The sequence below is a fragment of the Silene latifolia genome, chromosome 6, assembly GCF_048544455.1.
Source record: "Silene latifolia isolate original U9 population chromosome 6, ASM4854445v1, whole genome shotgun sequence".
NCBI lineage: Eukaryota > Viridiplantae > Streptophyta > Magnoliopsida > Caryophyllales > Caryophyllaceae > Silene > Silene latifolia.
Window position 1 is genome coordinate 8,924,423 of NC_133531.1, and position 72,089 is coordinate 8,996,511.

General features: G+C 38.4%; 8 protein-coding genes across 10 annotated transcripts; 2 read left to right on the forward strand and 6 right to left on the reverse strand.

Moving 5' to 3' along the window:
- Positions 1 to 4,134: 4,134 nt before the first annotated feature.
- LOC141587479 (F-box protein At3g07870-like) lies at positions 4,135 to 5,442 on the reverse strand. The gene has a single exon (XM_074408962.1). The coding sequence runs from the start codon at positions 5,440 to 5,442 to the stop codon at positions 4,135 to 4,137; it is 1,308 nt and encodes a 435-aa protein (XP_074265063.1).
- A 10,234-nt stretch (positions 5,443 to 15,676) lies between these two features.
- Positions 15,677 to 17,495, reverse strand: LOC141658544 (putative F-box protein At1g32420). The gene is made up of 2 exons (XM_074465472.1): positions 17,456 to 17,495; positions 15,677 to 16,983 (listed from the first exon to the last, which is right to left on the reverse strand). Exon 2 carries the CDS (start codon positions 16,958 to 16,960, stop codon positions 15,836 to 15,838), a length of 1,125 nt encoding a protein of 374 aa, XP_074321573.1. The 5' UTR covers positions 16,961 to 16,983; positions 17,456 to 17,495; the 3' UTR covers positions 15,677 to 15,835.
- A 1,361-nt stretch (positions 17,496 to 18,856) lies between these two features.
- Positions 18,857 to 20,784, reverse strand: LOC141658546 (putative F-box/kelch-repeat protein At3g17570). Its single transcript, XM_074465473.1, has 2 exons — positions 20,690 to 20,784; positions 18,857 to 20,298 (listed from the first exon to the last, which is right to left on the reverse strand). Exon 2 carries the CDS (start codon positions 20,274 to 20,276, stop codon positions 19,074 to 19,076), a length of 1,203 nt encoding a protein of 400 aa, XP_074321574.1. The 5' UTR covers positions 20,277 to 20,298; positions 20,690 to 20,784; the 3' UTR covers positions 18,857 to 19,073.
- Positions 20,785 to 22,254: 1,470 nt separating this feature from the next.
- LOC141658547 (F-box/LRR-repeat/kelch-repeat protein At2g27520-like) lies at positions 22,255 to 24,589 on the reverse strand. 3 transcript variants are annotated; one of them, XR_012549296.1, is made up of 4 exons: positions 24,525 to 24,589; positions 23,690 to 23,818; positions 22,933 to 22,996; positions 22,255 to 22,821 (listed from the first exon to the last, which is right to left on the reverse strand). XR_012549296.1 is itself a non-coding variant. In XM_074465475.1 (3 exons), exons 2-3 carry the CDS (start codon positions 23,784 to 23,786, stop codon positions 22,545 to 22,547), a joined length of 1,131 nt encoding a protein of 376 aa, XP_074321576.1. In that variant the 5' UTR covers positions 23,787 to 23,818; positions 24,525 to 24,589; the 3' UTR covers positions 22,255 to 22,544. The 3 variants fall into 3 exon arrangements, 2 of the variants coding, with proteins under 2 accessions (XP_074321576.1, XP_074321575.1); XM_074465475.1 differs by having other exon boundaries at positions 22,933 to 23,818; XM_074465474.1 differs by having other exon boundaries at positions 22,255 to 23,818.
- A 12,686-nt stretch (positions 24,590 to 37,275) lies between these two features.
- LOC141658548 (putative F-box protein At1g53370) lies at positions 37,276 to 39,230 on the reverse strand. Its single transcript, XM_074465477.1, has 2 exons — positions 39,142 to 39,230; positions 37,276 to 38,667 (listed from the first exon to the last, which is right to left on the reverse strand). Exons 1-2 carry the CDS (start codon positions 39,176 to 39,178, stop codon positions 37,304 to 37,306), a joined length of 1,401 nt encoding a protein of 466 aa, XP_074321578.1. The 5' UTR covers positions 39,179 to 39,230; the 3' UTR covers positions 37,276 to 37,303.
- A 2,862-nt stretch (positions 39,231 to 42,092) lies between these two features.
- LOC141587480 (uncharacterized) lies at positions 42,093 to 42,911 on the forward strand. The gene has a single exon (XM_074408963.1). The coding sequence runs from the start codon at positions 42,093 to 42,095 to the stop codon at positions 42,909 to 42,911; it is 819 nt and encodes a 272-aa protein (XP_074265064.1).
- Positions 42,912 to 45,907: 2,996 nt separating this feature from the next.
- On the forward strand, positions 45,908 to 46,582 carry LOC141587481 (secreted RxLR effector protein 161-like). The gene is made up of 2 exons (XM_074408964.1): positions 45,908 to 45,994; positions 46,058 to 46,582. The coding sequence occupies exons 1-2, from the start codon at positions 45,908 to 45,910 to the stop codon at positions 46,580 to 46,582; spliced, it is 612 nt and encodes a 203-aa protein (XP_074265065.1).
- Positions 46,583 to 47,783: 1,201 nt separating this feature from the next.
- Positions 47,784 to 50,219, reverse strand: LOC141587482 (F-box protein At3g07870-like). Its single transcript, XM_074408965.1, has 3 exons — positions 50,172 to 50,219; positions 49,591 to 49,645; positions 47,784 to 49,063 (listed from the first exon to the last, which is right to left on the reverse strand). The coding sequence occupies exons 1-3, from the start codon at positions 50,217 to 50,219 to the stop codon at positions 47,784 to 47,786; spliced, it is 1,383 nt and encodes a 460-aa protein (XP_074265066.1).
- Between the last annotated feature and the right edge of the window lie 21,870 nt (positions 50,220 to 72,089).

Genomic DNA, 72,089 nt, shown 5'->3' on the forward strand with positions numbered 1-72,089 from the left:
CAACCACCATCACCACCGTAACAACTACTCCAACCAGAAATTCAACAACTCCTACAACCCACAAAACACCTACCAACAGACCGTCACCAACCCCAATCCCAACCCTCGTCCCTTTAAGGGACGGTGCCAATGGTGCCGCCAAGTAGGACATGTCATTGCCGACTGTCCTCTCTTTCGCAAGCTATTCCCGAATATCATCTTTCCCGAACCACCAACCCGTCAACACACCTCCACTTCCCAAGCCCACACGGCAACCCATGGAGCATTGAACCCACCAAACCCGAATTATCTCTTGGACAGTGGCGCTTCAAACCATGTGACTCACGACCTTGACACCCTTCCGTGTCACTCTCCTTATTTTGGTCCCGACAACCTCATAATAGGCGATGGTTCAGCACTCACCATTGACAACATAGGTTCATTCCGTCTCTCATCTCTTAAGTTTAATAACGTTTTACATGTACCTCGTATATCTCGCAATATCTTATCAATTTCTCAATTATGTCGAGACAACAATGCCTATGTAATATTCACCTCTTCTTCTTTTATTGTTAAGGAACTATCGACGGGAACGCCACTGCTCCAGGGACGGGCTAACCATGGAATCTACGAGTTGAGCCGACCACAACCAACCGCGCACGCAATGACCAAAGACTCCAACTCGATATCTTGGCATCATAAATTAGGGCATCCTAGTCTTGATGTTATGAAATTAATCAATAAAAGTTTATCATTTTCTATATCTGATTTTACCTAGTGTGAACCGTGTCACATTAGCAAGAGCAAAAAGCTCCCATTCGCAGTCTCATCGTTTCATACAACCGCACCGCTTGAACTCATTTATTCCGACCTATGGACTAGCCCAGTTTATTCGCGCGACAAATACAAATACTACGTTGTATTTGTTGATCATTTCAGCAAGTATGTATGGCTTTTTCCAATTAAAAATAAATCCGACACAACCCAAGTTTTTGTTCGGTTCAAAGCATTAGTCGAAAAATTCTTTCAAAAACCCATCCGTAAATTTTTTTTCCGATAATGGAGGTGAATTTATAAAATTAAATCCGACCTTACTAGACAACGGTATTAGTCATTTTACCTCTCCACCTCATACCCCGGAACATAACGGATATGCCGAAAGACGACACCGTCACATTGTTGAAACGGGCTTGGCCCTACTTTCCCACGCCAACCTACCCACCACCCTTTGGCCGTTTGCTTTTAGTACCGCAACATATCTCATTAATCGTATGCCTACTAAAATACTTCAAGGCCGAACACCTTATTCAATAATGCACAATTTACAACCCGACTATACAAAGCTCCACAACTTCGGGTGCCTTTGCTATCCATGGCTCCGACCATACATAAAGCATAAACTTGAATATCGCTCTACCCCGTGTATCTTTGTTGGATATTCATCCACTCAAAGTGCCTTCCATTGCCTTGACCCTACAACCAATCGCTTATATACATCCCGTCATGTTAAATTTATTGAAGATGAATTTCCCTATACCCGTCTCATACAAACAGCGCCTATCACGCCCACCCACACAAACCCGGATGACTGGTGTTCCCTAATTCTTCCCATAATTCCCACCCCACCTAATGTCGAGAAACCACCATCTCCAAACACCACTCGTCATCCCATCACACAAGTCTACACACGTAGACAACCACCCATTAACACCACCACTACCACGCCTACAACCCCTGCCCATCACACCACAAACTCTCCCTCCTCTTCTCCTCACTCACCCACACCTACCACGCCTACTACTCCTGTTATTCCTACCCCACCGCCACCACCTCCTATTCCAAATCGCACCATAGTCACACGACTAGCCAACAACATTGTCAAACCAAATCCGCGTTATGCCAACACCGCACTTACTTCCGCTACCAACCACACCCTACCCACCACAGTAAAACAAGCCTTAGTTTCACCTCAATGGCGAACAGCCATGCTTGATGAATTTAAGGCCTCGAAAAGAATAAGACGTGGACACTAGTTCCCAAACACCCATCTCACAATATAATTGGTTGTAAGTGGGTCTATCGGATCAAATATAATACGGATGGTTCCCTAAAACAACACAAAGCCCGCCTTGTCGCAAAAGGTTTTCATCAACGACCCGGCATCGACTACAATGAAACCTTTAGTCCGGTTGTAAAGCCAACTACAGTTCGCTTACTATTATCGCTAGCTGTCACCAACAATTGGACATTGCGACAACTAGATATTAACAATGCCTTCTTACAAGGGACTTTAAATGATAATGTATATATGGCCCAACCACAAGGCTTTGTTGACGCATCCAAACCCGATCATGTATGTAAACTCCACAAAGCTCTATACGGCCTCAAACAAGCTCCCCGAGCATGGTACACCGAACTCAAAGCATACCTTGTAACCTATGGCTTTCGTCAGTCCATCTCCGACTCCTCTCTATTTATCCTCAAAACCAAAACCACATGCGTTTATATGCTAGTATATGTAGACGATATCATTATCACAGGACCAAATCAGAATAATATACAACAATTCATTACTACATTATCAAATCGATTCTCATTAAAAGACCTCGGACCGCTCTCTTATTTTCTCGGAATCGAAGTCACTTACAATGCACTAGGAATACATTTAACTCAAACAAAGTATATACATGACCTCCTCGACAAATACAAAATGTCGAACGCTAAACCAAATAATACACCCATGGCAACCGATACTCACCTCATGCGCGAAGACGACAAACCAATACATGAACATTCGAACTATAGAGCTATCGTAGGTAGCCTACAATACTTATCCCTAACTCGACCTGACATCGCATTTACTGTCAACCGACTAGCACAATTTCTCCACCATCCCACTCACAACCACTGGACGGCACTCAAACGTCTTCTTCGTTACCTTCAAGGTACTCAAACTCATGGCATTCAATTGCATAAGACAACACCTCTCTGCCTTCATGCATTTTGTGATGCGGATTTCGCTGGCGACAAAGACAATTTTTTGTCCACAACCGGATACATTATCTACCTTGGACGAAACCCTATTTCATGGTCCTCGAAAAAGCAACGAGGCTTGGCACTCTCTACCACCGAAGCTGAATTTCGTGCTGTTGCTTCTGTCACCACCGAAACTCTTTGGCTACGAAACCTCCTCACCGAACTCAACATTCAAATCACTCGACCTCCAGCTCTTTACTGCGACAATATGTCAGCTACTCTATACGCAAAGAACCCAGTCTTTCACTCTCGCATGAAGCACATGGCACTCTCCTTCCATGTTGTTCGAGAACAGCTGCAGCTAGGCCACATTCGAATCCAACATGTCGCAAGCGATGATCAACTCGCAGACGCTCTCACAAAACCACTTCCAAAGCAACGATTCCTTGAGCTACGAAACAAGATTGGCCTTCATCCATCGACGTCCATCTTGCGGGGGCGTATTAACAATATACCTTCCTCTATTAACATATCACAAGATATTCATTAGTCTCTTCCTCAAGAAATGTATTATTGCATTTCTACTGTAGTCTTAGCAAGTAAATATTTTGTGTATACTCTTAGCATTAGTATAAATACATTGTAATTGGCATTCAATAAAATCATCCTTTACAATATCAAAACCCTTGTCTTATAATCATAATCATTCTCATATTCACAAGACCACCTAATCGTCCTAATGCATTGGCGCCTTGGCGGAACCACAAACGCTAGTAAGGTCGCTCACCCCAGCTAATAAAAATTTTTAACGCAACAACAATAACAAAGCCTTAGTTCCAAAAAAGAATTGGAGCCGCGACAAAAACGAATAATTATTCAAAAACACTAAGGCACAAATCCGATAAGTTAAATAAGAAAAAAAAAAGTACGTGTAAAATAAAATTCAATTCTGTCATATTATGGTTTTTGATCATAATTTTGAAATACTTCCCCAATGTCCTCTACGGAATGAGGGAAAATTTCCGAAACTTTTAGTTGAAGTTCATCGGTTCGTACTAAAATAATTTCCAAAATACCAAGTTATTATTCTCTGTGTCCCGCTGAATAGTTTACACTTGCTTTATTTTGTGAGGGAAATAAAGAAAGTGTAAACTATTGACTGAACGGATGGAGTATAAGTTATCGCCTATTCAGTTTTGGTTGCTTGTCATATTCTCGCATTAATTTATACACTTTGTCGAAAAGATCGTCTTCAGAAGCGTCATAATCCAACTTCAAGGTCTCTAGTACCCATTTTTTCTTGAGATTAATATCCATGTGATCAGAATGATCATAAATTTGCTTACTTCCTATTTTCAGCACTCTAACCGGAGAAACTAAACTTCTGACATGAGGAGCGATAAACATTAGATGTTTCGTAGCCTCTTCACTTATATACAGATCCAATTTAGTTTCGATGGCCGTGAAAGATGTACGTCTCATGTCTTGACTAAAGACACTGGTTGAATCATGGATGAAGCCAAACAAACCGCCATTCCCTGAGATACATCCAAGCCCGCGAGCATATTTGTGCAACGGGGGAATTGAAAAATCGTACTTGTTTATCCATATGCCCTTTGTTTTATCTTCCAACACCCATAATCTGCAATCCTTTACATATCCTACAGTATGACCCATGCTTATAAGCTTATCATTCACAATTACACGTCCATAACTATTACGTATCACATGAACATGTACAGGATTGTTTGGAGGGCCAGGAATTTCTTGAAATTTTTCGGAAACAAAATCAAATGAAAATAAACTGGGCATTTTCATCCAATACAATTCCCCTTGACATTCTACGAATGATGAAAAAGGTAGAAAAGTGGGAACATTCTTTATTTCCCACCAAATGTTGGAACCAAGTGTGGTAATCGCAGCTACATTTCCTTGGAAACTCGTGTTTCTTCTCTCGTCCTCGCTTCTTATTATCCCGATCTTAAGAATCTTATACTCTTTGGTGGACGGTAAATAACTAAAGAACCACCATTGTAAGAAATGGCATTCTTTAAATTTAGGAACATCAAGAACTTTTATTTCCTGTCCTATATGGGGATTGAAAATACGAAAGCTCATTGATTCCCTCGAGAAGACACATATCAAACCTCCACTTGATTGAAAATCCGAATACCTAGATCTTCCGATTTTATAATTAAAGATCTTTGAGGTAGTCAGATCATTCAGATGAGCTCCTGATTGTTCGACAGTATACATTCCCTCATTCCTTCCATTTTTGCCGTATGCAACAAAAAGACAGCCACGAGAATTCTGAAGTGCATGAGTTAATTGCAAATCTACAAAATTAGTGTCTGTAAGACAGTTGTACCAAAACTTACACGAGCGCCTCAGCTGTATAATTGAGTCGAATGGTAGCATCATCACAATGTTGTGCAGGATTTCACATGGAAGCCTATAGAAATACCCTCCAACCATCCTCATTCGCATCCTTATTCGCTTGTTCTTCTGTGATGCAAAATAATTGAACACAAGATTTCAATTTATACTAAATTATACAATATGTAATTAGGAAAGCTAGTTTATATAGAAATCGTAATTAGGAAAGCTACTTTAAAAATACAATTCTAATGTAATTAGGAAAGCTAGTTTAATTAGGAAAAGACATTGTTTTTGCCTTGATGTTATATTCCAAAATCCCAATAGGTTTCAGGTCTTGTACGATGTAAACACGTCCTAATAATTACGGATCGGGCTGGATCACAAATACTTATGTAAAGATACCCTACACAAGAATTCTGTAAAACGGGTTCTTTGTAGCCATTTTCCGTACTTTAGTTTTTGTAATCATATTTTTTAGGGGTGTAGTTTGGTTCAAACACAAAAGGTATAAGGTATGGGTTTGGAATGAGCGAAACCCATACCAAGTGTTTGTTTAGCAAACATAAGGGTTTCATACCCATACCTCAAACTGATAAGGTATGGGTTTCTCATACCCAAGGAGGGGGAGGGTATGAGATTGATACCTATGGGTATCAAATTAAAAACAAACAAAAAAATGTGAAAATAAAAATTATGGCAATATTGTAAATGAACTTTTATATAGTTATTGATTAAATATTTATTTTCATGATTTTATAATATTAAAATATATTATATTTTATATATTTTAGCTTTAATTGAGTTTCAAACCCATACCAGCCTGAATTGAAACAAACAACTGAATTGAGGAATGAAGTTAAAAGTCCAGACTTTATGAAGAGATTGATTTAGCCATTTTCCATACTGATGGGGCATATTCTGCACCGTTGACCAAGTCAACACACTGAGCAAGGTCAGAGACATCCACAGCAAAGTCAACATATCGACTGACCCTAGCCGACGCAATCCATCGGCTGTCACTGGGTCCCGACACGGCACCTAGCGGTAGGAGACATACCCGCGTACTCATATCCAAGACCCGTCGGTAGGCTGCCATAGGTCCATCGGCCGAGGGTAGAACAGTCTTTCCACCTGCTAGCCACTTGGCCACTTGGCCACTACGTGACAAAAGGTGAAAGTCTATAAATACTCCTCAACCTTCATTAAGGAAAGGATCCCACAACTTAACCTAAATACACTATTCATCTGGTAATATCCTCTTTATCTCTCTACAATACATACCTAGCCAAGTAATACAACTTAATCCTTTAAGTTTACTGACTTGAGCGTCGGAGTGAGTACGCTTGGCACAAAGCCAAGCCCTCAGTTCGTTCGTTGTTGCAGGAGAGCCGAGAGGAACGATAGAGGCAAGAAGGGTTCAACTCAAGACATTATTCTACAAGCCACGGGTGGTAACGATACTTGCTCTGGAATTACACCCGGAACAATTGGCGCCGTCTGTGGGGAATAGACACTAGAAGCTAGTCATATTCATTCCCAAAAAAAAAAAAAAAAAACAACAAAAACCCACCCAAAAAAAGCTAAGAAAATGTCGAAACAACAAGACGCAGTCGTGACCGACGAAACCGCGTTCTACCAAGATGATGCTTTCAACAACTCTGGAGTCGTACAGCCCTGCACCGGCGGAGTAATCCAACCAGAGTTCGGGATGCCAATAATACCCGACACGCCGCCGCCCGACCAACAGTCACCATCATGGGACAGGTGGTTGACGTAGCGAAACCGAAAATGCTCCTGGACCTAATCGATGTCGCCTTTGCTCTCACCGTCACGCCGACAAGAGCGGCGGAAACCGACCAGAGACCGGGGCCCAAAACGTGACTCGAGAAATTTGAACGGAGCACTAGGAGGAGCTGACCCAGTCAGGACGCCAGGGGAGCCCAAAGTGGGCGCGGCAGACCTAAGTCCTTCCCGCACTCGTGGGAGGACAACGTCCCCGCCGCACGAACGAGGCTTATCCCAAAGGAGCGGAGGAGTCCGACTCGGCGAGTTGGAGAAGAAGTCCGAGTCGAAGAAGGAGTCCCTCCCGCTATGAGGGGAGGAGCCAGATTAGGAATGCGAGGAGCCGATCGCCACGTATCGTTCGACACGTGGTCAGACAGCCCCTCAACGCCTACGTCCTAGAAGTTCAGGTGCCAACTAAGCTCAAGTTGCCACCTATTTCATACAAAGGAGATAGTGATCCATCCGACCACGCTGAGGCTTTCGAGTCTTACATGTCGGTATGGGAACAGCCTGATGAGGTCAGTGCGAGTTTTCCCAACAACTTTGCATGGGATGGCTCGGAGCCGGTACAAAGGGCTTCCCGACGGCTCGGTGTATTATTACGCCGACCTGAAGGACGCTTTCCTAGCCTTGATATTCCTGCAACAAAGAGAAGAGCCGTAGAGACATCGACCTCCCGACTATCGACAGAGGGAGGGGCGAGTCTCTCCGGAGCTATGTGAAGAGGTTTGATGGAAAGGTCCAGCAGATTCGAGAAATTAATCATTTGGCGGCCTTCGCGGCTGATGAAGGGCCTCCCAAGGGGAGCCCTAAAAAATGAGCTCATCAAGAGCGGAGGCCTGGGCTTGGACGCCGCCAGGAAGTTGGCCGACCAAGCCATCAAGGTGGATGACTATCACAAGACCTGGGTAGATCCCAGCGAGGCCGAGCTCTCGAGAAAGAAGAGTCGCGGGAGGACGACCGGGACGAAATACGTTGTGACAACAACGGTCGCGGTCCGATGAAAGACGCCGTGAGAATAATAGGTCACGGTCGGACAGATCCGACCGGAAAGCGAGGACTCGGCGGGCGCGGGTGGAATTCGAGAACGTACCACCGAGGCGGTATAGTGAAAAAACCCCTCTCGTCGTATCAGCCGCCGAGGTCTTCGCCCTGAGCAAAAACGAGGGCCAGAAGTGGGAGAGACCCCCCAAGCCAAAAAGTGACGGTGACACGAGCCAGTACTGTGAGTACCACGGCCACACCGGCCATTTAACCAACGACTGCCGCCATCTGAAGAATGCCATAGAGGAACTGATCCGGAAGGGAAGCCTCGGCAAGTACGTTGCAAAAGGCCAAAAGACTGACGCCGGCAGTTCAGATAAGAAGTCCGTCTTCGAGCGGATAGGAGTGATTCATGTTGTCATCGGGGGCAACGAAAACGGAGGGTCCGCTCATGGGCACAAACGACACCTGAACGAGCTATATCAGGCCATCAACTTTGTGCCCAACTCAGGGATCCCCTCTGCAAATATCCCCGATATGACTATTGGAAGAAAGGACTACGAAGGGTCATCGCTCCTCACGGCGACCCGCTTGTAGTCAATTTGGACATATCCAACCACCTGGTCAAGAGGTGCACGATTGACACGGCGCGCATACACGAACATCATGTTCGGAGAGTGCTTTCTCGGCCTCGGCACTGAAGATCAAGGACTTGAGCCCCCGCACCAACCCCTATACGGACTTCTCGGGGCTGGCCGGTACCGTTGGGATCAATCAGACTCCCGGTGACGTTCGGCGAAAAGAATGCGGCTAAAAACGTCCTAGCCGAGTTCGTGGTCATCGACGGCTCGTCCGCCTACAACGTTCTCATAGGCCGGGTCACCCTGAGCGAGGCCGACGCAGTGATGTCCATCCGGGCCCTAACACTGATGTATGTCTCGGACCGGGGGGAAGCGCATAAGCTCGTCTCCAAAGACGAGAAGGATGAGGTGGTCAACGTCCAGATAGCTGCCCGAGGATGCAACATGCAATCCCTCAAAGAGGCGAAGAAGTCCGAAAAAGGAAAAAGCCCGTCCTTACAGCAGGAGGGCGACCTCATGGATACAACTAGTGGCTGACTGGGAAGGTGTGCCTGTGATGAGCCATTAGGGCATTGGTAATCTCGTGAAAATTTATGTAGCGGCGGAGGTGTCCAAAACAGCTGTGGACACCCCAACGCATGTTTTTACCTAATGAAAAAACCATCCAAGCCTTCCATCAAAGTAAATTTTTCCCATCAGTTATTTAAAAGAAACCGACGCCGCTCACACCTTTCATACCGACAAGAGCGGCGATCGATATCAAGAAACGGGCCTTGAGCTCACCTGTCACACCGACAAGAGCGGCGGTCGCTATGAAGAAATACAGCGCGTCGTCGCAGATCACCCCAAGTAGTAGACGCCACGGCGATCCACCCCAAGAGGTAGACGCCGTCGCAAATCACTCCAAGTGGTAGACGCCACGTAACACGCTATCAAGAAACGGACGCCGGCTCACACTGTCACACCGACAAGAGCGGCAGTCGCTATGAAGAAATACAGCGCCGTCGCAGTCACCCCAAGTAGTAGACGCCACGGCAGTCACCCCAAGAGGTAGACGCCGTCGCAGTCACTCCAAGTGGTAGACGCCACCTAACACGCTATCAAGAAACGGACACCGGCTCACACTGTCACACCGACAAGAGCGGCAGTCGCTATGAAGAAATACAGCGCCGTCGCAGTCACCCCAAGTAGTAGACGCCACGACAGTCACCCCAAGAGGTAGACGCGTCGCAGATCACTCCAAGTGGTAGACGCCACGTAACACGCTATCAAGAAACAGTACGCTCGGCTCACACTGTCACACCGACAAGAGCGGCGATCGCTATGAAGAAATACAGCGTCGTCGCAGTCACCCCAAGTAGTAGACGCCACGGCAGTCACCCCAAGAGGTAGACGGCGTCGCAGTCACTCCAAGTGGTAGACGCCACGTAACACGCTATCAAGAAACGGACGCCGGCTCACACTGTCGCACCGACAAGAGCGGCAGTCGCTATGAAGAAATACAGCGCCGTCGCAGTCACCCCAAGTAGTAGACGCCACGGCAGTCACCCCAAGAGGTAGACGCCGTCGCAGTCACTCCAAGTGGTAGACGCCACGTAACACGCTATCAAGAAACAGACGCCGGCTCACACTGTCACACCGACAAGAGCGGATCAAGATCAAGAAATAGACGCCGGCTCACCTTTGTCACACCGACAAGAGCGGCGATCGAACATGGAGCACTCGCCGCCGACACCGTCACACCGGCAAGAATGGCAATCACACTCAGGAAATAAACACCTAAGACTGCCTCGACCAGGCCAAGGCGGAAGCAGAGGAGGCGCCCAATTAATAACATAAAAAAAAATCAGACAAGGATGAGAAAAGACCTCGGCCAAGCCGGAGGCAGAGGAAACGAGCTCTTATTAAATATGTTTCAGCAAATTACAAAGAATACAGACAATGGCCGTCCCCATTGGGATGAGCCAAAGCACAACCTGCCAAAGTTGTACAAACTACCAGGGAAGAAAAGCAAAAGTTACAAGTATATCATTTGAAGCGCCAAAAGATGGCAGAGAGGAAGGGTTTAGTATTTGGCCCCTGAACGGCTGAAACAGATCTGCTGTAAACTTGTTCTCATCAAGCAGCACATAGTAGTGTGTGAAGAGATAAGGCAATCCGAGACGCCAGGTGAGCCTGGTGACCGCCGCCCGTCGCCCTATGACTGTTGCTGCTTGCCATCAGCAGCGGTAGCCGCATCTTCTTCAAGGGGCAACCCAGCAGCTTTCCTAGCAGCCTCGGCCTTGGCCTCGGCATCATCAGCTGCCCTCATCCTCTCGGCTTCCTCCTTGGCCGCCTTAGCCTTCTCAGCAAGAGCTGCTTTCTCCGCGGCCGCCTCCTTCTCCATCTTCGCCCTCACCGCCTCCTTGGCCTTCTCCGCCACGGCTTTCTCCTTAGCCTCGAGCTTATCATCAAGCAGCTCGTCAAATTGGCCCCACGGAAAGGAACCATCAATAGGGAAAAGCTCCCCGATCACTTCCCTAGCGACTTCTTGGCCAAATCCCGAATTCAGCGCACAGTTTGGGGAGCATGACGGTTTGGAGCATCTCAATGTCCTCCTCCTTTTGCTTGATGATGGCCTCTTTGCCCCGAATCACCTCCGCCTGAGCCTTAAACAGGCCCCTGGATTCGTCCCTCTGCTGGAGATAGAGGTCGGCACGCCTCTGAACAAGGTTACATTTCTCCAGCAGCTTCGCAGCTTCGGCTGCCGCAGCCTCGGCCTTGGCTCTCTCAGCAAGGACCTCCTTTTCAGCGTCCTCCCTGAGTTTCCTCTCAGCCAAGAGCGCCTTCTCAGCATCTCCCTAAGCTTCGCTCATTAAGGAGATCCGGCCGCCGACGCCGCCACCTGCTTAGTGGCATTACGCTCAAAAACAGCTTGAGCAACGGCTTTCTCCTGCTCCATGAGACGAGCACCGGTAACCACGTTCCACCTCGCCAGCTCCTTAATCAGCTTCGTACCTTCCTCTATAAGCTGGGAGACGGAAGCCTTCTGGGATGAGGGGACGGTGGTGACACTGTGACCACCAGCCTGCAGCTGGGAGAGGGAAGCCTTCTGGGATGAAGAGTTGACGGTGACGCCTTGATCACCAACCTGCGCAGAGATCCCCTCCACTTGCTGCCCAATGAGAGCAAAAGCCGGCGGCGGCTGGTCTACAAAAATTTAATAAAGGCATCAGTATCAACATATTTCGACATATCAGAGAGCCTGTCATCAGGGGCACCTAATGACCCGGCTAAATTTGAGCCACAGGATAGATAGGTACCATGTTTGGCCTTCTTGGCCGGAAGAGGCACCTCCTTGCCAACGGTAGAGGCCGTCCTTTTCCTCTTACAAATAAGGGGAGATCCCTCCGCATCAGAGTCCCCCTCATCGGGAATATCAACAATCTCCACCTTCTTAAGGGAGGAGATGGGAGTTGGAACCGGTGTCGACGCCGTTGCCGCTGAAGGCTTTGTTTTCCGCGTCCGACGCACTACGCCGCTAACAACCCTCGCCTGCGCCTCCTCCTTGCTCAAGACCTTCAGCCGCTGTTCCATAAGATCATTCGGCGACGTCCGGCGGTCATGGGCTAGAGCCTTGGGATGCAAGTTAGCAACGGTTTTATCTTTGTGCAGCCCCATTCTCCGAAGGATATCCTCAGATAAGTCCGGTCCAAAGTGGTCTGCAAAAGAAACAAAGCAAGAGTCAAGTAGAGGAAATAAATCGAGGTTCGAAAAGCAGAAACATTGAGAGCGGTGATGGGCCTCACACCGACCCCACTCACCCCGTGCTAGGGCCGGTATGAGGCCGACATAGCAAAGCGGCTCATCCAGAAGAATGATCTGCGTCGGGGGAATCCATCTTTTCGGCATCCCACTCTTGTCCACCTCAAAGAGCCTCATTGCCAGCCTCTCATCCCCCTTGAGAACGACCCTGCTGGCATCCATTTTAAGATGCTTCCGAGTGACCCATCTGTCATGCTCCGCCCTAGTCTCACATCGCAAATTAACCTGGTGCTGGAAGGAGCGGGGCAGCGGATAGTCATCCGGCACTTTAACGTACACCCACCGACCTTGCCAGTCCTTGCAAGAAGAAAGTTTGTCAACAGAGACATAACCCTGCTCCGTTTGCACACTGTACCATCCGACGCGGCCAGGGATCGATGGTTTAAGATGATGAAGTCGGCGGAATAAATTCACCGTCGGAGCCTCTCCCTTAAAGAGACAAAGCCAGACAAAACCGATTATGGTTCTCATAGCCAGCGGGTGCAGTTGGGCAACGGCAACGTTCATGGCTCTAATTATGGCCATAACGTACCCATTCAGCGGAAACCGGAGCCCGTACTCCAAATGCCGCATATATACGCCAGTATAGCCCGGCGGAGGACAACATACGGCCTGACCCTCCTCAGGGATAACAATTTTGTATCCCCTACCAAAGAAAAAATGGTCCTCGAAAAGTTTCCCGCCGGAACAACTGGCAAGCTTATGGGACCAAGCACGGTCAAGACGAACCTTACAGACATCGCCGTGATCCATGACATACTGTCTCCCCTCATTAGGACGAGAACTTTCCGCATCATCGCCAAAGTCATCACCAAAATCACCTAAAGAATCATCATCTTCCCACTCCTCCAGAATTTGAGGATCAACTTCGGGAGAAGGAGACCTAGGGCCCCCCGACGCAGGTGTACTAGTCCCGGCATAAGCAGAAGACATGTTCACAACGATTATTAACGAAATAAGAGATGAAAAAGTTCGTTTGTTTACCTTAAAAGAAAAAACACTCGCCGGATCAAAGACTCTGAAGATTGGAAGAAAAGGAAGCCCTTGAAAGTTTAGAAAGATGAAGATTTTGGAGAAAATTTGAGAAAATGAAATTAGTGGCCAAAATCACGGAAAAAGCGCCTATTTATAGGGAAAAAGCCCATGAAGAAGGACCAATCGAGCACGGACCCATGAAGCGACAGCCAATCAGCGAGCAGACACGTGTCGAGCATGCAACCACGGAATGTCAATCGTCGCAACAGTTAAACGTCAATCAATGCAACAGTGACCAAGCGTCTTCAACACGCCCATTCACATCTCTTCGACTATTCATCTTCCTCAACAAATTCCTAGGTATCTAGTCTCCCCGCCACCGATCAACCAAGCTAGGAAGCACGGGGCTGGGGCAATCAAAATCAACCAAGCACTCTCAGCCCTGGTCTCAGCCAGCGTCATGTTTCTTTTCCACATCGGATGCCCTTTACGCATCCATGCGGAGGGGGGATATGGTATATGGTACGGCCTAACAAGAGCCACGCCGATGCACAAGAAGAAGCCGATACACAAAAATTTGTGAAAATTATTTGTGCAGAATATATGCTCAACATACATCGGAGCCCATACCACGGCATAGACTACGCTAGGGGCAAATTGATGGGGCATATTCTGCACCGTTGACCAAGTCAACACACTGAGCAAGGTCAGAGACATCCACAAAGAAAGTCAACATATCGAACTGACCTAGCCGACGCAATCCATCTACTGTCACACGGGTCCCGACACGGCACCTAGCTGTAGGAGACATACCCGCGTACTCATATCCAAGACCCGTCGGCCGGCCTGCCATAGGTCCATCGGCCGAGGGTAGAACAGTCTTTCCACCTGCTAGCCACTTGGCCACTTGGCCACTACGTGACAAAAGGTGAAAGTCTATAAATACTCCTCAACCTTCATTAAGGAAAGGATCCCACAACTTAACCTAAATACACTATTCATCTGGTAATATCCTCTTTATCTCTCTACAATACCTACCTAGCCAAGTAATACAACTTAATCCTTTAAGTTTACTGACTTGAGCGTCGGAGTGAGTACGCTTGGCACAAAGCCAAACCCTCAGTTCGTTCGTTGTTGCAGGAGAGCCGAGAGGAACGATAGAGGCAAGAAGGGTTCAACTCAAGACATTATTCTACAAGCCACGGGTGGTAACGATACTTGCTCTGGAATTACACCCGGAACACATACTTTAGTTTTTGTAATCATATTTTTTATTTGTAGACTAGTTTCACTTTTTAGTGTAAAATCGTTTCATAATACTGTAACACTAATCGATGACGGAAGTTAATAAGAGGGTTTATCAATCTTAGACTTATTCCTTCATATCAATTTCGAGTTTCGACCAATATTTTCTCGCAATATACAATCTATATAAGAAAACATGCAACAGAATTACAATCTATATAAGAAAAGTAGAAAACATGCAGCAGTACAGCAATTAACAGGTACTTGCAGGGGCGCACGTTGGTTTCTCTCAAAGATCACCAATTCGTCATGCAACGAATAATCTTTGTAGACGGTCTTACACAATTATATTATATACTCCGCAATCCGTATGTAATAATGTAAACGTGCCCTATTGCTTAAGGGTTAGGGTACACCAACTTAAATAGATTTTTGCGATTTTTTTTTAACTTAAAAGTCCAGACTTTATGAAGAGAGCGATACAGTCACATTGAATGTAAAACTTTCGTCATAGATTTGATGAATTTAAACTCGGACCAAATTATGCCAACGGAGGACGGCCTTGTTGAGCATTTCTGTGGCCCAAGGTTTCGTCTTCGGTTTGATAAATTTAAGCTGGGCCTTAGTCATTATTCTCTATGTGCTATTTCTAATATTTTATGAGCTATAGTAGTACGAGTAAGTCTTGCTTAAGACGAAATATCCGTCTTAAATCTCAAACGATTCGCATATACATCGAATTGTGAATTTTTAGCAATGGCTGGTATGTTTTTGACATTCGCTCAAGTCACAACGAGTCAACGAGTAATTACTCGATCGATCCTGTATATTCAACCTCATAGATCATAAAAAAATGAATCTCTCAGCCTTTTACACAAAGATGAATAATTTATTAACTCAAACCCGCTAATTATCAAACATTTCTATTAAGCTGCTGGTTTTCCTAATATTCTTTCTCTCACACAAATACACAACGCTTATCATATAAGTTATCCAGATTTAAAATCCTGGATTCGTAACTGCTAATACATAAAAAAGCACCTCCATCTCCATCAACAACGTCATTTAATACTTAAAAAAGCACCCTCATTTTGAGTCTTCGCCTTTATCATCTTTTTCATATGCTTTCATGCTATGATTCTAACCGGAGACACGAAACTTCTAACATGAGGTGTCATATACTCTATCGATTTTCTATCCTCTTCTCTCCCATGCTCGTCCAAGTTCATTTCTTTGACTCTGCAACCTGTACATCCCATGTCGTGGCTGAAGACATTGGTTGAATGGCGCATATACCCAAACAGATGGCCACACTCTAAGGTACCGATAAGCGTAGCAAAAACGTCCATCACCGACGGGATTGAAAATTTGTACTTGTTTATCCATATACCCTTCGTTTTGTCTTCCAACACCCAAAGTGTGTTATTATGTACATATCCTATTGTGTCACCCATGCTTATTAGACTTGTACTCAGGTAATATATACGTGTACCGTTGCTATGCGTCATAGGAACACGATCAAGTACTGGAGGGCCAAGAATAACATGAAATTTTTCGGAAACAATATCAAAAAAATGTAAATTGGACTTTTCCATCCAAAACGGATTCCCTTGACATTGAATATGGTCAGCAAAACCCCAAAAGTTGGTGGGAACATTTTGTACATCCCTCCAAATGTTAGAACCAAGTGTGCAAATCTCAGCCACGGTAGATCCACAATATAATTTTCCCAGCTTAAGAATCTTATATTCTTTGATGGACGGTGAGTAACTGAAGACGAAACGTAGAAAGCGCCATCTTTTAAATTTGGGGTCACGAGGAACTTGAACTTCCTCTGCTATATGGGGATTGAAAATACGAAAGTAACTTGATTCACTCGAATAGGCACACATCAAACCTCCACTTGATTGAAAAGTAGCATATCTTTCAGGTTCATAGCGGTCGAATGAGTACTCAAACATCTTGGAGGTACTAAGCTGACCTCCTGATTCTTCCGCAAAATAACATGCTTGATTGACAAGTAGCACACCGGCTGGCCAAGATTTGGGAAACGCAGCAAAAAGATAGCCAGGTGGTTTCTGAAGTGCATGAGTCAAATGTAAATCGACAAACTTGGGGTCTGTCAGAAGGTTATACCAAAACTTACTCGAGTACTTCAGCTGTATGATTGAGCTGAACGGTAGCATTAGTGCAATGTTTTGCATGATTTCACATGGAAGGCGTTCAAAATACCCTTCAACCATCTTGTTCATCGAGCATATCCAAATAGATCCACCTGATAATAATATTATGAAAAAAAAAAACTTAATTAGACGACAAACTGCTAAATTGTGTAAGGGAGTGTTGGATATACACAACAATGTCTATCTCCATCCCAATCATTTTTTTTCTTTTTAACTAAAATTACACTCATATAGAACTAAAAACAAACAAATGATTGAGACGAAGAGAGTATCAAATTGTGCGCATTGTTAACATCCAGATAACTATTTCAAACCAGAAATTATTAAAAAAAATCAGTCAAGGTCGATTATGCATATGCTTCAAAGAATCAATCTTTCTTGAAAGTAGTACATTTAATTAACAACTGGGTTATCAATACTAGATTCTCAATTTCGAGTTTCGACCAATATTTTCACGCAATATACAATATACAATATACCAATCAATAACCCTAAGAAAACATGGAGCAGAATGACCTTATTCTAAAGTTAATACAAATATCATATACGAAAGTTTGAATGTACCTTGGGCTTCTCTGTTGAACGGCAGCAATGAACAATTAGGGTGCCTGGTTTCGGACAATTTCGAGTTTCAATCAATTTAAATGTATAAACGTGACCTAATAACCTAGAATTGTCAAAAGATGACTAACCCGAAAAACAGATGGAAACCTATCCGGAAATAACTCTAAATAACCCGCCGGATAATAAACCCTACTCTCGAAATTACTCACTAGATAATTACCCACATATTTAGGGTGAAGGCCCGCCCGACCTGTAATTGGGTAAATTTATTGAAAACCTATGGCTGTAGGACTGTAGGTAAAGCAAAATGAAACTAATATAAAACGATAAAAATAAGTAAGCTTCAAAATTTTAGAATAAAGTATGCTTATATTTGATTTAAAACGGAGTTTTACTATATGATTAATTACTCAAATAATCACCAAAAAATATAGTCATTTATTATCAAATATTTATTCTTATTTTGCCCTAAAAAAAAAATTATTCTTATTACTAATATCCTATATACCCCTTTTCACCGTTTATTCTCACTCTCTCTATCCCGAGAGAAAACATATATAATATCATATATACAGAGTATACGAATACTAATACTAAACTAGATAATAATTACAAAACTTAAAATAATTACTCCCTCCATTATTTTATATATGTCATTCTCAAACAATCACTTCTCTCTTCAATATCTCTCAAAATATATGAGCTAATAATATGAAATGTATACTCTTATGAAAGCAAATTTCATGACGAATCTAACGATATGATTTTTATAATTTTTTCTAGAGTATTTTTCATAAAAATCAAAGTCAAAGACACCTCGTAAAATGAAAACGTCATATATAAAATAATTGAGGGGGTATATGTTTATAATTATAGAAAAACCGTTATTAAAATCAAATAAAGTAAACATCTAGAAAAAGATGTTACTTTGACTTGTTTCTGACCCTAACTCGACACAGAATCCGTATAAAAACTCCTTTGGGGGGCTTGTTTCCAAGAAAAAAGAAATTAAAATTGTCACAGAAAAATAAAAATGGAGATAAATTGTTGAATTATAACATGAAATTAAAAAACTACTCCGTATTACCTAGTAATGGACTAATGGTTATCACAAAATCTCATTTGTGACCAACAATATCCGTCACTTTGGAGTGACGGATACCATTTTATCTCACAAAGTACCCACTTTTTCTCTCTCTGCAGCACTATTCATGTGGTCCCCTTTCTCCACTAACCCATTTTGTTACCATTTTATCTCACAAAATATCCGCCACAAATGGTAACCCGTCACAAGGGAGACCAATTGAATGGTTATACAGTTTTCTTGTATTATAAAGCTATAATCAAAAGTAATGCCAGAAATTAAAATAGAGATTAGATGTTGAGCTACTAAATGAAAATTGTAAACTATTACACAAGGTTCATTAATTGCACATTTGAGTTTGTAATTTAATTTTCTATACGTAGTAAAAACATGTTTTCGCGATATTCATAACTTTTTCGGATAATTTTCCTGGATCCGTCCCTACTCTCTCGTAAATACACATCCATCTCCACCAACAACGCCATTTAATTAATACACTCTTCTAAGTATCTTCATTAGGAGATTTCGCCTTTATCATTTTTTTTCATGTGCTTGCAAGAGTTCGTAAATTTTGTTGAAAAGATCATCTTTAGTAGCATCATAATCCAACTTCAATGTGTCTAATACCCATTTTTCCTTCTGATTTAGCTTATTTCCCATTTTTATGATTCTAACCGGAGACACGAAACTTCTAACATGAGGTGCGATGTACTCGTTCCATTTCGTATCCTCCTTGCCCCCGTGGTTGTCCAAGTTCATCTCCATAACCCTGAACCCCGTACACCCCATGTCGTGACTGAAGACGTTGGTTGAAAGTCTCATGTAGCCAAACAGATGCCCATTCTCTGTGGTACCAGTAAGCGTAGCCCAATTGTATAACGGCGGGATTGAAAAATCGTACCTATTTATCCAGATGCCCTTGGTTTTATCTTCCAACACCCACAATTTGTTATTATGCAAATATCCTATTGTGTCACCCATGCTTATAAGAGTCTTCGTCATGAGTTTTACACGAACAACCTCGAGTACTGGAGGACCAGGAATAACATGAAATTTTTCAGAAACAAGATCAAAAAAATGTATATTGGACGTATCCATCCAAAATGGATTCCCTTGACAATAGGTACACCGATCAGTATGCCAATTAGTGTTGGGAACATTTTCTAATATTTCCCTCCAAATGTTGGAACCAAGTGTGCAAATCTCAGCCACGGGTCGTCCACAAATTAATTCTCCCATCTTAAGAATCTTATATTCTTTGATAGACGGTGAATAACTGAAGATGAAACTAATAAACCACCATTTTTTAAATTTGGGATCACGAGGAACTTGAACTTCCTCTCCTTTATGGGGATTGAAAATACGAAAGCAACACGATTGACTCGAATAGGCGCACATTAAACCTCCACTTGATTGAAAATAATTATCCCAATTTTTAGGTTCAAAGTAATCGCATGGGTACTCAAAGATCTTGGAGGTACTAAGCTGATCCCCGGATTGTTCCACAAAATAACATGATTTTTTCTCCGACCAAGATTTGGTAATTGGAGTAAAAAGATAGCCAGGTGGTTTCTCAAGTGCATGAGCTAAATGCAAATCTACAAACTTGGGGTCTATCAGAAGGTTATACAAATACTTACTCGACCACTTCAGTTGTATGATTGAGCTGAACGGTAGCATCAGTGCAATGTTATACAGTATTTCACGTGGAAGGCGATCAAGGTACACTTCAGCCATCTTGATCGTTGAGCAAATTTGGCTGACGATCATATGTACAAGAGATTCAGTTATTAGTCGACAATGGCGAAGCCAGAATATTTGAGGACATCATATTTTGGGCTCTAATATATTAAACTTGGTAATGTTTCAACATATGATTGTGATACTTTTAAAGAGTACCCCCCAATAAAAATGATGGACCAGCTTTCGCACTAGTTTGTACCAGGTACAATCTCCATCCGAATAATTTTTTAGTTTTGATTAAAATATCACTCACAAAAAACTAAAATTAAAACAAATGATAATGAGACGAATGGAGGGAGTATCATCAAATTGTGCGAATTGTTTACATCGACAATTTGACATAACTATCTCAAACAAGAAATTATATTTCTTAAAAGTACAATTAAGTAGCTATGGTTTGAATGTACCTTGGGTTTCTCTATTAAACGGCAGCAATGAAACTTAGGGCGCACGCCGTTTCTCTCGCAGATCACCAATTTGCACCTTGCAACGCCACGGCTAATCTTGCCCTAATACTTATGGGTAATCTCGCAGCTTGTCTTCCATAAATATTTATGTAATCGTGCCCTAATACTTATGGGTCGGGCTACACTAAGCCTGTCAAACTCTGGACCGACCCGAAAACCTGGTCTGACCCGTTTTTCTAGGTCCAAACTCGAAATTTTCGACCTGAATTCGAAATGACCCATTATTCTAGGGTCAAGAACTCAAAACCCGATCTGAATGGGTCGACTTGTTGGGTCAAAGGTAAATCAAGAATTTTATTATTTTTTAGAACTTAAAATTACAAACATGATTAAAAAAACGAATTTAATAATAAAATAATTGCTAACTGCAAAATATATTTATTTTTTTAAAAAATGTTTTTTTGATTAAAAAAATCGTAAAAGAAAAGCGTTAGAAACTATTTTTATGTATTCCGATCTTAATCCGACCTTAGAGGCGCTTTTAACGGGGATGTAGCGGGTGCATCCGCACCCCTTTCCCAAAAATAAATACAATTTTGTTGAGTAGAATCCCCTATTTACTAAATGAATAGGCGAAATTCCAATTTTTTCCGCCTAAAAATATTTCCTAGAATAGTGTTTGATATTTTTAGCATATACTATATGTGTAGACATGATAAGTTATAATTAATGGATATAATCTTTTGTATTTAAATATTTATAATATTAATTTCACATTCTACACAAATTTATTCCGATCTTTTTAGGATAAGGAATTTTTCTTTTAAAGAACTTATTGATAAGATTTATTGACTTTTTATGATAAGAAATTGTGGCTAAAAATATGACAAGTCTCACCACGACTGGAGCTTGTGTTTGAGAAGAGATCGGCCAACAAGGTTGCGGATGCACTAGCGAAATTCCCCGCCGCGGATGCAAGCCTTTGTAATGGATGTTTTATTTGGGAACATGCCCCCTCTTTTGTTACAAACTTATGTACACTTGATTTCTTGGCGGTTTGCGCGCCTCTTAAGGTTGTATGTTTCAATCATTCAATGTACGTTGTCTCGGGCTCAATCGTCATGTATGAGCTTGTTCTAATCTTCCATGGGCTACAGTCGCTACACAACATGTGTTCCTACACTTTTACCCAATCCAATATATATAGACATTTACCCAAGTGGCCAAGTCACAACAAGTACATACGGAGGATTACTTTTGTATCGGCCAATACTAAATTTCGCTACATACGGAGTATTACTTTTGTATCGGCCAATTCTAAATTTCGAGAGGTGCTTGTCGCCTTAGTACCAGAATGATCAGTGGTCGATAACATGAATCGTTATTTGAAAGTGTTAGGCTTGTTTTTTATAACTTTAAAAAAAATGGTTGACAAAATGACGGTATACAGGTGAAAGGATAATAATTTTTAATAAAATAAAAATAAAGGTAAAGCAAAAATCTAAAAATCAAAATTTTTACTAATATTCTTTTTTCTCAAGCAAGTACAAATACGCCATCCCCGTCTCCGTCTCGGTGTCCAACTCCAACGACATATTGCATTTTGGATACTCTCATCTGAGTATCCACAATACTGTACACACACAAAAAAAACTTGAAATATCAAGCTAAACTTTTTGAAGAGAAGTCTTGGCGCACCGGTTAAGGTGTTGCTTTGTGACTGTGAGATCACGGGTTCAAGTCCTTGGAGCGGCATCTTGTCAAAATGGCAAGGAAGGGCTTGCCCCAATTACACCCTTATGGTGGAACCCTTTCCTGGACCCTCGCCTAACGGGGACGCCATCGTGCACCCTCGTTATAATTCGTCGCTTTTATCATTTTTTTGATATGCCTGCAAGAATTCATACATTCTGTTGATAAGATCATCTTTAGTAGCATCATAATCCAACTTCAATGTGTCTAATACCGATTTTTCCTTGTCATTTAACATCTTTCCCATTTTCATTATTCTAACCGGAGACACAAAACTTCTAACATGAGGTGCAATAAACTCTGCTCTTCTCTGCTGCTCTTCGTCCACATCGCCCAAGTTCAACTCCATGACCCTTAAGCCTGTACATCCCATGTCGTGGCTGAAGACGACGTTGGAGCATTCCCCGTGGCCAAACAAATGGTCATTGTCTGTTGTACCAATAAGCATAGGATTAAAATATTCGTTTAAAGACGGGATTGAAAAATGGTACCTTTTCATCCATATGCCCTTGGTTTTGTCTTCCAATACCCACAATCCGTTATTATGTACATATCCTACAGTATGACCCATGCTTATAAGACTATTTCTCATGAGTTTTTCATACGTATTACTATAATGCGTCACATGCACACGATTGAATACTGGAGGGCCAGGAATAACATGTAATTTTTCGGAAACAATATCAAAAAAATGTAAATCATGCTCTTCCATCCAAAACAGGTTCCCTTGACATTGAGTATGTGGATCACAATACCATAAATTGCTGGGAACATCTTGTAAATCCCTCCAAATGTTGGAACCAAGTGTGCAAATCTCACCCACGATTGGTCCACTATATAATCGTCCAATCTTAAGAATCTTATATTCTTTGATGGACGGTGAATAACTGAAAATGAAACTAAAAAAGCGCCATCTTTTAAAGTTGGAATCACGAGGAACTTGAACTTGCTCCCCTATATATGGATTGAAAATACGAAAGTAACACGATTCCCTCAAATAGGCACACATCAAACCTCCACTTGACTGAAACCTACCAAATTGTTCAGGTTCATTGTGGTCGTATGTGTACTCAAATATCTTCGAGGTACTAAGATGGCCCCCTGATTGTTCCACAAAATAACATACTTTTTTCTTTGGCCAAGATTTGGTAATGGGAGTAAAAAGATAGCCAGGTGGTTTTTGAAGTGCTTGAGTTAATTGTAAATCTACAAACTTGGGGTCAGTTAGAAGGTTGTACCAAAACTTACTCGAGTACCTCAGTTGCTTGATTGAGCTGAATGGTAGCATCAGTGCAATGTTGTGAAGGATATCACATGGAAGGCGATCAAAATACCCTTCAACCATCTTGTTCGTCGAGAAAATTTGAGCAAATTTGGCTGATCATAATATCATATACAAATTAGTTACACAGAAATATTGGGAGATTGAGTCTTAACTCTTGTAATCTAGAAGGCAAGTTCTTATTTAAGACGAATATATTTGTGTTAAACTTAAAACAGGTCAAATATACTCATATGATATGAACAAGACAAAAGCAAACTACTTAGGGAGAAGGAAAACATTTATCCTATATACCTATACACCCGGTGTTCCGTATGATATTTGCAACAGTGGCTATTTTTTTTCTTTTTGATTAAACTTCTGTTTTCATAGAACTAAAAGTCAAATAAATGATTGGGACGAAGACAGTATCAAATTGGGTAAATTATTTTCATCAACATAACTATTTCAAACAAGAAATTATTAAAAAGCGGCTTTCTAAACTGATTCAGTAGAATCTTAAACAATTAAACAAACTCTCTAATGCATATGCTTCCAGGAATCAATCTTTCTTGAAAAGAAATAATTAAGTAACTAATTAAAAGTTACTGTATTAAATTTAAGTTTGCTGGTAATTCCTACCGCTGCACAAAAACATAACACTAATCAATTACCAATCTTAGATTCCCTTCATATCAATTTCGAGTTTCGACCAATATTTTCTCGCAATATACAATATACCAATCACTCTAAGAAAACACGCAGCCGAATTACCTTATTCTAAAGTTATTAAAAATATCATATATGAAAGTTTGAATATACCTTGGCCGGGCTTCTATGTTGAAAGGCAGCAATGACACTTAAGCGTCTGGTTTCTCCTAAGATCACCAATTCACTATGCAATTACTAATCTTTATCGCCGTCTTACCCAAGTATTTATATATGTATGCTGCGAACGTGCCCTAAGTATCTAGATTACTAGGTTTTGTGCCCGTGCACGGGTTATAATATTGGTTCACCTCTAATTATTATGGTAAGTATGGTTTCTTCGATGCATACGGGTAACCTAATATAGTCTTGAATATTTGAGCTTCCAAAACATTGTTGGGGTTGTTTATTAATTAAAAAGGACTTGGTTACAAACTTATTTGAAACACTTACTTGCACGGGTTGAAATCATCCATCATTATGAACATATTTAGGTTATGAAAATAAAAACAAAAGAGAAAAAAACAAAAAACCATAGAAAAAATAAGAATGAAAGCAACTCGTAACCAAAAAATCATACTAAAAAGAGAGTTTAAGGAAGGAAGTTGCATTGTTTACATACATCGTAATGATGGAAGTCACGATCAGAAAGTTGAACCAGAAAATGATTAGCCCTAACAACACACTTCATCCCTATCCGACCGAACTCGGGTCTCGGTGGCGGTTTAGTTACTGAAGACAATCTTCTTTTTTTAATCATAAACTTATTCCGAGTATGTAAAATTCGTTCTATTTTAATTCTTAGTATTTTTACACATTAACAATTGTAGATAATTACAAATAAAATTCAAAGTTTATTTATATATTATTATTATTATTATTATTAGCTCTAATTGTTAAGTTCTCTACACATGACATTCTAAAATACCGTGCTTTCTAAATATTAGTATTTCTACTGAAACTTTTCTAGGGTTTCGTCTCCTAGGGTTTCGGTCTAGGGTGGGTCTTAGGTTTTCCTCCATTTTTTTGAGGCTTTCTCCTGTATTTTCACGGGAGATTGGCTTCGGTTTGCTTTCGTTCTTGCTTTTCTTTGTGCAGGGTCAGAGACAGTTTGATTTTATGGCTTCGACGTCGAGTAAGGGCAAGGGTATAATGATTGAGGATGCAAGGGAGAACACGAATGCAGTTATGTGGGATGAGGGTACAGACGAGGAGGCCGAGAAAGGGAGACTGATGTTAGTAGGGCGTATTTGGGCACAAAAATCCATCAATGTTAAGGCAGCGATTGAAACAATGACCAAGTTGTGGAATCCAATACAACCGATCATAGGCAATGTTGTGGACGCAAAGGACAAAACTTTCGTGTTTCGATTTGGGACTTTACGTGATAAGGAGAAGGTGCTCGATAATCAACCGTGGCATTTTGACAAATTTGTATGGTGCTTCAATGAACCAAATACGACGGGTAAGATCACTGATATCCCTCTTCATCACATTCCTTTGTAGGCGAGAGTCTATGATTTGCCCATATCGGGTCGATCTAACGAGTCGAATGCTAAGAAAATTGGGGCGGCTCTTGGGACATATATTGGGATGGAATTGGAACCTAATCCGGAGATGGATAGAGCGATAAGAATTCGTATATTGCACGATGTACGACACTCGTTGAAAGCCACTATCCCGATTGCTATGTCGAAGGGTAGGGTTGTTTCGTTTGATGTCAAGTATGAGCGGTTACCAACCTTTTGTTACGGCTGCGGGCAATTAGGGCACGAGGAAAAAGATTGTGAGTACGGACCGTATGAGGAGTAAGAGCTTCAATTCGGTGAGTGGCTCCGTGCATCACCATGGAAAATCACAAAAACTGTTAAAGAAGGTGTGGGAAAGGCTGCAAAATCGCTTCAATCGGATTTTGACAAACAGGCAATGCGGGATGAGGAAGATGCTGTGACTAGTATTATTGCAAAGCTCCAGAATATTGCGGTTGGTTTGCGGATGAAAAAGTGTGTTGAACATGTTAAGGGAGCAGGGGGTCAGGAGCGGGATATGGAGACTCGTGATGGAGAGGTGAATTGTAATAAGCAGGGAGAGATGGTGGTGGTTAGAGAGAAGGCTGTGGTTACTAATGAAGGGAGAGTGGAAGGATTGAGGGAGGAGACAGTAGGGGAGGAGGGTAGGGCAGGGGCAGGAGGAAAGGAGAAGGGCGGGGATGATGCTTTGTGGGTGGGAAGAGAGATTGTCATGGAGGTAGAGGAAGGGATATTGGGGGATGCGGAGAAGGGGGAGAAGGGTGGGAAAGACAAACAGGACGGAAAGAGCATGAAGTGGGTGCGAGCTCCAAGGGAGAAGAGTGGAGTGGAGCAAAGAGAGCCGATGGGGGAGCTGATTGGCAAAAGAGGGAGGGAGGATACAGGGGTTGCGGTGAAGGGGGGAAAGAAGATTAAGGCTACAATAGACGGGGGCGTCATTATACCTGAGGCGGAGGTTGAGGGATCTCAACCCCGCCGGGCCCAATGAATATCTTGATCTTTAACTGCCGGGGTTTGGGCCACCCCGATGCAGTTGGTGGCCTTCGTCACCTAATACGAAGGGAGGCCCCGGCCATGGTGTTTCTTAGCGAGACGAAACTAAGTGGTCGTGAATTACGGTCCGTCCGTGCTAAGTTCGAAGGTTTTGAGGGTTTGGAGGTTGATAGTGTGGGGCGGTCTGGAGGTCTTGCTTTTTGGTGGAAGAAAGGGGTTAATTGTGAGTTTGTGTCGGCTTCAGTTCACCATATGGACTTTATTATCCATGAGGAAACTGGAGATTGGAGAGTGACGGGTTTTTACGGCTGGCCGGTTGTGACGGATAGACATTTATCTTGGAAGCTTTTGCGAATTTTGGCAGCCAATCCTCTTTGCCATGGATTTGCATTGGAGATTACAATGAGATTCTCTTTGCGGATGAGATGAAGGGCGGTCAGAGGGCGCAGTGGCAGATGAATAACTTCCGCGAAGCTGTTGATGATTGTGGCTTGGCTGATATTCCGTTTGAAGGGTATAAATTTACATGGGATAATGGGCAGGCCGGGGAGGATAATAGGCAAAGCAGAATTGATCGAGCTATGGGTACCTTGGAGTGGCGAGAAAGGTTTCCTTATGCGAGGTTGATACATTTGGGTCGAGAGTGGTCTGATCACTCCCCTCTCAAGCTCGTGTTGGATAGGAGAGATCTTATGGGTGGGGGTAAGAGGCGGTTCCGCTTTGAACAGGTGTGGGTTGGGGAGGATGGGAGTGAGGATGCGGTGAGAAGGGGATTCGAACGGGGAGGGTGTGACATTGTTACAACTTTAGAGGAGAGTGCATCACAGCTTCAGGCGTGGAAAAGAGTGAATATTGGGAAAATTGTCAAAGCTATTGCTACAAAGAGGCGACAGATTGAGCGGTTAAATGAAGGGGACCGGACTGTTGAGGAGGTTATGAGGAGGATGAAACTGGTGAGGGAGGTGGCTGATCTTAGTCGACAAGAGGAACAGTTTTGGCGGCAACGTTCGAGGGCCTTGTGGCTCAAAGAAGGGGGTCGGAACACGAGCTATTTTCATAGACAAGCTGGGCAAAGGAGGGCAAAAAACTATATTAGCAAGCTTGTGGACGATGAGGGTATAACTCGGACTGGGAACGAGGCAGTTTCGCGGGTAGCTACGTCTTACTTCATGGAGCTGTTTCGAGCTACACCTGAGAGAGATTTTGGTGATGTCTTCCATGGGTTGGAAGGGCGTGTGAGCGACAGCATGAATGAGGTGATTCGGCAGGAATATAGGGAGGAGGAGGTGGTGGAAGCTTTGAACCAAATGCAACCGCTTAAGGCACCTGGTCCGGATGGTATGAATGGGTTATTCTTTCAGACTTATTGGCATATTGTTGGACCACTTGTGTTGAGTACTGTCCTGGGAATATTGAATGGCGCTCCTATGCCGAGTGAGATCAATCATACCCATATCGTTCTAATTCCGAAGAAGAAAGCACAAGACAAAATTAGAGATTTCCGGCCTATTAGTTTGTGCAATGTCGTGTATAAACTGGTATCAAAAGTGCTAGCAAATCGCCTCAAGCAATTTTTATCGGAGATTGTTTCGGTCAATCAGAGTGCATTCACACCGGGAAGACTGATCACGGATAATGTTCTTATAGCCTTTGAATTGTTTCACTATATGAAGAACTCGAGGTGTGGGGATGGGCATATGGCACTTAAACTTGATATGGCAAAGGCATATGATCGGGTTGAATGGGACTTTCTTGAGGGTGTGCTTCGAATTATGGGCTTTGAGGAGCGATGGGTCAACAGAGTTATGACATGCATCTCCACTGTGTCCTCGGAAGTCCTTATTAATGGCGATGTGCAGGAGGTTTTTAGGCCGGAGCGAGGTTTACGACAAGGCGACCCGTTGTCTCCATACTTATTCATCCTTTGTGCGGAGGTGTTGTCTAATCTGTTGAGAAGAGCAGTCGAGCATAATTCGCTTCATGGGTTGAGGATTGCGAGTCAGGCGCCGTCTATTTCTCACTTACTGTTTGCAGACGATAGTATATTTTTCTTGAAAGCAAGTGAAGAGGAGGCGGATATGGTGAGCTCTATACTCCAGAAATATGAACATTCCTCGGGACAGTTAGTTAATCTGGAGAAGACTACGGTTTCATTTAGCCGTGGGGTTCCTCGGGCTCGAAGGGAAGCGGTTGCAGGACGGTTGGGTGTGAGTATTGTGGAGGAACAAGAGAGGTATTTAGGGCTACTTACGGTGGTGGGGCGTTCGAAGAAGCCGATAACTGACATTGTGCGAAAGAAGCTCAGTAATAGACTACAAGGGTGGCGTGGGAAAATATTGTCGAGGGCTGGTAGGGAGGTTCTTATAAAGGCCGTGGCCAACTCACTCCCTACCTATATGATGAGTGTTTTCAAACTTCCCGCAAACTGTTGTGATGAGCTGAGGTCGATGGTGTCTCGGTTTTGGTGGGGAAATGATGGGGATAAGAGAAAGATTTCGTGGGTTTCGTGGAAGCGTATGTGTCGGCCTAAGAGTATGGGGGGGATGGGGTTTCGGGATTTTACGTGTTCCAACCAAGCTCTTCTTGGGAAGCAGGCATGGCGGCTTCTTACTATGCCGGAGTGTCTTTGGGCTCAACTTATGCGAGCTAAATACTATAATGGCATGTCGTTTCTTGATGCGGAGTTGGGCAATAACCCAAGCTATGCTTGGCGGGGCATTGTGGGAGCCCGTGAGGTGGTAGTGCAAGGGCTCATAAGGCACATAGGTGACGGTATGGACACATACATTTGGCGAGACACATGGATACCTAAGACCCATACAGGGAGGGTAGTATCGCCGTGCTTTGGGGATGGGACGGTGGAGAAGGTGTCGGATTTGATGACAGCTAATGGAAGCGAGTGGGATGAGCAGAAATTGGACGTTTACTTGCTGCCTTTCGAGAGGGATAGAGTGTGCAATATCAGGCTTAGTAGGGAGAGGAGAGGGGATTCGTGGTATTGGAATTGGGAAAGAGATGGGGAGTACACTGTTAAATCGGCCTATCGCCTTATCACGGGAAATGAACAGCTTGAGTCGGAGCCATCGAGTTGGGAACGGGATAAGTGGCTATGGAACAACTTGTGGAAGGTGGACGTGTGGCCTCGAATCAAACTGTTTTTCTGGCAGCTGTGCAACGAGGCGCTCGCAACAAAGGTAAATTTATCTCACCGTATTAATAGTGTCGATGTGTTGTGTCCTTTGTGTCAGAGTCAGGTCGAGTCAAGTGTCTATTTGTTTCGAGATTGCTGGGTTTCTTTGGGGGTGTGGGAGGAGCTGAGTTTAGTGAAGGAGGAGTTGAACAACATTATGGGAATTAGGGAATGGGTTGAGGGTTGCTGGAGAGTGATGGATAAGAGGGAATATGGGTTGATGATGATAGCTTGCTGGGCGATCTGGGAGGCACGAAATAAGGTGGTGTTTGAGGGGGAGAGGGTGGAGGTTGGTGATATTTTGCGTCGGGTTTGGAGAGTTATGGAGGAGGTGGAAGGAGTAAATGTGGGGCGTGATACTGATGGCGGTGGAAGGAGTGCGAAGGGGAGTGGAGCAGCTAGAGATGACGCTGGGAGAAGGGACTGGCAAGCACCGGAAGAGGGATGGGTCAAAGTAAACGTCGATGCCGGAGTTAAGGAAGGGGTCGGGGTTGGGGTTGGTGCGGTGTGTAGGGATGATACGGGAAAGGTGTTGTGGAGTTTGGCGAATAGTAGGAGTGAAGTGTGGGATCCTCATGTAGCGGAAGCTGTGGCGATTCTCGACGGTCTTGAAGAGGCGGCTAAAGCACGTCACACGTCGGTAGTGGTAGAAAGTGATTGCTCGCAGGTTATAGAAGCCCTTAAAAGGAAGAAGACGGGAAGAGGCATTTTTTTCTTTTGTTGTAGTTGATATTTTAAACATTTGTAATTCTTTTAGTTCTGTTTTGTGGTCGTTTACAAGTAGGGCTAACAATACAATAGCTCATGAGTTGGCACATGTGCTACCGGCTGGGACGGGTAAAATAGTTTGGTACGAGAAGTTACCCGCGTCTGTCGAACGTTTTCTTGCTTTGAATCAATGATAATATATACCCAGTTGGGTTTCAAAAAAAAAAAAAATACCGTGCTTTAGCACGGGCTCTATACTAGTAATAGAATAATTATATTATTTCTGATTAAATAATCTCTCCAATTCACTATATTCTTCCCTATTTCCTATAACGGATTATTCGTATTTTTCCTCTTTCTATTTTTGTAACTTTTACTCTTATTTTATTCATCCTTCTAATCTATCATCAAACTTCACCCAACTCTTTTATTAATATTTTATTCCTTACTTTAATATTTGTGCTCCACAATTCATTATTTAACTAATAATTATTCATCATTCTCATCTCATCCAACCCCACATATATCCTTTATCAATATAATACTCTCATCCTTAATCCTTGTGCCCACATCAAAGGGGAAGAAAATAGCGGATTAGAGGGAGTAATTCCCTAATATAGACTTGTCAAAAAATGTCACGTCAAAAAAATCAATTGAAATCCATATGTAAATAACCCTAAATATCCCGCCCGAAATAACCCGTATTCCGAAAAAGGACCCACTAGATAATTATATGCATTTTTAGGGTCAAGATCCACCCGACGACAAACGGGTCAATTTATTGAATACTTGTATTTTAAAGCAAATGAAATTAATAAAAAATTTTGATATAAAAAATACTTATACTTTCTCTGTTCCCGTCAATTGTTGTCTTTTACTATATTGGGGTGTCTTAGTGAGCTGTTGTCCTTTCTATTTTAAGAATGAACTTGATGAACAATTTGATCATTTACACTCAATTTGTTTCACTTGTCATTTAGTAATTGTTCATTATTCCTCTTTTCTTGGTTTTTGTGCCAAAACCAAAGGACAACAATTGCTAGAACGGAGGGAGTAAATAATTGGGGGAAAGGAAATAAGAGTTTGATCATCCAAACCGGCTCTTAAATAAATAGTTTTTTAATAACTTTTCTATCAGCTTATAAATTTGGAGATATGGGCCTTCTTCTTTCTAGCTTAATTTCAGCTTATTTTATTTCAATTCAGCTCTATTTAGTTTAATTATGTTCAGTTTAGTCACTTCTCTTCAGTTCATAATCTATTCACAAAATTAACTCTTATTTCAATTGCATTTAGTTCACATCAATTCCATCTAGTTCACTACAGGTCAGTTCAACTCAACTTTATTAATTCAATCCAGCTCGTTTCTGCCGAAAAGAACAGGGACTAATGCCGTAGTGTGCATGAAATTTGTCATATATACATGGTATGAGGTATCAAAGATTCGGAAGTCCAATAAGTTTGCCTAAATTATGCCTCTAAGGAATGGCCTTATTGCTAATTCTTTAATTCTCACTTCAATGCGCTCTCATAAGATTGCTTAATAAACTTTTTAATAATTTACTTCCATAAAATATTCTCAGGTCAAAAATTGCATCCATTTGGACAATCCAGTAAACATATTCTGTCAGTATTTGAATTTTCTGATTTGAAGCCTAATTTTATGACGAAAATGCCCTTCTCTATGTTCATCTTCTTCATTTATCATTCACATCCCTTCACTCCCTTACTTCCTCCAATCCTCCACAACCAACCACCGTCAATATGCTACCACTACCACTACCACTACCACACCAACACCAATTGGCCTGGTGAAAACATCAAACAATCAAACCTCAATTAAACAAAGATTGAACACTACCCAGATGAGAAGAACACATCCATTCGACTTAGTCGAATCCGAGTTCGGGTTAATAACATATCTTTCGGGTTATAGGGGTAGTGTCAGGACTTTGAAATGTGGGTTAGGAGGAAGAAGCAACGTAGAGTGGTGGCCGTGGAGAATCGCCATCAGTAGGCGACCGATCTAGCGGCGGTGAGGGCGATGTTGGTTGTGGTCTGTGTTGGGTATTGGTGGTTGGTGGTGTAGTTGGATTTAATTGGGATTTTCTCTTTTCCTGACATTTTCAATTGAAGAAGACCGCAATTAACATCATATCATTCTTCAATCAAAATCACCCGATCTTAAGACTCTAATTTCAAATTCACCAACAATGGTGGTTGGAGAATGGTGGTGGATTCGATGGTGAGGACAACGGTGGTGGTTGACGAATGGTGTTGTTGCTGCAATGGTGCGTGAATGAAGTTGTGTCGATTTCGATTCCGAGATCGAAGGCAGATGAGGGGCGTGGGAAATGGTGCTGCTGCTCGGAATTAGAGGCTGCCATGATGGTGCGGAGGTGATGATGATTGAAGGAGTAGGTGTGGGTACCATGGTAGGTCGATAGCAGCGTGGTTGCGGCAAGACGAAGGTCTGATTCCGAGCTTGCAATTAAAGATGGAGATGGTGGTGTTGACGAATGGTACCAGAAGTCCAGAACATGTTTTACTAATGGGGAAAAAGACCGGGGAAAAACGGTTATAAATAAAGATTTTTTACCTGAAAATGCAAATGGGTGCAATTTTTGACTTGAGAACATTTTATGGGAGTAAATTATTAAAATGTTTTCAAAAAGAAGTAATTTTAGAAAGTGATAAATAAAAGGGAGTAATTATTAATTTACTCTAAGTGTAACTAAGGTCAATATTTTACATGTTTGTTTTAAAGGTGGATGGCTAATTTTGTTTTTATTAAAAAAAATAAAGCAAAAGTGTGAAAATTAAACTTCATTTTCCCCTGATTTCATACTTTTCTAAGCATCCACAAATCACAATACCCTCTAAACAATGCATTGATGAAAAACTTGAATCGTAAATTAAATTTTTCAAAATTGTCTCAAGTTAGAGTAATTCACAAAACGTGCAACCTAACTGTGAGTCTTGGCCTTTATTATCAACTTTTCTCATATGCCTCCATGAATTCATACATTCGGTCGAAAAGATCGTCTTCAGTAGCATCATAATCCAACTTCAATGTGTCTAATACCCTTTTTTTCTTGTGATTTAGCCTCTTTCCCATGTTCATGATTCTAACCGGCGACACAAAACTTCTAACATGTGGCGCCATATACTCTACTCTTCTCAACTGTTCTTCGTCCAAATCGGCCAAGTTCATCTCCGTGATCCTGAAACCTCTACATCCCATGTCGTGGCTAAAGACGTTGGTTGAATCACAAATGTAGCCAAACAAATGACCATTCTCCGAGGTACCAATAGGCGTTGCATCTTTGTACAACGGTGGGATTGAAAAATCGTATTTGTTTATCCATGTGCCCTGGGTTTTGTCTTTCAACACCCACAATCTGTAATTATGTACATATCCTACTGTGTCACCCATGTTTATAAGCATACCTCTCATGAAATTGTAACAGGTATTACGAACATAGTTCAAATGAACACGATCGCGTCTTGGAGGGCCAGGAATAACATGAAATTTTTCAGAAACAAGATCAAAAAAATGTAAATCGGAGTCCTTCATCCAAAACGGATTCCCTTGACAGTAAATATACTCATTATACCAAAAACGGTTGGGAACATTTTGTAGTTCCCTCCAAATGTTAGAACCAAGTGTGCAAATCTCAACAACGGGTGATCCACAGTATAATAATCCCATCGTAAGAATCTTATATTCTTTGATGGACGGTGAGTAACTGAAGATGAAATGTAGAAAGTTCCAGCTTTTAAATTTGGGATCACGAGGAACTTGAACTTCCTCTGTTATATGGGGATTGAAAATACGAAAACAACACGATTGACTCGAGTAGGCACACATCAAACCTCCACTTGATTGAAATCTATTCCAAATTTCACGGTCACTGAAGTCGAATGAGTACTCAAAGATCTTGGGGGTACTAAGATGACCCCCTGACTGTTCCACAAAATAACATGCTTTTTTGCGTGACCATAATCGGTGAGGTGCCCTAATAAGAGGTCCACTAAAAAGATAGCCAGATGGTTTCTCAAGTGCACGAGTTAAATGTAAATCTATAAACTTCGGGTTTGTTAGAAGGTTGTACCAAAACTTACTCGAGCACCTCAGCTGTATGATTGAGCTGAAGGGTAGCATCAATGCAATGTTGTGCAGGATTTCACATGGAAGGCGATCAAAATATGCTTCAACCATCTTGTTCGTCGAGCATGTCTGAGGAAATTGGGCTGAATCATTATATCATGCACAAGAGACTTAGTTAGACAGTTGCATAGTCGAAAATATCAGGGTTTTAATAACATCAATTTCAAAAATATTCCGGCCAGAACATTTATTCTAAGTTTTGGGCCTTTATATGCTCCTTCCGTTCCAATCATATGTTTATCTTTGATTAAAATATCCTTTACAAGTAATTAAAAAGGCAAACAGATGACCGGGATAAAGGGAATATTAAAGTCGGTTATGTTTCAACTTTCAATATATGATTGTAATCAGTACACCCTAATTTGTTTACTTTTGATCCTTTACAATTTTGGTTCGGAACAACAAAGCTCAACACAAATCTGTTATTGCCAACTTCCTAGCCAGTTTATACCAGAATACCAGGCACTCTCTCCGCCCCCCTAATTTGTTTACTTTTGATTAAAGAAAACTGTTATAAAGAATAAGAAAGTAAACAAAATGTGCGCATTGTTTGCATCGACATGACTAATTCCATCAACTGATTCAAGTAGAATCAAACAAAGTTTATTATGTATATTCTTCTAGCCTTCCAAGAAACAATTTTGATTAAAAGTACAATTAAATAGGTAATTAAAAATTAGGTAATTTAAATTTAATCGAATTTACCTGAATTCGAGGAATGCATATGGAACAATGGAAAGGTTGTTGGTAATTCCTACCACTTCACAAAAGCAAAATAACACTAATCAACGACGGAAATTAATAAGAGGGTTTATCAATCATAGACTTATTCCTTCGTATCAATTTCGAGTTTCGACCAATATTTTCTCGCAGTATACAATAATATAACAAAAAATGCAACAGAATTATATTATACGTAATAACGTAAACGTGCCCTAGTGCTTATGAGCTAGGGCCTAGGGGTACCCGACTTCACTTTGAATAGATTTTTGTGATTTTTTTTAACTTAAAAGTCCAGACTTTATGAAGAGAGCGATGGACGACGGCCTTGTTGAGCATTCGTTAATTCCCATTCCCGTGGGCCGTGGCCTATGGTTTCGTACCGTTTTGATAAATTTAAGCTGCGCCCAAATTATATCATTGGTGGACGACCTAGTTACAACATGCGTTGGTTCCTACTCCAATGCCTTTTCTTAATTTCGCCAATTACTAAAGTTAGAGCTGTCGATAGGGAATACTCCTAAAAAATTAAAATAATTTGGCCAATTACGTTTTTAATTGCCTTTTTATCTAGTAGATCGAGATTGACACCAAATTAAATCTTTCATTATTATTTTTTTAATCCTTCTTTTTATTTTTAAAACGGGTGGTATCTAATTTCGGCACAACTGGATGACACCCAATCATTTTACGTTTATTAATTTGACACACCTTAGTCATTGCTCTCTATGTGCTTTTTCTAATGTTCTATGGGATATAGTAATATGAGTAAGTCTTGCTTAAGATGAAATATTCGTCTCAAATACGAGTATTAAACGGATCCCATATACCATACTAACATTGTGGATTTTTAGCATGGCTGGTATGTTTTTGACATTCGTTAAAATCATGAGTAATTACTTTCCTATCAACCTATATTAAATTTGGAGAGACGACTAACGTCTTAGTGTTAAAATGATTAGTGGTGACTATGGCCCCGTTTGGTAAACAGTTGATTGTTAGCTTATTCAAGACTTGTAGTATATTTGGCTCATCAACCTACTAATTTAACTATTTACTAAATGACATATTGAAAAGTACGTAGATTGAGCTCCAACCAACTGTTTTCCAAAATGCTGCTTCATCCCGTATATTCACTTTAGTAGATTATAAAAAATGAATCTGTCAAGTGTCAACCTTTTACACAAAGATGCAATAATTTATTAACTTAAACTCGCTAATTATCAAACATTTTTACTAAATTTGCTAATTGAAATATATATACTAGTAAAACATATCAAACCAATCCATCATTTATTTATAATCTGTTTGATCAATCTATTATTTCTAATTATCTAATAATAATTTGCCGAGTATCAAACATGACCTATATGAATTGTCATTTGAAAATGTTTAGGCATCTATTCAATAATTTTGTTAAAATGTTATGATAAAGAACAAAAAGTAAATATAGCAAGTGAAAGAAGGCACAGTAATACTCCATAAAATCCAAAACAAAATCCAAAACTAAACTACTGGTTTTCCTAATATACGATAATACTCTGCATAAAATCATGAAATTTTTCTGGAGTCTCCGCCTTTATCATCTTTTTCGAAATTGTCTAGAGTTAGAATAACGTATACCCTCATTATGAGTCTTGGCTTTATCATGTTTTTCATATGCTTCCAAAAATTCATACATTTTGTTGACAAGATCATCTTCAGTAGCATCATAATCCAACTTCAATGTCTCTATTACCCTTTTTCTCTTGTGATTTATTAACTTGTTTTCCATTTTCAATGTCTCTATTACCCTTTTTCTCTTGTGATTTATTAACTTGTTTCCCATTTTCACGATTCTAACAGGAGACACTAAACTTCTAACATGAGGTGCGACATACTCATCCAGTGGGTCGTCATCTTCGCTCCCACACTCGTCCAATTTATTCTCCATGACCTTGAAGCCTGTACATCCCATGTCATGGCTGAAGAATATGTTTGGATAATTATTGTAGCCAAACAAATTCCCATTCTCCGAGGTACCAATAAGCTTAGAGCCTCGGTACAATCGAGGGATTGAAAAATCGTACCTGTTTATCCATATGCCCTTTCTTTTGTCTTCCAATACCCAAAGTCTGTTATTATGTACATATCCTACTTTGTCACCCATGCTTATAAGACGATTCGTCATCATAATATTTGCATACGCACCCATATAATGCGTCACATGAACACGATCAAGCACTGGACCAGGAATAGCATGAAATTTTTCAGAAACAAGATCAAAATAATGTAAATCGGACTGTTTCATCCAAAACGGATTCCCTTGACATTTAATATACCCATTAATATCCCAACTGGGAGCATTTTGTATTTTCCGCCAAATGTTGGAACCAAGTGTGCAAATCTCAGCAGTGGCTGGTTCTCCAAAAATCCCTGTTTGTTCCTTCTCTTTTGATTCTCCCAGCTTAAGAATCTTATATTTTTTGATGGACGGTGAATAACAGAAGAAAAAACGTCGAAAGCGACATCTTTTAAATTTGGGATCACAAGGAACTTGAACTTCCTCTCCTATATGGGGATTGAAAATACGAAAGCAATATGGTTGGTTCCTATAGGCACACATCAAACCTCCGCTTGATTGAAAGGTAGCCCCCATTTTACGTTCAAAGTCGTCGAATGAGTACTCAAACATCTTGGAGATACTAACATGATCCCTTGATTGTTCCACAAAATAACATACGGGTGCATGAGTAAAAAGATAGCCAGGTGGCTTCGCAAGTGCATGACTTAAATGCAAATCTACAAATTTCGGGTCCGTCACAAGGTTGTACCAAAACTTACTCGAGCGCTTCACCTGTATGATTGAGGCGAATGGTAGCATTAGTGCAATGTTGTGCAGGATTTCACATGGAAGGCGATTAAAATACCCTCCAATACTCCTCGAGCGACTACGACCTAATTTGGCTGATCATACAGAGTATAAGACATAAGTTAGATAGTGGTGTCGCACCAGGACATAAACGTATATTATTGGACATTAAATTAAAATATAACAAATTTTGATCGCTCCTGTCTGTTATTGGTAGTCGTATACGTCTTTTAATATAAAGACGAAGGGTGAAACAATTCGGATTTCGGACCAATTCCTCAAGTTATTAAGACATCGGTACACATGAGGGCCAACACTGGTGAACCAGCATCCTTGTTACGGAGTAGTTTGTACCGGGTACTCTCTCCGTCACAATTTAAATATCGCTCGCAAAGAATTAAAAATCAAACAATTTATTGGGACAAAGGAAGTATCAAATTGTGCGCATTATTTACATCGAGATAAATATTACCATAAACAAGAAATTATAAACAGGGGCTCTCATCATTTGAAATAGGTTGGGTATTATACAATTAAACGTTATTAAAATCAAATTGAATTTAATTTACCTGAATTTGGGGCATGATTTTCCAGTACTTTCATCATAAAACTTCTCTGTTGAACGGCAGCAATTAACACTTAGGGCGCACTTTGGTTTTCAGTACATCACCAATTGAATAAATCCGTCCTTTTTTATAGACCGTCTTATATACATACAAATATTTAATTAATAAAGGTGCCCTATTTACCTAATACTTATGGGTTGTAGCCTGGGCTACACCCAATGACCCAATTGAATAGATTGTGAAATTTTTCAACTTAAAAATCCAGACTTAAGGACGAGAGCGATTCAGTTACACATAAAACTTTCGAGTTTGTTTTAACGGCACGCGTCAATAATACAATAATAACGTACAAATATTAAGTCTTACAACCTTTTTTTTTTCCATTAACACAATGTTTTATCTTTTATGTTTTTTTTCCATTAACAGTGTTTTATCTTTTATTTTAGGGTTTTTTATGAAAATTACCCTATATTTAGGTGTATTTTTAAAAAGACAACCTTGTATTATTTTTCTTGTATTATACTACCAGGGGCGGACCTAGTAGGTGATAGAGGGTAGCCGCCGCTACCCCAAAAAAAAAAAAATCCGTTCTGAAGTTGGTTTCCTGCTACACCTTATCTGGCTGTTAATAGTTAAGTATAAGTAATATAAAAGCACATAACATGCAAAATAAGTCTGGTGTTCTAGCCGTGAAGGGCTGAAGGCAATTCTACTTAGGTATGAAGTCAGTGTTCAAATCCCCCAATAGAATCATTTGCAATTTTAATTTTTACTTTTTTCAAGGCCCTCATTACTTCTTCAAATGGGTGAAGAATCCTTACAAAACTCCATTAACCTTCCTCACTAAGATAGTTATTTAATCACTAACTTTTTTTCTTCAATTAATTTATTATTTTCACAAAATTTTAAATTGTTAATGTTCATTATGTTTGAGTATTAGAGGATTTGTTTTGCCTTAGTAATGATGTTCGATAATAATGTTTATTTCTTTTGTGAATGACGGAATGTAAAGCACGAATTAAAATTATTGTCGAAAAATAAAAGAAATACAAGTTATTGAGTTATAAAGGGTAATATTTTTGAAATTTTTTATAAAATTAATCGGGTTTATAAAACTAGAATCAAAATTATTTCCAAAAAATTTTATTTTTATTTTTTCGATTTTCAGTTTCTCAAATAAACATAAGTCTAAAATATTCGATATCCCAAATATAAATTTCTGGGTCCGTCCCTGATACTACCTTTGATTTCTCCTTTTTTTGGTCAAAAACTACTTATGCTGAAACTATGACGAGATTTGATCCATTTAGCGTCATTAACCTATCTCACATGAGTCTTGACTCTTCTAACAACAATAATCAACTTCGTCCAAAACACAATTTAACTTCATGTAAGCAAAATTTATATTTTCACATTTCAATAATAACTACAAATATCTACTAAAGCTAAGCATAAATACATCATGACTTCCCAAAATCGTGCCTAAGCTAGGCATAAAAGAGTCATGTAAGATAAGTTACAGCGAGTCAGCCAGGAATTAGAACAAAGTTGTCTAGACTCTTCGGGCTTAAGCTAGGCATAAAAGAGTCATGTAAGATAGGTTACAGCGAGTTAGCCAGGAATTAGAACAAAGTTGTCTAGACTCTTAGCGTAGGTAGTTATTGACCAAAAATAAAGAAAATAAAGGTAGTTGAAAACAAAAATAATAATATAAGGTAGTTTTTTTACAAAATCTTGATAAATATAAGGTAGTTTTTCGACAAAAATACCCTTTATTTTATCTGTCATTTTAATCATATTTAAACAAAAATTTAGACATAAAATGTTAATATTATAATTAAATTAATTAATTAACCCGTTTCGCACGGGTGTCAAACTAGTAACTTAATATGTTATAGACTTTTCGGACTCTCCTCGCCTCCATGCTCGTCAAAGTTAATCTCAATGACCCCAAAACCTGTATATCCCGTGTTGACGTTGTGGCTAAAGACATTGGTTGAATTTTCGATGAAGCCAAACAAACAGCCGCTCTCTGAGACACCTTTAAGACGAAGGTTTATGTATGGATTGAGTATTGAAAACTCGTACCAGTTTATCCATACACACTTGATTAATTTTGTAAATATTCTACCGTGTCATCCATACTTATAAGACTCCATCTCGAGAACTCGCAGGTGGAGGGCCGGGAATCACATGAAATTTTTTGGAAACAAGATCAAATGATACTAAATTGGAATATATCTCATCGAAAACAGGATCCCATTAAGTTCAGCAAATGAACATAAAAACGGCCTAATATTCGGAACATTCTGTATTTGCCTCCAAGTGTTGGAACCTAGAGTGCAAACGGTCAATCTTGAAACATTACGTTTCCTACCATCTCTCAATACTCTTAATACTCCCACCCTAAGAATCTATATACTTTATCGTCCTTGTTGGATATATATGGCTAAGAGAGCTACTGAAACATGTGGCTGCAGATAGCTCTGGAAACAGAGCATGACATCACTAACAGAATTAGTGGACAGGAATTAACGGACAGGCTGGCATACAGCTAACTACTTCTTGTATAGTCTAACAACCTCTTGTATATAAACTGAAACTTGTAAATATCTCATTACATTATTCATTAATAATAATACAACCACTTAATTTCGTCTGTGTGTTTGAGAGCTAAGCTCCATGACTCCATTAATGGAGGTTTACAGTTTTATCATGGTATCACTCGCTGGATCTTCGATTCTGTGATCATCTTCACAAATTCAATCTTTCATTTGTTTACATTTTCATCTTCATCACATTGTTTTTCACAACAAAAACACAAAAACACATCAATCAATTCAATTTTTTAGGTTTTTTGATCAATTCTTGATTTCAACAATTCTACTTGAGATCGTCTTCAATTCGACACGAGTTTCTTTCCGCTGTGCTAATCAAACCTTTAATTCTACAAAATGCCTGAAGCAACATCAAATTCAGTCTATAAGAATCCTTTACATCTCACTACTGGAGATCAATCATTGCTTCAGATCATTCCTAATGTTTTCGACGGCCAAAACTTCTTACACTGGTCCAGAAACATGCGAATTGCTCTAATTTCTAAAAACAAGCTCGGTTTTGTCAATGGTGGTTGTCCTGAACCTGCCGACACTGCTTCTACCCACGGTGACTGGATTCGGACAGATTATACGGTCATGAGGTGGATTCAGTTCTCTTTGAGTGAGAAAATCGCTCGCACTTTCAATTACGTCACCTCTTCGAAGCAGTTATGGGAGGAATTGAATGAAAGGTATAATCAATCTAATGCTCCACATTTATACAAGCTTCGCAAAGAGATGACTCAAATTTCGCAAGGTACTGATTCTGTTGCTGAATACTATGCGAAATTAAAGTCTGTTTGGGAAGATCTTCGATCAATTGATCCTCTGCATGATTGTTCATGTAATGCTGTTGCTGCTTGCACTTGTCAATTACTGAAGCGAATTGTGGAACGTGATAATAAGAATAATTTGATTGACTTTCTTATGGGACTGGATCACAAGTATGATCAAATTAGAGGTCATATCCTTGCTTTAGAGCCATTACCTAGTGTTAATCAGGCCTTTGCCAAGGTTCATCAAGCTGAAATGCAGAAACAAATTACTGAAGTTGATGTAAAGGTTGATTTGGATGGAGTGGCGATGGCTGCTACACAGTCCTATCCTGCTAAGTCATACACTGTTCCTTCTCCAAGTAATTCTGGTCCAAACAATTCACAGAACTTTGGAGGATAGCAGGAGGCCACAAATGTTTGGAGGAGGGATGGCAAGAAGCCGATAGTTGTTTACTACTGTGAACGTTGTCAGAAGCATGGCCATTCTTTTTCATACTGCTGGTTTAATCCTCAAGGAAGAGGCCGGGGCAGAGGCAGGTCATCTGGTTCTTCTCACATGTCTGCTGGTGGAAGAGGTTATGCAGCACATGTAGAAGAGATTCAGTATGAAGCAGAAACTCCTTGTGAGATGTCTATTGATCATCAGGGTCAAGCTCTAGACACTCCTGACCCCTCTTTTGTTCAGGCAGTAGCTAAAGAAGTAATCCGACTGCAGAATCAGAATGTGCATCAGAATGTGCATCAGTATCCAAATCAGAATGTAGCTGATAATCCTGTTGCTAACTTTGCAGGTATTTCCTTTGTCTCCACTGTTCTGCACAATTCTCCTATTTGTGATCATACATGGATTATTGATTCCGGTGCATCCAATCACATGACTTATGAACTTGGTCAATTTTTAACACATAGACAGTTGAGCAAACCTGTGGCTATTACGTTGCCTGATGGACAAATAAAAATGGTGAAGTATGTAGGTGATGTTCAATTGACTGAAAAGATTAGGCTTTCTGATGTGTTTTTCCTACCTGATTTTAAACACAATTTGTTGTCTCTAGGGAGACTCTTATCTACTGATAATCTCCATGCTAATTTCACCTCTGGTGGTTGTACTATTCAGGACCCTTCCACTGAGGAGGTGCTCTGTACTGGCTGGAGAAATGCTGGTATATACCAGTTAGACACAAGAACAAGACACATTAATATAGTCTCCAATAAATGTAATAGTACACTTGTTTCAGCTGCAGTTAGTTGTGATGATATACTGCTATTACACAGTAGACTAGGACATTCTTCATTGACTGCTATACAGCATGTATTGCCTAGTTCTATTGCTAATAAAAGGGATTTTCATTGTGAGACATGTGTTCTTGCAAAACATCATAAGATTCCCTTTCCCATAAGTACATCTGTTACTCATTTTCCTTTTGAATTATTGCATATGGATTTATGGGGGCCTTATAAGCAAAGATCTTTAGGAGGTCATTCATATTTTTTCACTATTGTGGATGATTATTCTCGTATCACCTGGACCATTTTGTTGAAGGATAAGATTGCACTTTCAGATACATTAGTACATTTCATAGCCTATGTTAAGAATCATTTTAATACTACCATCAAGCACATAAGGAGTGATAATGGAAGTGAAATACTCCAACATGAGTGCAATCACCTATTTTCTGTCAATGGGATAGTACATCAGAGGTCTATTCCAGGTAACCCACAGCAAAATGGTAAAGTCGAGAGGAAACATCGCCACTTATTGGAAACAGCTAGGGCACTGAGAATACAAGGGTGTTTACCAAAAAAATTTTGGGGAGAGTTGATACTAGCAGCCACTCACTTGATCAATCTTATGCCTACTGCAATCTTGAAGTGGAAGACACCTCATGAAACCTTATTTGGGAAGCAGCCAGACTACACCCATCTAAGGACAATAGGGTGCTTGTGTTATGCATCACACAAAGGGCCTGATAAGTTTGACAAGAGGGCTTTCAGATGCATCATGCTAGGGTATCCTTTTGGACAAAAGGGGTACAGGTTGTATGATCTTGACAATCATAAAGTTATTCTTAGCAGGGATGTCATTTTTAAGGAGAAAATTTTTCCATATACACCTGGTTATCAGCATTCTGTGCAACCAAAATTTGTGCAAGAACAAAGTCTCAAGCAACACAAACTGTCAGGTGCTGAAGATATGGCATCTGATGAAACTTCTTTTATTACTGAAGAGTTGTTTCCTCATAATAATACCAATACCAATAATAATAATTTCAATAATACATCACATACTACAGAAAATCCAACAAATACTTCTACTCATACATCAAGTAGCAATATCAGTACTGCTCAAGGCACTGATAGTACTAATATTTCCCATACTTCTAGTCATATAGACACAACTAATCAGCAACGAAAATCTACTAGACCAAGGCAACTTTCCAGAAAATTGCAGGGGTACATTTGTAAAGGTTTACCACCATCTGTTCTGCAAAATGCTATATCTAGTACGAATTCCGCGCCCACTGCTAGCACCAGCAGTCATCTTGCAGCAACTGTTGTTGATCTCAATGGGTATTCTGAAGAGTTTCAGCAATCTTTTCAGACCATTTTGCCTATCTATGAACCTTCAACTTATGCTCAAGCACGATTGGATCCTAAATGGCAAGAAGCTATGGACAATGAACTGACTGCTCTAGAAAAGAATGACACTTGGGTTCTTACCTCTTTACCCAAAGGTCAGAAAGCCATAGGAGCAAAGTGGGTCTACAAGATAAAGTTTCATCCTAATGGCAGTATAGAACGCTACAAAGCCAGGCTCGTGGCCAAGGGGTACAATCAAGTTGAAGGGAAAGATTACAAACACACTTTTAGTCCTGTTGCTAAATTGACAACTGTCAGAGTAATCATTGCTTTGGCAGCTGCACGAGGATGGAAATTGCATCAATTGGATATCAACAACGCATTCCTCCATGGTTTCTTAGATGAAGAGGTGTACATGACCAAGCCAGAAGGATACACTGCTGGAAATAAAGATGATGTTTGTTTGTTGAAAAGATCATTATATGGTCTCAAGCAAGCTTCTCGCCAATGGAACATTGAATTATCAAAATTTTTAACAAAACAAGGGTTCATTCAAGCAAAATCTGATTACTCCTTGTTTACACGCAGTGATAATCAAGGGAATTTTACCATCATAGTTGTATATGTGGATGATCTTTTGGTGACTGGGAACAATGAAACCCACATCACTTCTATAAAACAACTTCTGGACAAGGCATTCACTATAAAGGATCTAGGGGCTTTAAGATACTTTCTGGGTATTGAAGTGGCCAGATCTTCTTCAGAATTCTGCTAAATCAACGGAAGTATATATTAGACATACTTAGAGACAGCCAGATGGAGGATTGTCATCCTGCAAAGTTTCCCTTACCCCGAGGATTAAGATTAACTACAGATGAAGGGGAAGTGCTGCAGCACGCTGAAGTATATAGAAGGATAGTTGGGCGTCGCTATATCTTAATCTTACCGGACAGATGTCTCTTATAGCGTCCCAAAGAATCGAGCCAATTCTTGGCTCAACCACGGGTTCCACATCTCCAGGCAGCTCTTCATTTGATACGCTATCTGAAAGGAACTATTAACCTGGGTTTATTCTATCCTTCCTCTAATGATCTCACTGTCACTGGGTATTGTGATGCTGACTGGGGTACCTGTGCTTACACAGGGCGTTCCTTAACTGGTTATTGTGTCTTCTTAGGTCCCTCTCTTATCTCTTGGAAGACCAAGAAACAGGCCACAGTCAGCAAGTCTTCTGCGGAATCTGAGTACCGCAGCATGAGTCAAACTTCAAGTGAATTGGTATGGATCAATGAACTTCTCAAGGAATTACATGTCTCATTATCTTTACCCATCACTTCGCATTGTGACAACAAGGCGGCTCAACATATTCTTGCAAATCCGTCTTCCATGAACGTACCAAGCATCTCAAGCTCGATTGTCATTACATTCGAGAACGTATCTGAGAGGGCTGCTCAGGACAGCTCATGTTTCAAGTCATTCGCAGATTGCTGATGTTTTTACCAAGGCATTAGGAGAACAACAGCACTTTCATTTTGTTTCCAAGTTGGGACTTCTAGACTCTTCACCAAGTCCCACTTGAGGGGGGGATGTTGGATATATATGGCTAAGAGAGCTGCTGAAACATGTGGCTGCAGACTAGGTAGCACGGACACTTCTCCTAATCAGCCGTCTCGTGTCCGACACCGTGTCGGACACCGACACTCCTCGGACACACCTCGAAACGTGTCGGACACCTACAAAGCTGTGTCTAACTTTCTACATTTATTCGGGCCCGTGTCCGACACGTGTCCATGGTATTTAGGCCGTGTCCGACGCGTATCCATGACATTTGGACATCATTTGGGGTGAATGATGTTCTTTAAGCGTGAAATGAGCTGTCGAAAGAGATTGATTAAAAGATTCGTTTGGATGGTAAATGAAAACGAGTTATAATCAAGGGCAAGTTTTAGCTTCACTTATTTAAATTTAATATCAAATACTTTTATAATAATAAAATCGAACGTTTATAATTATAAAATATATATTTTATTAAATTTAAATAACGTGTCCCGTGTCCTAAATTTCAAGGGATGCCGTGTCACGTGTCCGTGTCGTGTCCGTGTCCCGTGTCCGTGTCCGTTTTGGTGCTACCTAGGCTGCAGATAGCTCTGGAAACAGAGCATGACATCACTAACAGAATTAGTGGACAGGAATTAACGGACAGGCTGGCATACAGCTAACTACTTCTTGTATAGTCTAACAACCTCTTGTATATAAACTGAAACTTGTAAATATCTCATTACATTATTCATTAATAATAATACAACCACTTAATTTCGTCTGTGTGTTTGAGAGCTAAGCTCCATGACTCCATTAATGGAGGTTTACAGTTTTATCAGTCCTAATGTAGTGGCGGAACGAAGAAAGACTAGCAAGATCCCTCGCCCCAAATAATGAAAATCCTGAACAAGAAGTCTAACAAGACAATAATTACAACAATGCCTTAGTTCCAAAATGATTTAGAGCCGACTCAAATAAATCATTATTCAAAAACGCCGAGGCACAAATCCTATCCTTCATATTTAATTTAACAATAAAAAAATAAAATAAAAATCAATTCCCTCCATCTCTGTAACATAATTAATACCTTTGAAATTCTCTCTGCAAAACTATTAGTTGAAATTTATCGATTCGGGCTAAAATAATTTCCAGACTATCCCGTTGTTATAAGTCTCCGCCTTTTCGGTTTTACTTCGGTCGTCGTATACCGCATAAATTTATACACTTCGTTAAAAAGATCATCTTCAGAAGCATCATGATCCAACTTCAAAGTCTCTAATATCCATTTCCTCTTGAGACTAATGTCCATGAGATCAGAATGATCATATATTTGCTTATTTCCCATTTCCATAACTCGAACAGGAGAAACTAAACTTCTTACATGAGGACCGATAAACGATATCATTTCGCGAGCCACTTCACCTATATACTTGTCTAATTTAATTTCGATTGCCCTGAAATTTGTACAACTCATGTCTTGGCTGAAGACCTTGGTTGAATTTTCCATGAAGCCAAACAAACCGCCATTCCCTGAGACACCTATAAGCCCTCGAGGATACATGTCCATTGGGGGAATTGAAAAATCGTACTTGTTTATCCATATGCCCTTTGTTTTATCTTCCAACACCCATAGCCCGTAGTTATATACATATCCTACTGTGTCACCCAGGTTTATAAGCCTATCTCCCTTACTTGCACGCCTGAGTGTAGGGCCAGGAATTTCATGAAATTTTTCAGAAACAAGATCAAATAATAATATTAAACCGGACTTCGTTACCCAAAACAATTTCCCCTGACATTCTGTGAATAAATCAAAAGACGGGTAATAGGGAACATTCTGTATTTCCCGCCAAATGTTGGAACCAAGTGTGCTAATCGAAGCTACATTTCGTTCAAAAACCGTGTCCCCTGTCTCGTTCTCACTTCTTAATACCCCGATCTTAAGAATCTTATACTCTTTGGTGGACGGTGAATAACTAAAGAACCACCATGTAAATTTAGGAACATTAAGAACTTGTACTTCCTCACTTATATGGGGATTAAAAACACGAAAGCTCTTTGATTCCCTCGAATAGGCACACATCAAACCTCCACTTGATTGAAGACCCTCATATGAGTAATTACAGATCTCGGAGGTAGTCAGATCACCTCCTGATGGCTCCACAATATACATATTATAATTCCATCGTTTTTCGTCGTGTACAGTAAAAAGATAGCCATGAGATTTCTGAAGTGCATGAGTTAATTGCAAATCTATAAACTTGGCATCTGTCAGACAGTTGTACAGAAACTTACTCGAGCGCCTCAGTTGTATGATTGAGGCAAACGGTAGCATCAGTACAATGTTATGCAGGATTTCACTTGGCAGCCTATCAAAATATCCTCCAACCACTCTCATTTGCTTGTTCTTCGAGCATGCCCGACCAAATTTGGCTGATCATCATATCAAGTATACAAGTAAGTTAGACAGACAGTGGCGTAGCCAGAACCTTTAATTTAAAACCGCCTGAACTAATTATACGGAATATTAAACTCGGCAATGTTTCAACATAAATTTGTGATACTCCGTAATTTTTAGTCTCGCACCACAAGCCTAAACGTTTAAGGTTGTCTATTAGATATACGTAAGACCGATTATTTTAAAGCGACTATTTTCCTGATGATTCGTGATGCAATTCACATCGCGGACATCAAAAATAAACACCGGTGAACCAGCATCCTAGCTACGAAGTGGTTGTATCGGGTAGTCTCTCCGTCTCAATTATTTGTCTACTTTAAATTAAAATATCGTTGACAAATAATTAAAAATCAAACATGTGAATGGGAGGAATGCAGTATAGAATTGTGCGCATTGTTTACATCGAGATTCTATTATGCATATAATCAATATTTCTTAAAAGTAAAATTAAGTACGGAGTAACTAATTAAAATTTGTTAAATTAAAATTTAATTGAAGTTACCTGAATTTGGGGAATGTTTTTCCGATACTTTCACCATAATAGTTGTTGGCAATTCCTGGCAGTTTACAAAAACGTAAACACCAATTAACGTTAAAATTTAACAATTGGATTTATCAATTTTAGACTCCCTTCATCTCAATTTCGAGTTTCGATCAATATTTTCTCGCAATATACAATACAGCAATCACTCTAAGAAAACATGCAGCAGAAATCACCACGACTTTATTTATATACGGGTTTTTCTAACATATACCCACTAAGAAACTAAAATAAGAAAGAATTTAATGCTATTTTTATGGAAAATTGCAATATCTCATCACTTTTACTTCTATTTACAAGAAACACATTTAGTTTTTTTTTTTTTTTTTTTGATTTCTTATCCTATGCCTAGTGGGCATAGGTTAGAAAAATCGTATATATATTTATGTAAACACGCCGTCATGCTCTTCGGGTTATTTTGGAACAACAACAACTATTATAAAGTTATTTATGGATAATAATTAGTTTGGAATACTAAACATCTGGATCGGGTTATATTGGATCGGGTTAAGCTCGGGCAGACCTGGCAAAATGGACCTGACCTGAATAACCTGATCCATACTCGACCCGACAACCGAACTCAATACCATATTTTGACATGAATACGAATTGACCCGGCACCATATACCTCGTTCCAAATGTATATTGTTGCAAACTGATTATTATCCATAAATATCTTAATAATCGTTGTCAAATGACCCGACCCGACACTGGACCGAAATTGACGGAAGACGACCCTAACCCGACTGTTTTCCAAGTCTAAGCTTGGGTCTTGAGTTTGGGTGTCAAGTCGGTGCTTGGTCGAATTATTTGGGTCGAGACTACCTAAAATAACGGGTCACTTCGGGTTGGGGTCAAACAGGTCACGGGTCGAGTAATTTGGGTTTTGACCCTAGAAAAAATAGACCGTGGGATCGAATTTGCTGTGTCTAGTTTGGTCGTATACAACCTAAATTCATCTTAACAATTACTTTTCGAACAGGAGTAAATTCCTAAATAAAAAGGCCTTACACAATAATTTGTGTTAAACGGTATTTTTGGTAGACGTTTTATTTATTTATTTATTTATTTATTTATTTGGAGATCAGTTTCACTTTATTAGTGTAAAATCGCCCTGCATAAGATGATCGAAAATTTAACAATAAAAAAGCTAAAATTTTAGAAGTTTGTGTATTTAAACAAGATTCTTTGATAAGTTTAGGCCTAATCGATAACACTTATATTTCTAAAAAAATAAGGGGTATAGGAAAAGTCATGTGTTATCCCTGAACTTTGTAATTTTGTAAATAGTACCTAACTTTTAGAGTTTTCGCACATGATACTCTTAGATAAGGGTGTTAAAGAGATGAGACATATCGCGAGCTACTCGAGATCGGCTCGGTCAAAGCTCGGCTCGTGTGAGCTCGACTCGGGCTCGGGCTCGACTCGAGAGCTTAACGAGTCAAGCCGAGCAAAGGCTGGCTCGACTCGAAAAGCTCGCGAGCGGCGCGAACTTGTGTGATTACCTAAGATATTGCTATTATTTTATAAAAATATGTTATCATGATTATATTTTTGTATAACACATATCAAATGTCTCAATGATTTGCTAAATATTTTTATATATAACCTTCGAGCCTTGTTATTAAAAATATCGAAAGGAAAAAAATAAAAAAATAAACAGTTTTATATAGGCTCGATTTGGGCTCGAGTTTGGCTCGAGCTCGCGTTAAAGCTCGCAAGCTTTATAACGAGCACATTTTTTTCAAGCTCGGATAAGCTCGAGATCGGTTCGAGCTCGAGTTTTGGTTCTTGAGCACAAGTCGAGCAAGGCCAAGCTCGCGCTCGGCTCGGCTCGTTAACACTCCTATTCTTAGAGCTTGATTTTCAAGTACGATGTGCCTTTTTTATCATACGAAAAATAAAACATCAATTGAACATAAATTATAGACCCCGTACAAAAATTTGCCAAAAAAAGATTCCTAAATAAATTATAGAACCGTTTATGGGTAACGCACACCTAAAAATGCAAAAATATAGAAAAGAAAAAGTGAAAAATAAAAATCGAATCAAAACATTAAAAAAATATATAAATAAAAACTTTAATTTGACAAATCTAAAAAAATTGAACTCATGACCTTTAATTCAAAAATAATACACGCGAAGCACAAACCACTAGATCAACTCAATTATCATGCTTCTTTATACACAAAATTTTATACATTTCTTGAGTATAAGGGGTTAAGATGCACCGACTTAACTCCAGTTCCAAGATTATACAACTGGATGTACAATGAGCATTGTACATCCAAGGTTATTTTAGTTTTTTTCCAAATACTTTTACAAAAAAAAAAAAATAACGTAATCCAATTTTGAATTCAATCCTCCTACTTTCTCTGACTGCTTCCATATTTTTCTAACTCCTCTCCATCTTCATCCATCATCCACTTAATGAATCATATTCTCCTTTAAATTATTATAATGGAGCAAATCATATGACGTGACTCGTGAGGAAAAAAAAAAATTATCCAAAATTTTTAATACATGAAAATAGTTGAAGCTCGTATTCTTTTTACATTAGCTCATATTTTTATCTTTATAGCGCATATTCTTATGTGCTCGTATTTTAAAGCTCTTGATCCTTTTAAGCTCGTATTCTTTTTAAATTAGCTCGTATTCTTATATTAATAGCTCATATTCTTATGCGCTAGTATTTTTAAGCCCGTAATCCTTTAAACTCGTATTTTTTTTACATTAGCTCGTATTATTATCTTAATAGATCGTATTCTCATGTGCTTGTATTTTTAAGTTCGTGATTCTTTTAAGCTCGTAATCTTTTTTACATTAACTCATATTCTTATCTTAATAGCTCGTATTCTTATGTACTCGAATTTTTGAACTTGTATTCTTCTAATAATAGTTCGTATGATTGGTGTAGAAATTTACCTCAAAGTATTATTAGATCCATTTTTCCTTCTTGATGATGTAAATTGCTTCCCGTTCACCAAAATATTATTAGATGCGTTTTTCCTCCTTGATTATGATGTCAATTGATTTCTTTTCACCATATTAGAATCAGAATTACGGATCGTTTAAGAGAAATTTAGAGAAGACAAAGAGGGGGTAGGGTTTGTCGACCGGAGAGAAATCAGAATATGGGAAAAATGGAGATGGGTAGAATTTTTTTTTTGGGCTTAAATAGTTTAATATATAATATATGGGCCTGATGTACCATGCTTCATGTACAACAAGATGTATGATCTTATTTGTGACTTAACTCCCTTTGAGACGCAACTAAAGAGGGTTAAATGAATAACATATGTATGCGAAAGAGTAAAATGTATATGTATGACAATACCCTCATTTCTTCAATTTCCTATGAGCAAGATGATGATTAGCACAAAGAAACTAGGTTCGTATTAAACATACAATATAATATGAGCTTAGAATTCAAGTTATAAACATTATTCATTGGCCACTTTTGTCAACTAATTGACTAATACAACCCGATCCTCAGTGATTACCCTCTAATCTAGCTGACAATTGTTCGTATGTTTTACTAATAGAACTATCATGCTCGCAATAAAACTTTATAATTTTAACTTTCATATCAGATCGAGTGCGAGCATAATAATTCTACTGATCGTCCTAATGCAATGGCGGAACCAAGAAAGGCTAGCAAAGTTGCGCGCACTAGAAAATAAAAATTTGAACGATAAGAAAACAGTCAACAACTACAACAAAGCCTTGGTTCCGAAAAATATTTGGAGCCGACAAAAATAAATCATTATTCAAAAACACTGAGGCACAAGCCACAAATTCGATCATAAGTTATCGCCTTTTCAGTCTTGGTTGGTCATCATATTCTCGCATGAATGTGTACATGTTGTTGAAAAGATCGTCTTCAGAAGCATCATAATCCAACTTCAAGGTCTCTAATACCCATTTTCTCTTGAGACTAATGTCCATGCGATCAGAATGATCATATATTTGTTGACCACTCCCTGTTTTTAGTTTATTTCCCATTTCCAGAACTCGAACAGGAGAAACTAAACTTCTTACATGTGGAGCGGAAAAATATATCGTTCTTGGATCATTTTCACCTATATACTTGTCCAATTCAATTTCGATGGCTTTGAAATGTGTACTTCTCATGTTTTGTCTAAACACGCTGGTTGAATTTTCAATGAAGCCAAACAAACCGCCACTCCCTGTGATACATTTAAGCCCGCGAGCATATATTTGCAACGGGGGACTTGAAAAATCATACTTGTTTATCCATATGCCCTTTGTTTTATCTTCCAACACCCATAGTCTGCAATCCTTTAAATATCCTACAGTGTGACCCATGCTTATAAGCTTATTTATCACCCTTAAACATCCACCACTTTTACGTATCAGAAGATAAGGTTTGCTTGGAGGGCCAGGAATTTCATGAAATTTTACGGAAACAATATCAAATAATGTTAAACCGGACCTCGTTATCCAAAACAATGTCCCTTGACATTCTGTGAAAGATGAATTAGACAAATCAGGGGGAACATTCTGTATTTCCCACCAAATGTTGGAACCAAGTGTGGTAATCGCAGCCAATAACTTGTGTCTTCTGCAACCCCTACTACTTTCGCTAGTCTCGTCTTCTCTTAATACCCCGATCTTAAGAATCTTATACTCTTTGATGGACGGTGAATAACTAAAGAACCACCAACCGAAGTGAATGCATTCTTTAAATTTAGGAACATCAAGAACTTCTACTTGTTGTCCTATATGGGGATTGAAAATACGAAAGCTCTTCGATTTACTCGAGAAGACACATATCAAACCTCCACTTGATTGACAACCCCGAAACCCATACCTTTCGGTTGAGTAATTAGAGATATTAGAGGTAGTCAGATGAGATCCTGATGGTTCCAGAGTATACATTTCATAATTCATACGATTTTTGTCGGCTGCAGTAAAAAGACAGCCACGAGATTTCTGAAGTGCATGAGTTAATTGCAAATCAACAAACTTAGGGTCTCTCAGGCACTTGTACCAAAACTTACTCGAGCGCCTCAGTTGTATGATTGAGTCGAACGGTAGCATAAGTGCAATATTATGCAGTATATCACATGGCAGCCTATCAAAATACCCTCCAACCAATTTCTTTCGCTTCTCTTTCGAGCATGTCCGACCAAATTTGGCTGATCATGATTTCATACACAAGAAATTAATTAGACAGAACAATTAATTTAAAATTTTGAGATCTAATATTGTAATATACGAAATAGTATTAAACTCGGCAATGTTTCAACTATATTAGGAGCATAAACATATGAGGTCGGACATGGATCTCTCCTGATTATTAATCCTTCCGTCCAATTGTTTACCTTTAGTATATGAATAATGTGAATCGAATCGATAAATTGTTTACCTTTATTTATAAGATCGTACCATACTACCATGTGATGCATATATATAGGCAACATAGCCGGATTATAAAAACGCACAAAAACGACTATTTTCTGATGATCCATAAATCGTGTTACGAACAACAAAAATCAACACAAAAATTGAATTTACCTGAATTTGGAGCATGATTTTTCCCTAGTTCCACCATGGAAGACTTGCTGGTAAATCCTGGATTTTCCATCACCCTTAGAAAACACGCAGTTTTAAAGTTCTTGTATAATAAAGAGGGATTACACAATGGAAGACTTGCTGGTAATTAGGAAAAAAAATTGCTTTAGGTAATATTTTCAATAGGTTTCAAGTTCTTATACAACCAAAACACGTCTTAATAATTACGAATCGGGCCAACGGGGCCGGACCACATGTTTTTGTATAATATATAAAGAAATTACACAAGAATTTTAGTAACTAGACTAAACAACACTAGGTTTATTGAGAATATTATCTAAAGATATTCTAGTATATTCTTGTGATCATAATAGTTGACATATATATTGTATATTATATTAGGTTTATTTGTTTCCTAATCTCAGGCCATGAATTACGGCAAGGAAAATGAAAGGGCGCCACCCGGTGACACCCAATTTGGGCGCCACCCTCTCACATGGGGTGAGTGGGGACCCCTTCAATTAAAAAGGGTTGTGAGAGGGTGGCACCCAATTTGGGCGTCACCCGGTGGCGCCCTAACACTATCCTTACGGCAATTATATTGTATTAGGTTAGTTATTGCTTCTATGTAATTAGTATATAAGCCCATTCTTGTACACCTTGTAATCTATGCAATTCTAATGATATTCAAACCTTTCTCATAATTCTCACATGGTATCAGAGCCTCGTGCTCTAGATAGAGGGTAACACCTCGGAGTAGATCCTTAGGCCAAAACCACATGCCCAAAACCGAATTTCGCTTGGCCTACACCTACACCCCTTTCCGCTGCCACCAACCCTAGAATTGCATCAAACCCATCATCTATATTTTGGCTACCACCCTTTTAGCCACCACTCCGAAAACTATGGCCAGTACCTTTTTTTTTCACAACCGTTGAAAAAAAACTCACATTCACCATCTATTGTCACAAAACTATTAACCTCTTGGTACAAACCAACATCACAACCAAAAACCAAAAAAAAAAACCCCGTCTTGAGCTTTGCTTATTCAAACCCACACAATATTTTTTTTCCTACTTTAACGTAAAAACTAGCCCTACTCATGATTTTTTATCTTGGTAAATATCAAAGAAGGGATCCATCCCACACCAGAACCCTTAAACCAAACCCGTGATACACCAATATTATGGCCACAACCGTCATCAAAACCCGAATTTGGCTTATATCCAAAAGCCCGAATTCGTCATCAAAATCCGAATTTGGCTTATATCCAAAACCCCGAATTCGTCATCAAAACCAGAATTCGTTAGTTTTATGTCTAAAACCCCTTATCTCATATTCTTTATCATGGCAAAACTCACCAAATTCTTACCTTCCCTACTTCTATGGAATTCCTCAACTTTTTTTTCTTACTCGCTCTCAAATTTCTCTCATTATTTCTTAAAAAAAAAAAGAAAAGAAAAAAGAAAAAAAAAAGAAATATTGTATTGTGTTCATTACAAAACTGTACCACACTCAAAACACCTTTGTAAAAAAAAAAAAAAAATTAATTAATTCTCAGCAAACCCGATTAATGGCCAATCAACTCATTAATAATACATACATCATCACACACGTTTAGCCCAAATACATAGCCAATTATCATACCACCAATTAACCTTGTATTGTGTTCATTACAATCAACACCACCGCCACCACCTACAAGTGAACCACCCAATCCCACATCAGTCACCTTCGACAAAAACAAGCAAGTGCTTCTTCCTTGCTCTCTGCGTCGGCAACCATACAAACAAAAGCAACCACCCTCCACTTGCACAACGTTGTCGCGACATTGAGATTGAACCACCACTGTCCTTTACAACCCAACTGCCTCGATGCGGCAACACCAATTCCCACCTCCTCTTTTGTCAAATCTGACAAACAAACAAAATAAAAAAAAAATGTCACACTCTTTCCCCGGCCTCTGCCAGTCCATATCTGATATCTCCCCGCACACTTCATCCTTTTACACATTCAATAATTACCATATCGTCACCAATCACCATTGTCTACGTCTTCATCTCCTACTGTGTCTTTCTTACCTCTAATTCTCTTCTCTCAACTCACGGAAATCCCGTAAACTAATATATCAATCTCCAACTCACCAATTACTTCACTTCACCATGGCCTGGTCGCCCATCCTTGGCCCCGTTCGACGCACCATCTTTGTTATCCTCTGTTTCTCGTCACACATTCAACGAGCCCACTTCCTTGCCACTCATCTCTATACCAATCCACTTGAGCTCTCACTTCAACATTTGGATGCAGCACCACCATCAGCTTGCGGACGCACTACAAACCCGTCTGCTTGGACTCGTTCTTTTTTACTTCTCTCCAAGATCGGCCTCTCTTACGACAGTCCGTCTTGCGGGGGCATATTGAGAATATTATCTAAAGATATTCTAGTATATTCTTGTGATCATAATAGTTGACATATATGTATATTATATTAGGTTTATTTTGTTTCCTAATCTCAGGCCATGAATTACGGCAATTATATTGTATTAGGTTAGTTATTGCTTCTATGTAATTAATATATAAGCCCATTCTTGTACACCTTGTAATCTATGCAATTCTAATGATATTCAAACCTTTCTCATAATTCTCACATTTGATGCCTGCCCGGACAACTTTTATTTACCACTTAATTTTATTTTTTTGTGAAATATGATTTTTTAAATTAATTTTTTTTAACATATACATATACATTTACAATTTATATCTTGAAATTATGATGAGGTGTAAAATTAATCAACAATTTGTGAGGCACGTTCACCACTTCCGCAGTTGATATTACTACTTCACTACATCCCCGGTTAATACTATTACGTTCACTACTTCTTCGGTTACTGGTGTTTCTTTAACTACTCCTGCTATTTTTACGGTTAACTCGTTAGTTTTATCAAACTCATATATTTAAATAAATTAATATTTTCCTAAAATCGAATTGTTAGTTAATTTTTCATAGTCTCTTCGTTATTTCTACTGTTACTTTCATAACATGTATTATAACTACTATTAAATTCACTTCTCCTGCCGTCATTATTTTTTCTTTTACTACTCCCACATTCATTATTGTTATTACTACTCCCGTTGCTATTAGTATGACTTTCACTACTCTCGTTTCTATAATTGTTGCTTTTACTACTCATATGAGTAGTTACTATCATATTAGTTGATTACGTAGTTGTATTAGAGTTATATATATTTTAATAAATCTGAAATATTAGATTAAAATATTATTTAAGAGGAATCATTATTATTTATCAATTAAATCCCCCTACTACTAAGAAAATAAAAACTATCTTAGATTTCCCTCCAAAAAGCATCTAGCTAAATAAGGTAATAAATAAAATTCTCTTTCATTACATTATTATCTTTTCAATGAATATATTCTTATAAATAAACTCTAATTTTTTAAATAAATTTATAATTATGATTCTTTTATTAAAATAAAATAAAATTGATATTAAACTATAAAGTATAAGTTGCTAAATTTTTCAGTAATGCAATAATTATTACTGTAGAGAATAACTTGACACATGCTTAATATTAGCTTCGTGACAAAAAAAGCATTGACTAACAAAAATTAACAACTTAAATAATTTTTTTTGTAGTTTTTTATTTTATTTTTTTTGTTTCATATCAAAATACAATTAAGTGAACTGATAAATATTAATGAGGTGCAAATTTAAAAAGGATATAAATCCTCCTATATACTAACATAATAGAACTTTCCTAAAGTTTTCCCTCCAAAGTGCTCAAACTTATGTATGGAAATAAATTAGATTTTCATTTATTAAACTAACTTTCCATTTAAAATCATCTATACATAAAAAATGTATCTTCTATTATTAACTTCGTGACGATTTTTTTTTTTTTTTAAATAACTTGATGGTTAAAATATTTTCATAAAAAAACACAATTCATAGAATTACTCAATTCTTTTAATTAATTTTAATATTAGTTATTTCTTATAAAAATTTGTGTGATATAAATATAAAATCTATAACTAATAACTAAAAATTAAAAGACCTATATTTACCCCGCATTTGCACGGGATCTACACTAGTTACACATCAAAAGAATTATGGAATACTCGTATTATATTTCTTTGAAAATCTAGCTTGATTTATTTACCTTTTAATAGTTACCAATATATAACATATTTATATTATATTCGCGTATGTTAAATAATAAACATCTTCTTTATACTAATTAATACCATAACTGTGGCATGTTATTTTAAGGAAAATCACCATATTATGGTGTTCTCTAAATTTATGCTTTAACCAAAACTATATAATATTCACATTGAAATCTCTTGTTCGATCAGGTCCATCACACAGCGCTATGATTAAAAATTATATAGTATTATTAATTTGAATAAATTTATTTAATTGCATTGAAGTCCCTTGTTTACTGGATTTAATATATAGTATTGATGTTGTACTGGCTCTATAGAAAAAAAAAACGAGCTCTATGATGTGTTTATTTGAGCTTAGACCTATATATTACGAGCGAGCTTTGTTTGAAATGATCCAAGCTCTATAATAAAAATACCGAACTTAAAAAATTATAATGAAACTCAAAAGTAACATATATGAGCTCATTTAGATATAATTTTTGACATTAATTAATTTTATATTTTTTTTACCCACTGAGGGTCTAGATCATATTAATGGAGAGGTATATATTTTACGAGGAGACAAGGGTGGAGGTTGGTTTTATTGGAATGATAGGTTTTATTTGAGCGGGTATGGGTAGAGTTTTGGCCCGTGGTGGAGCGGATACGAGTTCAAAAATTGTACCGGTCATTGATGGTGGGGCGGATGTAGATTTTGAGTCAACAAACCTAATACTTGCTATTTAAACAAAAAACTAGGTTTGTGACCCGTGAAATTCATGGATTTATCTGTTTTAGTTTTGTTATTTTTATCGTATTGTTTATATTTGTCCGAGCAATTAGTTGATCCATTTAAAAAATGTAGTCTTGAAATACATAAAATTTAGTTAGTTAACGCCCTATTTTTTACACTAAAACTTGGGAGAGACGGTCTCTCACTAAGTTATTGAGAGACCAATCTTTCGTACCCTTTTATTTGTATTTCGTACCCCTTTTGTTGTTGATCGTGACATAGTAATTTCGTACCTATTTACATAATAAATGTACCCATTTTATCATTAATCATGATTTGTACCTATTTTATTACCTTTAGTACCACATTTTCTTAAAATTGTACAATGGTCTCTCAATAAAGCTTATTAAGAGACCGTCTCTCAGGAGACCTACTCTTTTTTTTAACAACTAAATTATATATTGTATTTTAGTTGTTGTTTTGATTAATATACTAATAACATGTGATTTTAAAAAAACAAAAAAAAATACCTTCAAGTTATCAATGAGTTCAGCATTCATTAATTCATGACACTCATATAAGAAAATTAAATGGTTAAGGTTATCTTTTAATTAGATTGTATATATTTTGTACTAAAATTTCTATGTTAAAGTTTGAACGTCCCTTTGTCATTTAGGATAAATAAAGTTAGTAAGTGAAGATGAAAGCGCAAATTAATGCATAATGTTGAATTATTTTCTTTTTTCTTTTTCTTTCTTTTTTTGAGAATGATAAATCTCACAACGTAAGCTTAAAACATATATGATTATAGGGTTTTTTTATCTTCTCAATATTTTAATTCTCATAAATTATATTTTTTATAGTAATATAGTTATGAAGTCTAATAAATGCTAATCTTAGTATATATCATCTATATCCATTTGTCAAAAATTCTAAATTTTAAATTTTTGCATAAATGATAAAATGAATTAAATATATAGTAGCCTACTACAAATTTCATTTCCATCTCATTATATGTTTTGTATATATACATTAGATACATAATATGACATGTAGGCATAAATATTAAATAATAATTTACATTTAGCCATTATCCATGTCAATAGGATTTTTTTGTCTAACTTGTTAATAAGATTAAGATCCTCGCAACGCCAATTTCATTCTATGAGAGCTATTACTCAAAGGAAAAATGATGAATAAAAAAGCAACATAAACCCAAATAAAACATACTTTTAAAAGTTTTTGAAATCTTAAAAAAAAATTTATGAACCTAAAAACAATTAGTCATTCATATTCAATTTGTGTTGTCAATCTTGTAGTTAGTTTATAATATAGTATTGAGTGAAATGGAGGGAGTATTTATTTATGCAATTCTAGTATTTTGTTCTTCATATAGTTTTCTTTCTTCAATGAAATATCGCTACAAAAAAAAACAAAAAAAAAACACTGAGTGATTAATAACAAACAAAATGGTGGAATTTGATTTATGTAATATTAACCTTATCATTATTATTTAATTTTTCCCGTAAATAATGAAAAAAAAAAGAGGGCATTGAATCATAAATATGTAAGTGTATTTACCATTGAATAGCACAACTTCACAAATCTTGATAGCCCCTAAATAGAACAAAACAACAGTTAAAAATCATATAAAATTCAAATAGCATAACAAACATTAAAATTTGGCCTTTTTAATTTCTAGATAAATTAAACATCAGTTAAAAATCATATAAAATTCATACTGAATTTTAAATTTCTACTTTATTGTTAGAATATTCTAAAAAACAGATAAATATCACATAATTCTATGTTTACGCCGTTTATAAAATAATAAAGAATTTGTAAAGATTAAGGGCAAATAATAAAATACTTAACATTAAACATTGACCTTTTAATTTTTCAAACTAGAGTAGGTTAAACGACGAATAAAAATTTACATCACTCTAATTTTAAACTGTTTATATGTGTAATTTCCTCTTAAATCTTATTGCAATAAAGTTACTCAATTTCATTAATTGGATATATATATATATCTATAAATATAATTTATAAATAAAAACAAGGCAAAATATCTACCATGTTTTAGTTTCGTAAGATAAATCCCTAAAAAATTCTCATGCAATGTGGATTTTGTAAAAAAAAAAAAAAATTAAGGAAAACCTTTTACATTTCATTTCTCCTTACACACTATATTTATGTCTATATTAAATTTGCTAATAATGAAAAAGAATGCTCAAAAGTCATAAAAATTTGCTACATATTTATGTATATATTAAATTTGATAATAATAATAAAAAAAGATGCCAAAAGCCATAAAACGCATCCTCATTTGGCTATAAATGTTTGATGGAAGACAATATTTGTGAACCAAAATAAGCCAATATCTTTTTGCTTTCATCGCCAAAAGAATTGTAAATATGTGTCAATAATCTTTCTTATCATTTTATCATCATCAAGGTAAGTGTATTAAGGTTTTAAATTAATAATTTATTTATTTATTTTTAAGTTCCATATTTTAACAAATATCGCCACTCTTTTGAAGATCATGAGTGAAGAAGAATTTTGGTGATATGTGCTTTGTTCTGTCACCTTTGATATAACCTTCCTTTAGTTGTGCAATACATGCTGCATTGTCTTCATATAAAACTGTGGGTGCTTCTTTCTGGAAGGACAAACCGCAATCTTCTCGTATATGCTGAATTACAGATCTTAGCCATACACATTCACGGCTTGCCTCGTGAATTGCTAAAATCTCAGAATGATTAGAAAAAGTAGCCGTTATAGTTTGTTTCATAGAGCGCCAAGAAATGGCAGTACCACCACAGGTAAACACATATCCAGTTTGTGATCGGGCATTATGAGGATCTGATAAATAATCTGCATCTGCAAAACCAACTAGATTTTCTCTGGACATGTTAGGGAAAAATAAACCCATATCCTTCGTACCTTGAAGATAACGAAGTACATGTTTAATCTCATTCCAATGCCTTCGGGTTGGACAAGAACTAAACCTGGCTAATAAATTAACGGAAAATGATATATCAGGTCTAGTATGACTTGCAATATACATCAGTGCGCCAATTGCACTTAAATAAGGTACTTCAGGACCAATAATCTCTTCATTATTTTCTCTAGGGCGAAATGGATCTTTATCAATATCAAGTGATCGTACTACCATTGGAGTACTCAAAGGATGTGCTTTATCCATAAAAAAATTGTTAAGTACCTTTTCCGTGTATGTTGCTTGGTGTAAGAGAATTCCATTATTTAAATGCTCAATTTGTAAACCCAAATAAAATTTGGTTTTCCCGAGATCTTTCATCTCAAACTCTTTCTTTAAATATTCCACTGTCACTGAAATTTCTTCATGTTGGAGCTTGTGCCCTCCACAGTTAGTGTGATAACGTACATAAATTTCTTATAGGTTCACAAGGGTATACTTAGTATTTTATCAGTTGATTAACGTTTACTTAATAACGGTTGGCTTGCTAGAAGTTTGACGTTATTATCATTCTGATGGCGGTGATCAACTGGTCCCTAAAAGTCACACCTAAAGGATGTGTTTGAGAGATGTGATTGTATGAAAATATAATCACATTGATGCCTTATATGACTAAAAGGTTAGTCCATGTATTTGACTAAACAGTTAGTCAATGTGATGATGAGACGATTATTTAATACAATTAAATAATATTAGATGAGACGAATTAACTGTTAATTCGTAAATTGAATATAAACTGTTATATTTAATTAATGTATATAATGTTAGCTTAAACGAATTAAGATGTTAATTCGTAATTAAACGTAACCAGTTATATTTAATAAGCAAATTATAAATATGCGATATTTATAATTAATGTATATATTATACGATATTGTCATAATAAATGTTGACAGACCGTTATTAATAAATCGACTGCAAACTGTTGTTTGTGGACTTATTAAATACATGTTGACATAATTGACAATTGATAAAAAAATAATACATATTATATACATTAGGATAACTACCAAAAATAAGGAGATTTTTCTCTCCTTATTTGAGGTGTTACACGGCTCAAAAAAATGAAAGGAGAAAAAAAATTATCTTCCCCATTTCTCTCCTTTTTCGGTTATATTAGGTGAGAAGGAGGATCATTTTTATTCACTTATTTTTGACCTAAAAAATCTCTCATAAAAAAAACCCTAAAACTACTCTAAAATTAGGGAAAATTAGGGTTCATTTTTCTAGCAAAAATTAGGCATTTCTCATAGCATTTTGGGTGCAACGATTAGGAGAATATCGATTTTGATATTGTTCTTAGACCAAATTGCTAGGACCAAAGGTTGATTCTAATCTCTACTATTTTTGTTTATGCAATTTCATTTATGACTAGCAATTTCATTATTATAATTTTGTTATAATCCGAAAATTTTTAGAGGAAGTATACCGATATTTCCCACAAGTGGTATCAGAGCATAGGCCACGAAATTATTTTGTATGATTTTCATAAATGGATTTAAACACAAATTTTTTAAAGAAAAAAAAAGCATTCGGCCGAGAGAATTTTTTTTTGCCGAGGGGATTTTTTTTGCCGATATGTTGTTGTTGTTTTTGTTGTTCTTGTTTCCATTTTGATTTATTCATATTGTTGTTTTAATTAGTTAAGATGATAATATGATAAATTTGTAGATGTTTTGATTTAATGAGAATTAAATTAAAATGTAAATGGAAATTGATTTAATGATGATTATTTGTTTTTGCTATATAGTTTTTGGCTCACATGATGTTAAATTGTTGTTTAAGATCATGATTCATTATTTAAATGTTGATGATTATGCCAATCTTGTTCTAGTAGCAACATTAAACAAATTTGTTCATCTTTAAAAAATATGTTTTTTCGACATTTAGGGCTTAATGTCGAAAGAAAAAAAAAACCTGTTTTTTTGTTTTTTGGCTGAAAGGTGAGCAGAAAGAAAAAAATGGGCTGTTTTTCATTTTTTGTTAAATGCCGAGAGATTAAAAATAAAAAAAATCTGTTTTTCCTTCATTTTTGGCAAAATGCCGCAAGAAAAAAAATATAACAAACTGTTTTTGTTTGTTTTGTGATTATGCCGAGAACAAAAAGAAAAAAAAGGATTTCATTTTTTTTTGTGTTTTTGTTTTGGCCAATATTGATTATACATTAAATTTATAATGTATGATTGTTTGTTGTGAAAAAGTTCACAAAATTAAAGATACCCAATTATTTTAAAGAGGTTTAAAATGATGTTGGATTAATTCATATTTCAAGTAAATATGTATTAAGATTGGAATTATTGTGAGTAATTGAGAAATTGTCACATAATTTGATCATTTAAATAGGTGGTTTGGATAAATTACTCTACATAATTAAGGAATTATGTCTTGAATGATTAATTTATAGTTGATGCATTTTTATTTAGTTGAATGTTTTGTTGAATGGTTTATTTACGTATTTTTGCAATCGGTTGTAATTTGTAATACCTAGTGTGGCCTTAGTTAATTATGTTTTCGTAATGATGGAAACATAATTTTTATGTAATTTTGAGATCTCGTATCTCCGTTTGGTTTTCTTTTATATTATAGTTTTGAAATTAGAATGTAAATAGGTTCATTTTGTAATTTATTAATTGTAATTTTGAGAAGACTAAAGATGGAGATTGGATTGCTCACTCCCGCTACATGGACCAAGATGGAACATCAAGACAAGCTTCTCGGGTTCTAGGAAGGATTCCAAAGTTGTATTTATGTTCATTTTGGTAGATAGGCCACACTAGGACTTTGTTTTTGTTTTACGTTTTTCCATTCTTATTGCTTTTCTTCACATGATAGTTAATGCATCATATTCCGCCTAAACCAAACCACCTACTAATATGCCTGAAAATTGACTCATATAGATTGAATGTTAGTTATCATGGACATAAGGATGTCACACAATTTTAAGCCATCATCTTAGTTTATTCATTCTCGCATGCTAGATATTAGTTCACTTAAAATGAATTAAAATAAAGTTGATGGGATCTTCCTCTAAAACTGAAATTGAGACTAGTCTTTATAGGCCAAACGTCTATGAATCCCTTCTTCGTCGGTAGGCATATAGGACCATATTCTCCATATGACCCCTTCTATGTTGGGTAAGTAGTTTGTGTTGACTTAGTTTACCTCAACATTATAATCCGAAGAGTTTCTCGAGATTATGATGGACTATAGATAGAATTTACAGAAATTTATCGACCAAGAATTATAAAAGTAGAATTAGCGAAAAGGTTGGCTTATCAATTTACAGATAATTGAGTCTTGGGATCATTTATATAATTCTTGAGGGAGGTCAATTGTATAAATGCTTGAGTCTTCGCGTTATAAAAGCATTGCATTAGACTTAAATCATAACGATGAGTATGCTTATTATATTTTTTCCTTTTCGCAGTGTAGAATTCGTTTTATATTGATAATACTGCTTACAACAAATGACTGGAAATAATGATATCCCTATGCCAAGTGCCACACTTGGACGCGAGTCCTGGTTGAAAGCTTTCATGGACCACATGAATCAGTTCACACGACTGAAGAATGATGGGTCCAACTTTGCGGACTGGGAGGCATCATTACGGAATGCTGCCATTGCTGACGGTAAGCTCAAGTACTTAACGGGGCCAATACCGCCAAACCCAGGCCCCAATGCAAGAGCTAACGAGTCAATTGCTTATAGTGACTTCGTTATGGTAGCGGGTGCGATAAAGAACGTACTCATTTTTGCAATGGAAACCAATTTGCAAAGACGCTTCATTGCCCAAGGTGCAAACAAGATTTTCACCACGCTCACTAATGAGTTCTCAAAAGCACCGAGAATCGTTACTTATGAGCATACATGTCGCTTCTTTGATGCGAAACTCCAGAAGGGCCAACTGGTTAGCCCACACATTTTTAACATGATTGAGAATGTCGAGAAACTGGAGGCACTTGATTGCAAAATCAGTGAGAGCATAGTCATTGACCGTATGCTTCATTCACTTCATGATGGTTTTGCCCTCTTCAGGGCAAATTACTACATGAATGACATGAAGAAAAGTCCTCATGAGCTACACTCACTTCTCGTATAGACCGAGAAGGATATGAAATTGAATGGGAGCATGAAGCAAGATGTTCTCATGATTTCCAACAAGAATAAGGGTGAGGGCAAAGCTCACGGCGACCTAACTGTAGAAAAGCCAAAGTTTAAAAAGTCAGGAAACGGTAAGAGTGGGTCTGGTGAGTCTAGTGGCTCACAAGGCAAACCAAAGAGTAAGGACGGTAACGCTGAATGCCACCATTGTCACAAGACTGGACATTGGAGGAGGATCTGTCCCGTGTACTATGAGGACATAAAAGCAGACCGCGTCACTCCTGTTGGTATGTCATCTTATATTCATATGATTGAGATTAACCATGCAAGTTTCGGAACTTGGGTAATTGATACTGGTTGTGGTTCTCATTTGTGTAATCATTTTCAGGGCCTAAAAAACATCACACCTCTCGCAAAGGGTGATGTGGACCTGCGAGTCGGGAATGGAGCTAGAGTTGCTGCAGTCTCAAAGGGAACATACGTAATCCAACTCCCAAGTGGTTTTGAGTTATATTTATATAACTGTTACTATGTACCCAGTTTATCTAAGAACATTATTTCTGTTTCCGTACTTGATAAAGACGGTTTTTCATTTTCAATAAAGGATAATAGCTGTATTTTCTCTTTTAATGAAATGGTTTATGGCAAAGCAGTTTCCATGAATGGAATTTACATCTTAGATCAAACCACAGATATATTACATGTGAATAATAAGAAATTAAAAGTTGGTGACAAAGATCAAACTTATCTATGGCATTGTCGAATGGGACACATAAATGAAAAACGTGTAAAGAAACTCATCGAGAATGGGACTATTCCCGCATTCGATTTTTCTACATTTGGCACGTGTGAATCCTGTCTTATCGGCAAAATGACTCGAATTTCCTTCAAAGGTGGTGGAATGCGCGCTAGTGACCTATTAGGACTCATACATACTGATGTATATGGACCTATGTCAATTACCGCTAGAAATGGCTATAGATATTTTATCACTTTCACGGACGATTTGAGTAGATACGGATATGTCTACTTCATGAAGCATAAAAGTGAATCTTTTGAAAAATTCAAGGAATACCAGAATAAGGTTGAGAACCAACTGGGAAGAAAGGTTAAAGCACTCCGTTCAGATCGGGGTGGCGAATATCTTTCAAATGAGTTTGATCAACACCTTAAAGACTGTGGAATAGTTTTGCATAGATTAACTCCACCGGAACACCTCAATTAAATGGTGTGTCCGAACGGAGAAATCGAACATTACTTGATATGGTTCGATCCATGATGAGTCACACGGTAGTACCCGATTCATTATGGGGTTTTGCTCTTTGTCATTTGCTCTTATACTTAACCGAAGTCCGTCTAAAGCTGTCGACAAGACTCCATATGAAATGTGGAAGGGAACGGTCCCTAACTTGTCCTTTATTCGGGTTTGGGGCTGCGAGGCTTATGTCAAGTGGAGACACGAGGATAAGCTCGGCCCGCGATCGGTCAAGACATACTTTATTGGTTATCCAAAAGGAATGTTTGGTCATTACTTCTATTCGCCTACCGAACATCGAGTTTTTCTTGGGGCTAGTGCAAAGTTCTTAGAGAAAGAATTTCTCGAGAACAAGTCAAGTAATAGAACCTTTGAGCTGTCGAAGATTTAAGAACCAACAACCGAGGAACAGATGGAGGAAGTTGTTCCTTCAACTGATGATACAGTTAATATTCCTCAGGAACCTAGGAGGTCGGGTAGAGTCTCTAATCCTCCAGACAGATACATTGGTATGGTCGAGGAAAATGACGTTTTACTCCTAGAGAATAATGAACCCGCTACCTATAAAGGTGTCATGGCCTGTTCCGACTCTAAGCTATGGCTTGAAGCCATGCAATCCGAGATGGACTTCATGTATGAGAATGACGTATGGGATCTTGTTGATTTACCTAATAAGGTACGACCTCTGCAAAGGCAAATGGCTTTATAAAATAAAGCATTCAGAGACGGGCAACCAGATACCTATAAGGCACGACTAGTGGCAAAAAGGTTTCACTCAAGTGCACGGATTGCATTATGATGAAATTTTTGCACCCGTAGTTATCTTTGCGTTCCATTCGGATAATCTTAGCGATTGCCGCTTTTCATGACTATGAAATTTGGCAAATGGATGTGAAAACCGCCTTCTTAAACGGTTATTTGGAGGAGGAGTTGTACATGGTGCAACCCGAAGGTTTCATAGATCCTGAAAATCCTAAGAAAGTGTGCAAGCTTAAGCGTTCCATTTATAGACTTAAGCAAGCTTCTCGGAGTTGGAATCATCGTTTCGACCAGGAGATAAAAGAGTATGGTTTCACTCGATCGGTCGAGGAACCATGCTTATATATCAAGTTGAGTGGGAGCAAGATTGTTTTCTTGATATTGTATGTCGATTACATACTCTTGATTGGGAATGACATTCCTCTCTTATCTTCGGTAAAAGGATGGTTGAAGAACCATTTCCAGATGAAAGATCTGGGTGACGCACAACGCATATTGAGAATCTGTATCTATCGAGATAGATCACGACGGATGTTATCACTGAGTCAGGAGTCTTATTTAGATAAGATTCTTGAAAGGTTCAGCATGACCAACTCCAAGAAGGGGAACCTTCTAATGACTTCTGGGATGCATTTGAGCAAGTCTCAGTCACCTACGACGCCTGAAGGGGTTGAACGCATGAGTCGTGTTCCTTATGCATCAGCCATAGGATCAATCATGTATGCCATGATATGCACATGTCCAGACGTGGCATATGCATTGAGTATGACGAGTCGGTACCCAAAGAAGCCAGATGAAACACACTGGATAGCTGTTAAAAACATCCTTAAGTACCTACGGAGGACTAAGGATTGGGTATTGACTTATGGAGGAGATACTAAGCTGTGTGCAATCGGTTACGCAGATGCTAGCTTCCAAACAGATCGAGATGATTCGAAATCTCAGTCTGGATTCGTCTTCACTCTTAATGGTGCTGCGGTCAGCTGGAAGAGTTCCAAATAGAATGTTGTAGCAGATTCTACTACTGAATCCGAGTACTATGCCGCTTCAGAAGCAGCAAAGGAAGCTATATGGATGCGTCAATTCTTACAAGGACTAACCATAGTTCCTAGTTCGAATGACCCAATCACTATCTATTGTGACAATAGAGGTGCCATCTTCCAGGCTAAAGAGCCTAAGTCTAGCAACAAGTCTAGACATGTACATCGGAAAGCTCACCTGATCCGTGATTACGTGGAGCAAGAGGAGATAGTGATTGACAAGATAGCTTCGGATGACAATATCGCGGATCCTCTCACTAAACCTTTGAAATATGATAAGCATGAAGGGCACGTTATTTACATGGGAATTAAACGTGTTCCTGAGTTGTAGTAGTTGATTATGAATTCGATACATTTTCCTTTTCATATGCTATTTATAACTTCATCGTTATATTATCATATTTTGTTTTTCATGTGGATTGTACGACAACATTGAACGCCACAAAGTGAACTGAATTACATTATATTTTTTTTTGTCCGTAATCGCCTACATGCGCTGATAACTCTGGCTATTATTTTGTGAAGTTGATTGATGGTGGGTTCAACGAGCCATAAGTCAAACCGTTGGCTGATCGATCACAGATGCGAGTTATAACGATACCTCGTAGGACAATTGTGACAACGTAATGGAGTCCTAAATGTTTAAAACATTCGGTGCCAGGTCGTGGATTGGACGTCCATTGTGTTCCTAGAGTCGATTCTTTTGACTATCGACTGTCTCTTGAGATTAAGGCAGTTTTTGGGTGACTTTGGTTTCTTTCTCGTGGTCTACCGTAACAGGAGGCCAAACAGATTTTTACTGGGTCATTTCATACTGTGCTTATATCTGCAGGATTCGAGTTGAAGAAAATATCCAACCTTTATCAGGTTTAGTTATTTCTCAGGGCCATGCTCGAATGATGATTCGTTTATCAGTTAAGTTACTCTCTAGTCCGGAAAACCACTCTTGATATTGATCACTTGAAAAATACGACCTTTGTGAATACGGATTTTGCAAATTGTTTTACATTGAGTGAGATAAATTTTAGGATATGAGAATCGGTTATCGCACATACACTTGCGAGGACAAGTGGGAGATTGTTGGAGCTTGTGTCCTCCACAGTTAGTGTGATAACGTATATAAATCTCTTATAGGTTCACAAGGGTATACTTAGTATTTTATCAGTTGATTAACGTTTACTTAATAACGGTTGGCTTGCTAGAAGTTTGACGTTATTATCATTCTGATGGCGGTGATCAACTGGTCCCTAAAAGTCACACCTAAAGGATGTGTTTGAAAGATGTGATTGTATGAAAATATAATCACATTGATGCCTTATATGACTAAAAGGTTAGTCCATGTATTTGACTAAACAGTTAGTCAATGTGATGATGAGACGATTATTTAATACAATTAAATAATATTAGATGAGACAATTAATGTTAATTCGTAAATTGAATATAAACTGTTATATTTAATTAATGTATATAATGTTAGCTTAAACGAATTAAGATGTTAATTCGTAATTAAACGTAACCAGTTATATTTAATAAGCAAATTATAAATATGCGATATTTATTATTAATGTATATATTATACGATATTGTCATAATAAATGTTGACAGACCGGTATTAATAAATCGACTGCAAACTGTTGTTTGTGGACTTATTAAATACATGTTGACATAATTGACAATTGATAAAAAATAATACATATTATATACATTAGGATAACTACCAAAAATAAGGAGATTTTTCTCTCCTTATTTGAGGTGTTACACGACTCAAAAAAATAAAAGGAGAAAAAAAATTATCTTCCCCATTTCTCTCCTTTTTCGGTTATATTAGTTGAGAAAGAGGATCATTTTTATTCACTTATTTTTGACC

What these genes read in the sequence shown, in the direction of transcription:
- LOC141587479 (XM_074408962.1), bottom strand. Translation starts at nt 5,442, where the DNA reads ATGCGAATGAGGATGGTTGGAGGGTATTTCTATAGGCTTCCATGTGAA.
- LOC141658544 (XM_074465472.1), bottom strand. Translation starts at nt 16,960, where the DNA reads ATGAACAAGATGGTTGAAGGGTATTTTGAACGCCTTCCATGTGAAATC.
- LOC141658546 (XM_074465473.1), bottom strand. Translation starts at nt 20,276, where the DNA reads ATGGCTGAAGTGTACCTTGATCGCCTTCCACGTGAAATACTGTATAAC.
- LOC141658547 (XM_074465474.1), bottom strand. Translation starts at nt 23,786, where the DNA reads ATGGTTGAAGGGTATTTTGATCGCCTTCCATGTGATATCCTTCACAAC.
- LOC141658548 (XM_074465477.1), bottom strand. Translation starts at nt 39,178, where the DNA reads ATGATGAAAGTACTGGAAAATCATGCCCCAAATTCAG. An exon ending in AAATCATGCCCCAAATTCAG is followed by an intron (nt 38,668 to 39,141) that starts GTAAATTAAATT and finishes CTGTATGATCAG; the next exon opens with CCAAATTAGGTCGTAGTCGC.
- LOC141587480 (XM_074408963.1), top strand. Translation starts at nt 42,093, where the DNA reads ATGCCTGAAGCAACATCAAATTCAGTCTATAAGAATCCTTTACATCTC.
- LOC141587481 (XM_074408964.1), top strand. Translation starts at nt 45,908, where the DNA reads ATGGAGGATTGTCATCCTGCAAAGTTTCCCTTACCCCGAGGATTAAGA. An exon ending in AAGTGCTGCAGCACGCTGAA is followed by an intron (nt 45,995 to 46,057) that starts GTATATAGAAGG and finishes TGTCTCTTATAG; the next exon opens with CGTCCCAAAGAATCGAGCCA.
- LOC141587482 (XM_074408965.1), bottom strand. Translation starts at nt 50,219, where the DNA reads ATGGTATTGAGTTCGGTTGTCGGGTCGAGTATGGATCAGGTTATTCAG. An exon ending in GTATGGATCAGGTTATTCAG is followed by an intron (nt 49,646 to 50,171) that starts GTCAGGTCCATT and finishes GTAAACTGCCAG; the next exon opens with GAATTGCCAACAACTATTAT. An exon ending in AAAACATTCCCCAAATTCAG is followed by an intron (nt 49,064 to 49,590) that starts GTAACTTCAATT and finishes TATGATGATCAG; the next exon opens with CCAAATTTGGTCGGGCATGC.